The sequence below is a fragment of the Chiloscyllium plagiosum genome, unplaced genomic scaffold (assembly GCF_037043375.1).
Source record: "Chiloscyllium plagiosum isolate Xiang-an unplaced genomic scaffold, Cpla_swu_hap1 HiC_scaffold_11, whole genome shotgun sequence".
Taxonomy (NCBI): domain Eukaryota; kingdom Metazoa; phylum Chordata; class Chondrichthyes; order Orectolobiformes; family Hemiscylliidae; genus Chiloscyllium; species Chiloscyllium plagiosum.
In genome coordinates, this window is record NW_028270149.1 from 3146207 (window position 1) to 3218295 (window position 72089).

The 72089-nt window shown below is 46.5% G+C and overlaps 1 pseudogene; it reads right to left on the reverse strand.

The window, feature by feature from the left end:
• Nucleotides 1-28397: 28397 nt before the first annotated feature.
• On the reverse strand, nt 28398-50027 carry LOC148148737 (uncharacterized; annotated as a pseudogene).
• Between the last annotated feature and the right edge of the window lie 22062 nt (nt 50028-72089).

Consider the following 72089-nt stretch of genomic DNA (forward strand, 5'->3'; position numbering starts at 1 on the left):
ACATTCCAAACATGTGAAGGTTAGGTGGATTGTCCATGCTAAATTGCTCTGTAGTTTCCCAGGATGTGTAGGCTAAGTGAGTTAGCCATGGTAAATGTGAGGTTATGGGGATAGGGTGGGATGCTCTTTGAGGGTCTGTGCAGACTCAATGGGCGGAATAGCATCTTTCTACACTGTGGTGATTCTGTAACACCCATCGGTAAATCTATTGAGAGACCCATTTTGACATTGATTGGTTATTAGGCCTATGTAAATGTGAGGGGAAAGTGAGGACTGCAGATGCTGGAGATCAGAGCTGAAAATGTGTTGCTGGAAAAGCGCAGCAGGTCAGGCAGCATCCAAGGAGCAGGAGAATCGACGTTTCCGGCATGAGCCCTTCTTCAGGAATGAGGAGGGTGTGCCCAGCAGGCTAAGATAAAAGGTAGGGAGGAGGGACTTGGGGGAAGGGCGTTGGAAATGCGATAGGTGGAAGGAGGTTAAGGTGAGGGTGAGAGGCCGAAGTGGGGGTGGGCGCGGAGAGGTCAAGAAGAAGATTGCAGGTTAGGAAGGTGGTGCTGAGTTCGAGGGTTGGGACTGAGACAAGGTGGGGAGAGGGGAAATGAGGAAACTGGAGAAATCTGAGTCCCAACCCTCGAACTCAGCACCACCTTGGATGCTGCCTGACCTGCTGCGCTTTTCCAGCAACACATTTTCAGCTCTGTAAATTTGACTCAGATTACTTTCTGAAAAGTAGTAATGATCCCAAATGGCACTAAATTAGTATCTCATCCCAAAAATATAATGAAGAACTGAATTTTTGATCCAGGGTGTTTCAGGAGACACTGTTTAGAGGACTTGGAATGTTTAAATATCTCACCTTAGTTGAGAACACTTGGAATGTAAAGATATTCTGCTCTTTAGCATTAACATTTCTCACCTGTAAGTGTTACAACATATCACTTTGGTGGTGGTGAGTGCACAGCTGCCAATCCAACGATTGTGGGGATGAGAGTATGACCCCTTCAAAACGTAGAAACTAGAGGGGGCAAAGACCCCTGAATCTACCATGGGGTTCGTCTGCACTCAACCCTATTTCCCATTCTTTACTCCATGTCACTGGATATCTTCACCAAACAAAAATCCCAACAATAGAATATTGAAAGCTCAAACTGACTGGCCAGCATCCAGAGTGTTTAGGGGAGAAATTCCTGAATTTCTTTCCCCTTATGTGAAAAAAATTTGAGGAATCATCAGAAGAGGCAGATGATCTAACAATGGAATTAAATAGTTGAGTTGGAAGCTGGGGAGTCATGGGCTTGGAGGCTGGCAGTGGAGGAGGTTTTGAATGAGTCACTGCACCCATCAAGTTACTCAAAATCCAGTAATGAACAATCTGAAACACAGCACCAGGGTGAAACTCTGCCCTCGAGTTGAGGATTATCAGATCAGCCATGATCTCATTGAACGGCAGTGCAGATTCGATGGGCTGAATGGCCTCCTGCTGTTTCCCTTCTTATAGTCTTTTTTTTTTGGAATTCAGTGCATTTCCAAATGTGCTGAACTTCATTGGCTCAACATGCTAAACTTGCTCTATGCTCATCGGTAAAGCAGGAGCAAACCATAGCTAGAGATCAAGGCTTTGGAGGTTGCTGTGTAACGATCTTTAGTAAATTTCTGCAGTGCATCTTCTAGATTGTATACCCTGCTACTCCTGAGCATTGGTGTGGATGGAGTGACTATTGAAGGTGTTGGATGAGATGTCAATCATGCAGCTCCTTTGTCTTGTTGGTGTGGTTGACTGCACTCATCCAGTTAAACGGAGGATATTCTGTCACATAACTAATCCTTTATCAGATTGATTAGTTCATTTTGTAAAGATTTTGCAACATACTGATGGTCTTGGTATGAATCAGACAAGCCCTCAGTCAATATTTGTGTGATGAGATGTGCCTTTAAGAGGGATTTGTTCAGTCCTGTTTCTCTTGACGAGGGGTGTTGTAACCTGGTACCGAGGTGTCTGCTCCCCATGAAAAGCAGAGTGAATAGCTTTGGGTTATTTAAAATTAGATAAAAGAAGCATGAGTGGGTGAAGTTAGGCTCACAGAGACACAGGGTTTTAGTTTTGTTTTCAGTTGTTCAGATTAGGGGGTGTGGGGTTTAGAATTAGAATCCGTACAGTGTGGAAACAGGCCCTTCAGCCTAACAAGTCCACACCAACCCTCGGAAGAGTATCACACTCATAATCATTCCTCCATATTTACCCCTGACTAATGCTCTTAAGCTACTCATCCCTTAACACTATGGACAATTTAGCATGGCCAATTCACCAAATCTGCATCATCTTTGTATTGTGGGAGGAAACCAGAGCACCCGGAGGAAACCCACACAGACACGGGGAGAACCTGCAAACTCCACCAGGACAATCACCTAAGGCTGAAATCGAACCAGGGTATCTGGCTTTGAGGCAGCAGTGCTAACCACTGAGCCACCATGCTGCCTGTGCTAGATATAGCTCCCTCTCTGCGGCTAGATTCATTCTTGATGCTGAAATCCAAAGTAGACAGGCAGGAGGCTGGGGGAACACAGCAAGCCAGGCAGCATCAGGGGGGACAGGCAGGAGGATGGGGGAACATGGCAAGCCAGGCAGCATCAGGGGGGACAGGCAGGAGGATGGGGGAACACGGCAAGCCAGGCAGCATCAGGAAAGACAGGCAGGAGGCTGGGGGAACACGGCAAGGCAGGCAGCATCAGGAGGGACAGGCAGGAGGCTGGAGGAACACAGCAAGGCAGGCAGCATCAGGAGGGACAGGCAGGAGGCTGGAGGAACACAGCAAGGCAGGCAGCATCAGGAGGGACAGGCAGGAGGATGGGGGAACACGGCAAGCCAGGCAGCATCAGGAAGGACAGGCAGGAGGCTGGAGGAACACAGCAAGCCAGGCAGTATCAGGAGGTGCAGGCAGGTGGTTGGAGGAACACAGCAAGCCAGGCAGTATCAGGAGGTGCAGGCAGGTGGTTGGAGGAACACAGCAAGGCAGGCAGCATCAGGGGGGACAGGCAGGAGGATGGGGGAACACGGCAAGCCAGGCAGCATCAGGAAGGACAGGCAGGAGGCTGGAGGAATACGATAAGCCAGGCAGCATCAGGAGGGACAGGCAGGAGGCTGGAAGAACACAGCAAGCCAGGCAGCATCAGGAGGGACAGGCAGGAGGCTGGAGGAACACAGCAAGGCAGGCAGCATCAGGAAGGACAGGCAGGAGGCTGGAGGAATACGATAAGCCAGGCAGCATCAGGAGGGACAGGCAGGAGGCTGGAAGAACACAGCAAGCCAGGGAGCATCAGGAAGGACAGGCAGGAGGCTGGAGGAACACAGCAAGGCAGGCAGCATCAGGAGGGACAGGCAGGAGGCTGGATGAACACAGCAAGCCAGGTAGCATCAGGATGGACAGGCAGGAGGCTGGAGGAACACAGCAAGCCAGGCAGTATCAGGAGGGATTGGCAGGTGGCTGGAGGAACACAGCAAGGCAGGCAGCATCAGGAGGGACAGGCAGGAGTCTGGAGGAACACTGCAAGGCAGGCAGCATCAGGAGGGACAGGCAGGAGGCTGGAGGAACACAGCAAGGCAGGCAGCATCAGGAGGGATAGGCAGGATGCTGGAGGAACACAGCAAGGCAGGCAGCATCAGGAGGGACAGGCAGGAGGCTGGAGGAACACAACAAGGCAGGCAGCATCAGGAGGTGGAGAAGTCGATGTTTCGGGTGTAACCCTTCTTCAGGACTGGGGGTAGGTGTGGAGGGGAGCTGCAGATAAAGGAAGTGCCAGGGGCAAGGTGTGAAGTGGGGATAGGTGAAGACAGGTATAGGGCATGACCTGGTTGGTCAATGGGAGGAATGAATCCAGTTACCTACACATGCACTGTGCCCCAACTCTTCCCCTCAACATCGATGACTGCATCAGTTCATCAACTTCGCTCACAATTTTCACCCCGCCCTCAAATTCACTTAGTCCATCTCGGACACCTCCCCCTTTCTTGACCTCTCCATTTTCATCTCCAGCAACAGTCTCTAGATGGACGTTTACTACAAACCCACAGACTCCCATAACTACCTGGATTACGTGTCCTCCCACCCAGTATCCTGCAAGAGGTCCATCCCATTCTCCCAATTCCTCCACCTCCACCACATTTGCTGAGACATGGAGACATTCCACTACCAAGCATCCCAGATGTCCACCTATTTTGATCAACATGCTTTCCTCACCTCTGTTATCCAGTCAGCCCTCCATCCCACCACCCCTATTCCTCATTCCACTGCTTTAAACCCCCCCAGACAATAAAGTCAGTCCTCCTTGTCCTCACCTACCACTCTACCAGTCTCCACATCCAATGCATCATCCTTAAACACTTCTGCAAACTCCAACTAGACCCCACCACCAAGAACATCTTCCTCTCCCCACCCCTCTCTGCCTTGCGCAAAGACTGTTCCCTTCAACAGTCCTTGGTTTGCACCACTTTCCCCACCAACACCCTGTACCCCAAGTACCTTCCCCTGGAACTGGAAAAGATGCAAACCTGCCGCTACACCACTCCCCTCACCTCCATCCAGGGCCCCAAACAGTCCTTCCAGGTGAGACAGAGGTTCCAACCCAGTTTACTGCATCAGCTGCTCCCGATGTGGTCTTCTCTACATCGAGGAGACCAAATGCAAACTTAGGGAACGGTTCACCGAGCATCTCAGCTGGGCCCGTGGGGGCTGACCGGACCTCGCAGTCCCCGCCCATTTTAATTCCCCTTCCCACTCCCTTTCTGACATGACCATCCTCAGCCTCCTCCATTGCCATAACAAACCAAACAGTAAACAGTAACACCTCATCTTCTGCCTGAGCAGCCTACAGCCCCGAGGACTCAACATTGAGTTCTCCAATTTCCAATAACCTCCCACCCCATCCGCCGACTCCCTACCCAGTCCCTCCCCTCACTTCCACTCCTCCCAGCCACCAACCAGATTCATTCCTCCCATTGACCAACCAGTTCGTACCCTCAATCAGTCTTCACCTATCCCCACTTCACCACCCTGTCCCTGTCACTCCCGTTTATCTGCAGATCCCCCCACACCCACCCCCCAGCCCTGAAGAAGGGTTGCACCCAACACGTCGACTTCTCCCCCTCTTGATGCTGCCTGGCTCGCTGTGTTCCTCCAGCCTCCTGCCTGTGGCTCCTGATGCTGCTTGGCTTACTGTGTTGCCCCAGCCTCCTGCCTGTCCCTCCTGATGCTCCCTGGCTTGGTGTGTTCCTCCAGCCTCCTGCCTGTCCCTCCTGATGCTGCCTGCCTTGCTGTGTTCCTCCTGCCTCCTGCCTGTCCCTCCTAATGCTGCCTGGCTTGCTGTGTTCCCCCAGTCTCCTGCCTGTCCCTCCTGATGCTGCCTGCCTTGCTGTGTTCCTCCAGTCTCCTGCCTGTCCCTCCTAATGCTGCCTGGCTTGCTGTGTTCCCCCAGTCTCCTGCCTGTTCCTCCTGATGCTGCCTGGCTTGCTGTGTTCCCCCAGCCTCCTGCCTGTCCCTCCTGATGCTGCCTGCCTTGCTGTGTTCCTCCTGCCTCCTGCCTGTCTCTCCTGATGCTGCCTGGCTTGCTGTGTTCCTCCAGCCTCCTGCCTGTCCCTCCTGATACTACCTGGCTTGCTGTGTTCCCCCAGCCTCCTGCCTGTCCCTCCTGATGCTGCCTGGCTTGCTGTGTTCCCCCCGCCTCCTGCCTGTACCCTCCTGATGCTGCCTGCCCGGCTGTGCTCCCTCAGCCTCCTGCCTGACCCTCCTGATGCTCCTGGGCTTGCTGTGTTCCCCCAGCCTCCTGCCTGTCCCTCCTGATGTTCCCTGGCTTGCAGTATTCCCTCAGTCTCCGGCGTGTCCATCCTGATGCTGCCTGGTTTGCTGTGTGCCTCCAGCCTCCTGCCTGTCCCTCCTGATGCTGCCTGCCTTGCTGTGTTCCCCCAGCCTCCTGCCTGTCCCCCCTGATGCTGCCTGGCTTGCTGTGTTCCTCCAGTCTCCTGCCCGTTCCTCCTGATGCTGCCTGGCTTGCTGTGTTCCTCCAGTCTCCTGCCTGTCCCTCCTGATGCTGCCTGCCTTGCTGTGTTCCTCCAGTCTCCTGACTGTCCGTCCTGATGCTGCCTGCCTTGCTGTGCTCCTCCAGCCTCCTGCCTGTCCCTCCTGATGCTCCCTGGCTTGCTGTGTTCCCCCAGCCTCCTGCCTGTCCCTCCTGGTGCTGCCTGGCTTGCTGTGTTCCCCCACCCTCCTGCCTGTCCCTCCTGATGCTGTCTGGCTTGCTGTGTTCCCCCACCCTCCTGCCTGTCCCTCCTGATGCTGCCTGGCTTGCTGTGTTCCCCCACCCTCCTGCCTGTCCCTCCTGATGCTGCCTGGCTTGCTGTGTTCCCCCACCCTCCTGCCTGTCCCTCCTGATGCTGCCTGGCTTGCTGTGTTCCCCCACCCTCCTGCTTGTCCATCCTGATGCTGCCTGGCTTGCTGTGTTCCCCCAGCCTCCTGCCTGTCCCTCCTGATACTGCCTGGCTTGCTGTGTTCCCCCAGCCTCCTGCCTGTCCCTCCTGATGCTGCCTGCCCTGCTGTGCTCTCTTAGCCTCCTGCCTGACCCTCCTGATGCTCCCTGGCTTGCTATGTTCCCCCAGCCTCCTGCCTGTCCCTCCTGATGCTGCCCGGCTTGCTGTGTTCCCCCAGCCTCCTGCCTGTCCCTCCTGATGCTGCCTGCCTTGCTGTGTTCCCCCAGCCTCCTGCTTGTCCCTTCTGATGCTGCCTGCCTTGCTGTGTTCCCCCAGCCTCCTGCCTGTCCCTCCTGATGCTGCCTGACCTGCTGTGTTCCCCCTCCTGCTGGTCTATGTTAGATACATTCTGTCAGTGTTCTTTCGCCTGGATTGGAGGAGATCGCAAGTGGGGGACATGTGGTTTGTTGAGTTTGCCTTTGCCAAGGGTGTATTTATGGGGTGCTGTTTTATTAGAACAGTTGATGAGTAGTCTTTAATACATTATCTGACCTAAAGGTCGGGAACATGCCCTAAGGACACAAACGTTTGATGTAGAAGTTTGGAAAGATTGGGCAAGAGAACTGCTATGAACTCTATTCATTGGAATTGAGGGGACTTGTTGAAAGTGCAGAGTAATCATTAGGACAGAAGGAGGCCATTCTGCTCCTTGTTTCAGCATTGAATTAGAACATCTCAACCACAATTACCTGCTTCTGTGCTTCAGTATAATTAATGGATAGAAAATCCATAGTTTCAGTTTTGAAAGAATCAACTTACACCCAGCAATCACAGCATTTTGGAAGTAAAGGGGTCCTGGAGTTTTATCCCTATTGCATGAAAAATTTGACTTCTGGAACTCAGACTGAGCCACGTTCAGCTCTAAGTGCTTGAACCTCCGGGCAACCAACAATCTTCTCATGTTCTCTTGTGCTATGAATTCCAAGGTCCAAGGTCACAAAACGATAACTCTCTTAAACCATGATTGTCGAGCTATCACCATTGTTAACAGCTAACCCGAGAATGCAACTTTTAAAAAAAAAGGTTTTGTGATTTACACATGAAAGAAGTAAAACTATCATGGTATTCTAACAGATGAAAAGCTTAACAGACAATCAATTTTTCAATGTATAATTTCAGTTAGATCACACTGTAAATTTTTGCTATAAATTCTGTGTGTTAGCATTGAGCCCTCCACTACCACCTGATGAAGGAGCGACACTCTGAAAGCTAGTGTGCTTCCAATTAAACCTGTTGGACTATAACCCGGTGTTGTGTAATCTCTTAAACCAGTGAGATTGTGTAGACTTCAGATGCACAAACTGATCAGTCAACAAGTCACATAGGGACAGGAGAAGGCAGTTTATCCCTTCAAACCTGTTCCAACGTTCAATTTTTTGTTTTAGAAAGTTCATTCATGGGATGTGTGGGTGGTGGCTTTGCCAGCATTTATTGCCCATTCCTAATTGTCTCTTGCAGGTGATGGTTAGTTACCTCCTGAAGTGCTGCAGTCCATGGGGTTCCAGGATTTTTAACCACCACTTTTGGAATTAGTACATGATTATGGTATGCTTGAACCCCAATTGACTTGCCTTTACTCCATTTATCCTGTTTGCCTTCAACCCCAAAAATAATCTACCAATTAAAGTGTTGAGAATTCAGGCTGGTCTTGATGGTTGCAAAATTCACTTATTAGTGTCGTTGCAACAATCTCTTCCCATCATGGCCAGTGTTCCCAGTAACTGAACGAAGCACTGAGGAAATTAATCAGCTGCTACCCAGCTCCTGCCTGAAACTCACATTTTCCAACAAAACAATCACAGTCTCCTGGAGTCAGCCCATGATATGTGGAATATCAGGAAATAATTAGACTTTATCACCATGAGCTGAATCTCGCTGGGCACAGTTTGCTTATGGTAGTCATCCAAATAATCTTAAAAATGCTTTAAAAGGAATTGTAGTTGCCTCCAGAAATGTCTATGCAATGCACTGACTGAAAGAAAATAGCAGGGGATGGTTTTACACACAGGATAATTGCGCAGGCCTCTGATAACGTAACGGACACGTTGTTTGTTTTCTTTCTCGAGTTTAGATTTTGTGTCTCTTACAGAATGAACTGGGTGAATTATCAGGATGGAAAATAAATGTGCTTTAAGATGGTGTGTTATTATTTGGCGAGGTGGGGGTTAGAACTCGGAGCATGCATTCACACTATAGCTGTAGCACCTGGTGTGAAGTGGTTTTGGCTCTGCACCAATGCTGCTGGTGGTAGTGTGAATGCAGCTTCGATTGGCTGTAACGGTTTACCAGATACTGGGAGACGGAGGATGGCTGCACTTCACTTTATGATACTGTGAACCTTATTGCCAAATGTACACAGCTCAGATTTCATCGTTAGTGCAAAACTGAAAGCGATTTAGTCCAAGGCTGAACTTATGGTTACATATCGTAAAAATTCAAGGTAAAGGAGGTTATAGGTTATAGTTCAATGAGGTCAGTATTGAAATGCTTTAGGAGCAAATTACTGCTGGAACCTGTATTGAAAGCATCAAATGCTGGAGATCACAGCAGGTCAGGCAGCATCCATGGAGAGAGAGCAAGCTCACGTTTAGAGTCCAGACGACTCTTCATCAGAATGTGTTGTTCATTGCGACACACCATCACTTTGCAATGCACTGAACTTCTCTTGTGCTTAATGATTAATTAAAAACCAATAGGAACTTTGCAACAGAAAAAAGACCATTCAGCCCGTGAATCTAATTTGCTATTAGACTGCCAGACATCTGTATCTCAACACCATGTACCTTGAGACCCCAACTCGACAAAAAAAAATTCAGCTGTAGAATCTCCAAAATCCCAAATGACCCCAAAACCTACAACCTTTTCAGGAAGTAAGTATCTGATTTCTATTGTCCTTTGTACACAGGTGTGCTTCCTGATATCACTCTGGTACAGTGCAGCTTTAATTTTAACTTTATATTCTTTTGTCTTTATTTCAATATCAGAGAAAATAGTTTCCCTGAGTTCTATCAAATCTCTTTAACCTTTTACACATCTTGATTGGGCCACCTCTAATTCCTTCTGCTACACTCAATGGAACACAGACAGGTCATAGTTAGACATTGGAGATGTGCTTCCATTGTGCCAATTAACACGACACTGAAGGGTTCTTCTCTTTAGTTCACTACAGCCCTTTAAGGAAGGAAAACCTTACATGGTCTGGGTCAGGATGTGACCTCACCCATTCACCAAAGTGACTGATCTCATATGTCCAGGGAAGTGGCCATGCAGTGCACTCAGTTGTACAAGAGGAATGAGGAATGGGCAGTAAATTCTGGCTTCCCTGGTAATTCCCAAATCCAGAAAATGAAGGAAGAATTCAGGTCTTGGAGATCTTTTGTCTGGAAGATTGATTTTTTTTTTGGTAGTAGGATAGATGTTGGAGAACCTAGTCTGGGATGTGTCTAGAAATGGAACTGGGCTTGTTACATAAACACAATGGCGACAAGGGCAAAACAGAGGCTGGGAATACCGCGGCAAGTAACTCACCACCTGGATCCCCAAAGCCTGTCCACCATCTACAAGGCACAGGTCAGGAATGTGATGGAATACTCTCCACTTGCCTGGATGGGGGCAGCTCCAACAACACTCAAGAAGCTTGACACCATCCAGGACAAAGCAGCCCCCACATCCACAAGCATCCACTCCCTCCACCACTGATGCTCAGTAATAGCAGTGTGTACTATCTACAAGAGGCACTGCAGAAATTCACCAAAGATCCTCAGACAGCACCATCAAAACTCACATCTCAAAACCTAGAAGGATAAAGGCAGCAATGCATGTGAGCTTTCTAGGTAAAAGTGAGGACTGCAGATGCAGGAAACCAGAGTTTAGATCAGAGTGGTGCTGGAAAAGCACAGCAGGTCAGACAGCATCCGAGGAGCAGGAAAATCGGCATTTCAGGCAAAAGCCCTCGATTTTCCTGCTCCTCGGATGCTGCCTGACCTGCTGTGCTTTTTCAGCACCACTCTGATCTAAACACATGGTGAGATTCAATCCTCTGTCAGATAGACAGATTTTTAATCAGTAAAAGAAACCAGGGTTATGGGGGGAATGCAGGAAAGTATAGGTGAGGATTGTGAGATTATCCAAAATCTCATTGAATGCTGGAGCAAACTAGATGGAATAGAATAGAATTAGGGAGGTGGGCTGAATGCCCTATTTTTGCACTGATGTTTTAGGATCTTATTAGCCTGACATTACTACTGCAGTCAAAAAGTGTGGCGCTGGAAAAGCAGCGGGAGAAGTCGATGTTTCGAGTGTAAGGTCTTCATCACATTCCTGATGAAGCGCTTATGCTCGAAACATCGACTCTCCTGCTCCACAGATACTACCTGACTGACTGTGCTTTTCCAGCGCCACACTTTTTGACTTTGATCTCCAGCATCACAGGGTGGCATGGTGGCTCAGTGGTTAGCACTGTAGCCTCACAGTGCCAGGGACCTGGGTTCACTTCCAGCCTCGGGCGACTGTCTGTGTGGAGTTTGCATGTTCTCCATGTGTCAGCGTGGGTTTCCTCTGGGTGCTCTGGTTACCTCCCACAGTCTAAAGATGTGCTGGTCAGGTGAATTGGCCATGCTAAATTGCCTGTAGTGCTCGGTGAATTAGTCACATGGAAATGGGTTTGGGTGGGTTACACTTCGGAGGGTTGATGTGGACTTGTTGGGCTAAATGGCCTATTTCCACACTGTAGGGAATCTACTCTGCAGTCCTCACTTTCTCCATTACTACTGCAGTGCCATTACACCATCCCCTGAAACTAAAAAGGAAACTTAAGACATATCTATAAATTTATCACAGGCAATACCTATTGCTTTGAGAGTAAATGAAGCATAAGGATAGTTTGTGACACATGGCTTATCCAGAGCTATGTCACTGACAGACACACTACAGGAGCTACTGCCCATCACTAGTTGCTCTGTGAAAATGGTGGTCATCTTCAAAAATTGCTACTGGCCATTTGGGATTATCCAGTGAACCTTTATTATAGTCTTGAAACAGTTTAGTCATTTTCTAGTCCACCTCAAATGATCATGGCACCGTGGCGGGCACTGCTGTTCAGAGGGGCGGGAAGAAGACTCGTAGGGCCATAGTCACAGGGGATTCTATTGTGAGGGGTGTAGATAGGCAGCTCTGTAGGTGAAAACGGGACTCCCAGATGGTGTGTTGCCTCTCAGGGATGACACCAATCGGCTGCAGAGCATTCTAAAAGGGGAGGGTGAACAGCCAGTTGTCTTGGTGCATATAGGCACCAACGATATAAGCAAAAAATGAGATGAGGTCCTGAAAGAAAATTCAGAGAGCTAGGAGAGAAGTTAAAGGGGAAGACCTCAAAGATAGTGATCTCGGGATTACTACCAGTGCAACGTGCTAGCCAGCGTAGAAATGGAAAAATAGGCAGGATGGCTTGAGAGATGGTGTAGGAGGGAGGGGTTCAGATTTGTTGGACATTGGGACCGGTTCTGGGGAAGGTGGGACTATTACAAATTGGACGGTCTACACCTGGACCAGACTGGAAACAATGACCTTGGGGGAGTTTTTGCTACTGCTTTTGAGGAGGTTTTAAACTAATGTGGCAGGGGGCTGGGAACCAGAAGAAAGGGCAAGTAGACAGTGAGGTGGAAACTGGAGACTCTAACAATCATGAAGTTAGCATTAATAAGGGAAGAGTAGGCAGAGAGCAGATGAATGCAAAAGAACAGGTGGCCTGAAGTGCATATACTTGAATGCAAGGAATATAGTGTGTAAGGCAGATGAACTTCGGGCTTGGATTGGTGCCTGGGAGTATGACGTTATTGCAATCACAGTGACTTGGTTGAAGGAAAGGCATGATTAGCAACTAAATGTTCCAGAGTATAGATGCTTCAGACAGGACAGGGAGGGAAGTAAAAGGGGGGAACACCCATGGGATCTCCAATATCAGGGTTCTTAGCAGAGGCAATCATGCAGAGACTCAAACAAACAGCTCTGCCAACCATCCAAACCCAAACTTTGGTCACTAAATTAAACAAATTAGAGGAAACCTTCAAGACCATCAACAATACCTTTATTAGCATAAAATTCACTAAAGAGGAGGAAAACAACAACAAACTGCCATTCCCAAATGTCAAGGTAGAGCAAACAGCCAATGGGGAACTTCAAACCAGCGTTCACAGGAAAACAACACACATGGACCAAATATTGAACTACAGAAGCAATCATCTCAACACCCACAAACGAAGCTGCATCAGAACATTATTTCAACGAGCCAACACACACTGCAGCACAGACGAACTACACAGAGCAGAGGAAAATCACCTATACCGTGTATTCAAAAAGAATGGGTACCCAATGAATACAGTCCGCCGATTCCTTGGCAACAAACCCAAACAAGCAGACAAACATGTCCAGAAACCCTAGCCACTCTCCCCTACATCAAAGATATCTCGGAAATGACTGCCAGGCTACTCAGACCCCTTGGCATCATGGTAGCCCACAAACCCACCAACACACTAAAACAGCAGCTAATGAACTTGAAAGGCCCCATGCAGACAATGAGCAAAACTAATGTCATTTATAAAATACCGTGCAAGAACTGTAACAAACACTACATTGGACAAACAGGCAGAAAACTAGTCACCAGGATACATGAACACCAACTAGCCACAAAACAACATGACCCTATCTTACTGGTATCCTTGCATACAGATAAGGAAGGACACCACTTCGACTGGGGCAACACATCCATCTTAGGACAAGCCAAACAGGGACATGCACGAGAATTCCTAGAAGCATGACATTCCAACCGGAACTCTATCAACAAACACATCGAGTTAGACCCCATCTACCCACCCTTTGAGAAAAAAAGGGAAATGTCATCACCACTGGAAATAACGTCACCACAGGAAATAGCATCACCGACCCAAAGAAACTCAAGCATATTAATAGAAAGCAGGAATCATGTACACTGCTTCACCTGAGGCCCACTGAAGATGTTACCTAGTAGAGTGACAAAATGTCTGGAAATGAACCTCCCAGCTCAATGAGCAAACCTACATCCAGAACCTCAACCTGATCTACAAATCTTTTCAAAACTCGCTAAGAGAAGTACACAATGTTATGGGTGAGAGGAAGACAATGGAATTATTTTGGTTATGGGGACAGATGGACACTCTTCTATGGGAAAAGCATGGGACATTGGGACTAGTTTGGGATTTATACAGGGCTATGAGGTGAATGTGGGACAGTGAGATTAGTTTGGGGATTGATACAAGGTCATGGGAAGAGAGCAGGGTCATGGTTAAGCAGGTGTTTTGCACGCTAGCCTTCATTGCTCAGACCTTTGTGTATTGGAGTTGGAATGCCATGTTGAGGTTGTACAGGACATTGATGATGTGTTTTCAGAAGTACTGTTTGCAATTCTGGTCACCCTGTTAAAGGAAAAAATATTATTAAAGTGGGGAGGATTCAGAAAAGAATTGCCAGGATGTTGCCAGGAAGGGAGGGTTTGAGATATAAAAATTGACTGGAAACGCTGGGATGTTTTTCACTGGAGCGTAGCAGGTCGAGGTGACCTTACAAAGCTTTATAAAATAATGAGGAGCACAGATAAGGTGAATCTTTTCCCCAGGGTGGGAATTGGTTCAAATCAAGGGGGCATACTTTTATGGTGAGAAGAGAAAGATTTAAAAGGAGATGAGGGGTAACTTTTTTGGACAGAGTGGTTCTTGTGTGCAATGAACTACCAAAGAAAGTGGTGTATGTGAGTACAGTTAGAATGTTTAAAAAACATTTGGATAAATTCATGAACATGAAAGGTTTGGAGCAATAAGAGCCAAGCACAGGCTGGTGGGACTAGATTAGTTTGGGAACATGGTCGACGTGAACTAGTTGGACCGAACGGTCTGTTTCCTCGCTGAATGTGTCTATAACTCAGGTTCTATGAATTAGTTTGGAATTGATACAGGGCTATGGGCAGAAGGCAGGGCTGTGGGATTATTCTGGGGATTGATACATGGCTATGGGGAGAGGTTACAACAGTGGGATTATTTTCGGATTGATTCAGGGCTATGGGGAGAGGGCAGTAAAATTAGTTTGCGTATTGATACAGGTCTGTGGGAAGAGAGTGGGGCAGTGGGATTAGTTTGGGGATTGATACAGGACAGCGGGAAGAGAACAAGGCAGTGGGATTAGTTCAGGGTGCTTTTATTATCAGAACTATTTCTTTCTATTTTGTAACTACAGTATTGTTCTGTGTTAGATACTATTATTCTGTATTAGATGCTTATGTAAATACATATGGACTCTGCACTTGTTAATTCAGTTTGTTCTACAAACAAAACATCATGTGATTGGAATGAAATATTCCGAGAGATGATTTTGTACAATTCAAATTTGAATTAAGCAACTTCATCTTTGAACAGACAATTTGTGGACTTCCTTTTGGAAAGTATTCTGTTCCTGTGTATTTTCTGATTCATTCAATACACTTCAGAGACGGAAAGTAAAATCTAATCAAACAATCATAGAACCATAAATACAGAAAAGGCCATTTGGTCCATTGGGTCTGCACCAACAGAAACTACCCCAAATGTACTCTAATTCCACTTTGCAACACGAGGCCTATGACCTGGAATTGAACAGTGTGGTGCTGGAAAAGCACAGCAGGTCGGGCAGCATCTGAGGAGCAGGAGAGTCGATGTTTTGGGCATAAGTCCTTTACAGCACCAAGGACCTGGGTTTGATTCCACTCTTGGGTGACTGTCCGTGTGGGATTTTCACATTCTCCCCGTGTATGCGTGGGTTTCCTCTGGGTGCTATGGTTTTCTCCCACAGTCCAAGGATGTGCAGGTCAGATGGGTTAGCCATGTTAAATTGCCCATAGTGTTCATGGGTGTACAGGCTGGGTGGATTAGCCATGGGGAGTACAAAGTTACAGGAATAGGTAGGAGGCTGCGTACGGTGGGATGCTCTTCAGAGGGTCAGTCTGGACTCGATGGGCTGAATGGCCTTCTTCCACACTGTAGGGATTCTATGAAATGAATTCTATCTGCTACTGATCTGCCCGTCTGACCAATCTGTTTATATCCTTGTGTAACCTAACACCTTCCTCCTCGTTGTCAATCAACTGGCCAATCTTGTGTCAGCCACAGACTAACTTATCATCCCTCCCACATTTTCTTCTATGTTGTTCCTTTGTCACAAACAGTGAGGGACCCAGCACTGATTCCTGTGGACCACAGGCTCCAGTCACACAAACAGTCTGTACCACCACTATCTGCCTCTTACCTCGAAGACAATTTTTGGATCCAACTTTTCAAGTTGCCCTGGTTCCCATGTTGTTTATCAGCATCCCATGTGGGATCTTTCCAAAGGCTTTTTAATGTTTTAAATGCTCCTAGTCTCTCAGCTGTGGCTGTGTTGATAGCACTCTTTTTACCTCAGAAACACAACTCCCAATCAGGGGAATGAACTCAAAATCCAGTTCAGTGCAGGACTGTCAGAGTGCTGTTGAGTTGGATATGTTGTCCTGTGGTTGAGACAAAACTAAAAATGAGGTCTGTTTGCCATGTTGAGTGAATGTGAATGAGTCTGTGGCAATATTTTCCAAGTTTTAGCTCACCTCCTGACTCCCCAAAGCCTGTCCGTCACCTACAAGGCATAAGTCAGGAGTGTGATGGAATACTCCCCACTTGCCTGGATGGAGGTAGCTCCAACAACATTCAAGAAGCTTGACACCATCCAGGACAAAGTAGCCATTTGACTGGCACCACATCCAGAAGCATCCACCCCCTCCACCAACAACACTCAGTAGCAGCAGTGAGTACTATCTACAAGATGCACTGCAGAAATTCACCAAAGATCATTAGACAGCACTTTCCAAACCCACGACCACTTCCATCTAGAAAGACAAGGATAGCAGATACATGGGAACACCACTGCCGTCAACTTTCCCTACAAGCCACTCACCAACCTGACTTGAAAATATATTGCCATTCCTTCAGTGTTGCTGGGTAAAAATCCTGGAATTCCCTCCCTAAGGGCATTGTGACTCAACCCACAGCACATGGACTGCAGCGGTTCAAGAAGGCAGCTCACCCCCACCTTCTCAAGGGACAATTAGCGATGGTCAGTAAATGCTGGCCAACCATTAATGCATGGTTGCCATGAAATAATAACAAAAAGGACAAGAATTTACTTTCCTTGTCCCCACAATATTTATCCCTCAATCAATTTTGTCAAAATGGATGACCTGAGCAGAATAACATTTCTATTTGGGGAGCTTGCTATGCACAATATAATTTTTTGGCTTTTGGTTTCCAAATTGCATCAGGGACTGTATTTCATAAGTACAGTATTTGGCCAAAATGTATTTTGAGATTTCCAGTGGCTGTGAAAAGTGTTATGTAAATGCAAGACTTTCTTTAAATCATCCATAAATGATGATTGATAATTTGAAGAAATGAATGAAATAAATTCATTGAATAAATGCCATTGATGAATTTAGGAAGAATTTATTGACGTCCCTAATAATCTATTAACCATTTTGCACATGGACTGGCCTGAAATGATGAAACAGTTTGAAATAGAGTTGCCGGCATTGGATTGGGGTGTACAAAGTTAAAAATCACACAACACCAGGTTATAGTCCAACTGGTTTAATTGGAAGCACTAGCTTTCGGAGCGCTGCTCCTTCATCAGGTGATTGTGGAGTACACAATTGTAAAACACAGAATTTATAGCAAAGGTTTACAGTGTGATGTAACTAACATGGTCATTCTAAAAGGTGACAGACTTAACAAACAATCCAGGTATTTTTCAATGTATAATTTCAGTTATATCACACTGTAAACCTTTGATATAAATTCAGTGTCTTACAATCTTATACTCCACAATCACCTGAAGGAGCAGCACTCTGAAAGCTAGTGCTTCCAATTAAACCAGTTGGATTATAACCTGGTGTTGTGTGATTTTTAATTTTGTGCACCCCAATCCAACGCCGGCAACTCTATTTCAAACTGTTGCATCATTTCAGGCCAGTCCATGTGCAAAATGGTTAATAGATTAATAAATAATCTATGTAATTAATAAATACATCAATAAATTCTTCCTAAATTCATCAATGGCATTTATTCAATGAATTTATTTCATTCATTTCTTCAAATTATTAATCATCATTTATGGATGATTTAAAGAAAGTCTTGCATTTACATAACACCTTTCACAGCCACTGGAAATCTCAAAATACATTTTGGCCAAATACTGTACTTATGAAATACAGTCCCTGATGCAATTTGGAAACCAAAAGCCAAAAAATTATATTGTGCATAGCAAGCACCCCAAATAGAAATGTTATTCTGCTCAGGTCATCCTGCTCAGCGCATGGGATTTCAAAACTAGGAGGAATATTTTTAAGGTGAAAGGAGAAAGATTTAAAAAGGACAGGAGGGGCAACCCTTTTTACACAGTGATCGGTCGTATATGGAATGAACTGCCCGAGAAAGTGATGGATGCGGGTACAGTTACAACATTTAAAAGACATTTGAAGAAATACATCAATAGTGAAGGTTTGGGGGAATGTGGGCCAAACACAGGCAGCTGGGACTAGTTTAGTTTGGGAGCAAGGAAAACATCTTCTCTGCACAGATGCTGCCAGCCCTGCTGAGCTTTTCCAGCAATTCCTGTCTGTGTTTCTGATTTACAGATCCTCAGTTCTTTCCGTTTTTATTCAGTTTTGGGGACATGGTCGGTATGGACTGGTTGGACCGAATGGTCTGTTTCTGTGCTGTCTGACTCTCGGAGTTAGTCCCGCAGATGTTTCCGATGTCGGTGTTGCTATCCGTTTTAAAATAGCACAGAGCGGAATTTCAGACGAATGTGACACATGCTGCATGCTGGAACCCCAGACCCGATAATCTCTGGGGCAGAGGTCTTATACAAATCAACCTCATGTCAGCTCAGCAGTTGTAAAGTCGAAATCAGTGTCGTGTGATTTATGTAATGTACTGACCAGGTTCAGTTCTCGAACAAGAGAAAAAACAATCAAATAGATATTTCCATTTGCACCGTGTAAGCGCCCTTTCAAAAATACAATCGTCTTTTTATTTCTAATTTATTCTCTTCCTTCCCCCCAGTTTAACCTGGATAAAATAATCCGCTCCATTTTGGAAATAAAACAGGGAGTTGAGAAAGATATCATTCTTAATTTGAAAGGACGAGGGCCACACAAATGGTTAACTCTGCAGCCCGGGGTTTGGGAATGTACACAGGGCCATGTGAACTGAAGTACGGAGAACATTGCAGAGTCCTGGCCAAACGGTAGTGCATCAAGGGAGTGGGGTTATCCAGAGTGTTTGATCCTCAGCAGGGGAAGCTTTAGTTTCTGTGTTTAATTACAGTCAGTGGATAGCGTTTCCTGGACACCAAAATCTCATTACATCCCATACATTTAATTTCTCACAGGTGTCTGTAGGGCAAAGCAAATATCCTCCTCTTAAAAGAAAACAAAAATCAAATCATTTAGATCTTTGCAAATCCGATTTTGCCAATCTGAGAAATCTGTGTTTGCTTTTAAACGATGAATTTTTTATAAATTAGTTAGAATATTTGTTTTATTTTGCTACGGGTCTCATAGTTATTAATTTTAACTTCGTGACTTTTTGGCAATTGTATTTTCCTTTGTGTTTCTCGGCTAATTGAGAGCTTCGAAATTAAACCACGGAACCCCCTGTTCAACCAGTAATGACAGAAACAGCTAGCACATAACAGAAGGTAGCTCATTCTTTGTGACAAAAAAAAACCCAATGAAAATGCAGAATTTCTTTTGAATTTGGTGAGGGAGTATGTTGTAAAATGTTATTTTAAAAAACTCTCTTCTATTGTAAGCTGTTTCCAAGTTATCAGCAAACAACCGAACGCAGCAATGCAAATCGTATGCAAAAAGTCCAGGCTGCCAATGGTGAGAATTCTTTTCACAGTTAAAAACAAACCAAAATTAATCGCTCACTCACAATGTGCTCCCCTATCCTGCTGAATAATTTCAGGTGCCTGATAAAGTCTGCAAAAAATTGTCATTAATTCTCATATGACAAAACGCTAAGAGTATCCAGCCTGTGATTTATAAAACATTCTTCCAAATGTTGGGAAGCTTATTTTCTGGAAGATATGTTCAATGGTTGTGGGTCTTTTGTTGCTTACTCTGTCACTCAGGTTTTGCTGATGTTTGAAAGGTTTGGTGTTTGCAATTTTCTTGATGCACCTCGCCGGACTGGAAACAAAAACTCCAGGACACATCAGTGTGTAATGGGGGAAAGGTTTGAGAAAAACCGTTTTAGATAACACCTGATTTTCTCAAGCAATAGCTCACATTATCTATAGCTATAGCCGCTGCCTATCATTGTCAACTTGATATCAGCTGGATGTTGGTGAGAAATGTTCCAGAAATAGATTTGCAGCGATTCTGTGCATGTCTAGCAATGAGACCTTTGGCGTAATAAGCTTCACGTAGCTTCGGTGCGGTTTCAAAGATCGCAGAAAACTCGTCCGATTGAAAACTGAATAACAGCTTTGGAGGGAAACATTGATTTTTGTTTTGAAGTGGGAATTATATTTCTCTTTTCTGTTTGGTCGCTAAGGCAATCAGCCTGATTCCAAGCTGGACATCCAACAAAGCCCTCTGTTGAATCCGCTGTAAAGAAGATTTTGTTGCTGTTATTTTTCTATTAAAGCGAACATTATGCTAAGCCTTTATCAGTCATTTTAACGTTGCCGTGGTAACAGTATCCCTGCAGGGTTGTGACCTACGATGACTACAGTACAAAGCTAAATATTCCTTTGAAGACAGAAAAATAGATTTCTATTTATGCAAGAAAATTTTCAAAATATGATTCAGCCAGTTAGGAATAAATGGGTAAGAATGTGAGCACTAAAATTGTCAAACCGGGGACAGTTCTTTCTCTGCCGCTTTATCGTCTACAAACAACCATTAAATGTTTGCATTTATTAAAACAACATTTTCTCCAACTACCAGTGAATGTATACAAAAGTTTCTCTTTCACTTGCAACCAAACAGCACCTCATTTCTGTCCTAATATGTAACCAGTAGTGATGTTTATTTGTTCCCATTTCTGTGTCCCTGTTGTAACGACCCTGTCTCTGCACCGTGAGGAATCAGTTGCTTTAAGTTGGTTGTTGTGATAAGGAATCCTCAAGGCCTGTATTTTTGGAAAGTCCCAGTAACCGACTTGTAACTGGAGCTTTTTAAAAATATATATAAAATGCCCTTGGAAACAGCACGTTTGGCCAGTTTACCGAGAGTAACAAAACGATCAGGCTTAGAAAGTATTAGATTGGCAGTACCGAGGGTACAAAGCGCAACAGGCTCCTGCTTTGAAGAAAATTGTGCTCCGGGTGTCAAGTTTCTGTCAAAACTAGTGACTGCATGCATGTTTAATTGTGAATAAGAACTGTTGTGCTATTGCGAGGCATTAAAGACAGGCATTGCAATCAAATTCCAGACTAAACATATTCAACTGGCCTCAAGATCAAATACAACAACAAAAAGAAAGGCCCACACGTTTGTTACTGTTTTATCTGGACATAGAGATACCCATTGTCACGGTTGAAATCATTCCGACTTGTTTATTTGATAAACCATGCATTTGTCTTGTTAGGCCAACGATCATACACTCAGCAGTGAACATCAATTATAATTGCATTCGCTAATATAATTCTGCTTATAATGTTCCAACAGCGATTTTAACTTCCAATTTCAAATGATAAACTTCTGAGTGTTTTCACATCTGTTTCACATTCAGCTGTCTTCAGTGGAGAATATGAATGTAATCTTAATCTCGTCAAGAAATCATTTTTACCCCAAACGCACCATTTCTTGTCCTCCTACTGAGATTACTGCTTTTATTTTAAAGATAATATATTTTAACATCCAGCACCAGTTATAGAGTCATGGAATCATACAGGCATACAGCATGGATTTCATCTGGAAGATCTTAGTTTGTGGAATTTAATCACCTTGAGACATTTTATACTTGAAGCTGGCCCTTACTTGTTCAAAGAGATTGTTAAAAATACTTAAGATCTGTGCAAAGGTAATGCAAAAACAAAATGAAGATGTTTTATTTCCTGACAATTACCTGTGATGATTATTACAGAGTTCCATTTTCAGTGAAACATCCTGGTTAGTTTGTCTGGTCAGTTACTCAATGAGTCCATATTAATAAGGTACCAGGGCAAGGAGATAATGTAAAACAAATAGGGGATAGAGTGAGGATCAAGGCAGAGAAATAAGATGAAGCAAGGTCAAACTCAGGATCTGAATGTCATTATGACAGAACAACCATTAAAAAGCATTAATCTTGCATGTTCATGTATTTTAAGAACAGATTAAAAATGCTTTGATTTGGTATTGCCACATTTAGGGATGGTTATTTTTCTGGGATTGAACAGGGCTGGCTGTTCCCCTGTTAATGTGGTCCCATTGATTGGGAACTGATTCCATTTGCACAGCAGTTCCAGGAGCAGTGATTCCTGGAACTTTGTTTTTGAGCCATTATAGGCAAGGTATGCACCACAATGGCCCAGTGGTATTACTACTGAGTTGTTAAACCAGTGACCCAGTGGGGTTGTGGGTTCTAATCAGAGATAGACTGAAGGTTCAATAAATTCAAATTCATTTTGTTTCAAAAGTCTGAAATGAGGGGTCTAATTAGAGGCAAAAATAACTGCAGATGCTGGAGGCAGGAGGCTGGGGGAACACAGCACGCCAGGTAGCATCAGGAGGGACAGGCAGGAGGCTGGAGGAACACAGCAAGCCAGGCAGATCAGGAGGGACAGGCAGGAGGCTGGAGGAACACAGCAAGCCAGGCTGCATCACAGTCACAGAGATCTACAGCATGGAAACAGACCCTTGGGTCCAACCAGTCCATGCCGACCAGATTTCCCAACCCAACCTAGTCCCATTGCCAGCACCTGACTCATATCCCTCCAAACCCTTCCTATTCATATACCCATCCAAATGCCACTTAAATGTTGCAATTGTACCAGCCTCCACCACTTCCTCTGGCAGCTCATTCCATACACATACCACACTCTGTGTGAAAAAGTTGCCCCTTAGGTCTCTTTTATATCTTTCCCCTCTCACCCTAAACCTGCCCTCTAGTTCTGGACTCCCTAAACCCAGGGAAAAGACTTTGCCTATTTACCCTATCCATGCACCTCATAATTTTGTAAACCTCTATAAGGTCACCCTTACAGCCTCAGACACTCCAGGGAAAACAGCCCCAGACTGTTCAGCCTTACCCTATAGCTCAAATCTTCCAAATCTGGCAACATCCTTGTAAATCTTTTCTGAACCCTTTCAAGTTTCACAACATCTTTCCGATAGGAAGGAGACCAGAATTGCACCCAATATTCCATCAATGGCCTAACCAATGTCCTGTACAGCCGTAACATGAGCTCTCAACTCCTGTACTCAATACTCTGACCAACAAGCAGAAGCATACCAAACGCCTTCTTCGCTATCCCATCTACCTGCGACTCCACTTTCAAGGAGCTATGAACCTGCACTCCAAGGTCTCTTTGCTCAGCAACACTCCCTAGGACCTTACCATTAAGTGTATAAGTACTGCTAAGATTTGCTTTCCCAAAATGCAGCACCTCGCATTTATCTGAATTAAACTCCATCTGCCACTTCTCTGCCCATTGGCCCATCTGGTCAAGATCCTGTTGTAATCTGTGGTAACCCTCTTCGCTGTCCACTACACCTCCAATTTTAGTGTCATCTGCAAACTTACGAACTGCACCTCATATGCTCGCATCCAAATCATTTATGTAAATGACTAAAAGTAGAGGTCTCAGCACCGATCCTTGTGGCACTCCACTGGTCACAGGCCTCCAGTCTGAAAACTACCCTCCACCACCACACTCTGTCTTCTGCCTTAGAGCCAGTTCTGTATCCAAATGGCTAGTTCTCCCTGTATTCCGCAGGAAGGAGGGACAGGCAGGAGGCTGGGTGAACACAGCAAGCCAGGCAGCATCAGGAGGGACAGGCAGGAGGCTGGGGGAACACAGCAAGCCAGGCAGCATCAGGAGGGACAGGCAGGAGGCTGGTGGAACACAGCAAGCAAGGCAGCATCAGGAGGGACAGGCAGGAGGCTGGTGGAACACAGCAAGGCAGGCAGCATCAGGAGGGACAGGCAAGAGGCTGAAAGAACACAGCAAGTCAGGCAGCATCAGGAGGGACAGGCAGGAGGCTGGAAAAACACAGCAAGCCAGGCAGCATCAGGAGGGACAGGCAGGAGGCAGAGAGAACACAGCAAGCCGGGCAGCATCAGGAGGGACAGGCAGGAGGCAGAGAGAACACAGCAAGCCGGGCAGCATCAGGAGGGACAGGCAGGAGGCTGAAAGAACACAGCAAGTCAGGCAGCATCAGGAGGGAAGGCAGGAGGCTGGAAAAACACAGCAAGCCAGGCAGCATCAGGAGGGACAGGCAGGAGGCTGGGGGAACACAGCAAGCCAGGCAGCATCCGGGGGACAGGCAGGAGGCTGGGGGAACAGCAAGCCAGGCAGCATCAGGAGGGACATGCAGGTGGCTGGGGGAACACAGCAAGGCAGGGTGCATCAGGAGGAACAGGCAGGAGGCTGGAGGAACACAGCAAGGTAGGCAGCATCAGGGGGACAGGCAGCAGGCTGGGGAATCACAGTAAGGCAGGCAGCATCAGGAGGAACAGGCAGGAGTCTGGGGGAACACAGCAAGCCAGGCAGCATCAGGAGGGACAGGCAGGAGGCTGGGGGAACACAGCAAGCCAGGCAGCATCCGGGGGACAGGCAGGAGGCTGGAGGAACACAGCAAGCCAGGCAGCATCCGGGGGACAGGCAGGAGGCTGGGGGAACAGCAAGCCAGGCAGCATCAGGAGGGACATGCAGGGGGCTGGAGGAACACAGCAAGGCAGGCAGCATCAGGAGGGACAGGCAGGAGGCTGGAGGAACACAGCAAGCCAGACACCATCAGGAGGGACAGGCAGGAGGCTGGGGGAACACAGCAAGGCAGGCAGCATCAGGAGGGACAGGCAGGAGGCTGGAAGTACAAAGCAAGCCAGGGAGCATCACGGGGGACAGGCAGGAGGTTGGGGGAACACAACAAGCCAGGCAGCATTAGGAGGTGGTAACCCCTGGGTTCTACCACCGACCTGCAACCAGTCACAACACCAGCTCTGACTCCTCACCCACCTACTCCACAATGCACCGTACCCCTCCACCTCCCCCTCTTCATCTCATTCCCCCCTGCACCCCTTCCTATATCCCCATCCCACTCCCCAGCCCACTCCTCCCAATCCTCCCACAGCCCCTCCCCCCACCACACCACATCCAACCCTCACCCACCACATGCCATCACCCTTCCCCACTACCCAACCAACCTTGGGTACCCCCACCCCCGACCTTGACCTCTCTGAGGCCGAACGGTCTGTCCTCAGGAAATGGCTCACGTTCGTGTTCCTCTGCCCCCACCTCAACATATTCCGGACCCACCACGACATGGAACCCTTCTTCTGCCACGTCCACCTCCAAGCCTTCTTGTTTAACAAAAGTCCACAACCTCCCTCTGAGAACCTCTTCTCCCACCTCCAGCCCTCCTCCTCCACTTGGTTACCCCCCCCCCCACTGGTCTTGTACCCACCATAGATCTCTTCATTGCTAACTGCTGGCATGACATCAGCTGCCACAATATCTCCCCCCTTCACCCATTCCAACCTCACCCCCTCTGAAGGTGCAGTGCTCCACTCCCTCCGCACCAACTCCTGGTTCACTGTCAAACCTGCTGACAAAGGCGGGGCTGTGTGAGTATGGGGGGAATGGACCTCTCTGTTGTAGAGGCTAAATGTGAACTCTCTGATACCACATCCTCCACCACCTCCGGCACCACCTCCCCCTTGCCCACCACCCCACCATGACCCATCAGGTCAAAATCACTCGCATGGTCCGTGCCCTCATTGCCTCTGGTAATCTCCCCTCCACTGCCTCTAAACACATAATTCCCCCAGCCCCATACTGCCTAGCACCTGCTCCAAAGATCCACAAGCCCAACTACCCCGGCCAACCCATCATCTTGGCATGCTCCTGCCCCACCAAACTCATCATGTCCTATATCGCTTCCATCCTCTCTCTCTTGGTTCAGGCACTTCCTACCTACGTCCGTGATACCAATCACACTCTCCGTATCTTCAGTAACTTCCAGTTCCCCGGCCCCCAGTGCTTTTTCTTCACTATGGATGTGCAGTCCTTAAACACATCCATACCCAATGAGGATGGTCTCCAGGCCCTCCACTTCTTCCTCTCCAATAGACCCACCAAACCCCCCTCCACCAATGCCCTCCTCCACCTTGCCAAATGGGTCCTCACCCTCAACAACTTTTCCATTAACTCCTCCCATTTCCTCCAAATCCAGCTGGTATCCATGGGTACCTGGATAAGCCCCAGCTATGCCTGCCTCTATGTCGAACAGTCCCTCTTCAGTACCACACGCACTGTGCCCCAACTCTTCCGCCATTACATCGATGACAGCATCAATGGCTGAACTGGAGCAGTTCACTGACTTCACCCACAATTTACACCCTGCCCTCAAATTCACTTGGTCCATCTCGGACACCTCCTTCCCCTTTCTTGACCTCTCCATTTTCATCTCCAGCAACAGTCTCTAGATGGACGTTTACTACAAACCCACAGACTCCCATAACTACCTGGATTACGTGTCCTCCCACCCAGTATCCTGCAAGAGGTCCATCCCATTCTCTCAATTCCTCGACCTCCACCACATTTGCTGAGACGTGGTGACATTCCATTACCAAGCATCCCAGATGTCCACCTATTTTGAACAACGTGCTTTCCTCACCTCTGTTATCCAGTCAGCCCTCCATCCCACCACCTCTATTCCCCATTCCACTGCTTTAACCCCCCCCCATGCAATAAAGTCAGAGTCCTCCTTGTTCTCACCTACCACTCCACTGGTTTCCGCATCCCACGCATCATCCTTAAACACTTCTGCCAACTCCAACTAGACCCCACCATCAAGAACATCTTCCCCTCCCCACCGCTCTCTGCCTTCCGCAAGGACCATTCCCTCGACAATCCTTGGTTTGCACCACTCTCCCCTCCAACCCCACTGAGCCCCCGAGAACCTTCCCCTGCAACTGGAAAAGATGCACAACCTGCCAGTACATCACCTCCATCCAGGGCCCCAAACAGTCCTTCCAGGTGAGACAGAAGTTCACCGGCTCTTCCAATCCAGTTTACTGCATCAGCTGCTCCTGCTACATCGAGGAGACCAAATGCAAACTTAGGGAACGGTTCACCGAGCATCTCAGCCAGGCCCACAGGGGCTGACCGGACCTCCCAGTCACCGCCTATTTTAATTTCAGGTTTCCTGAAGAAGGGCTAATGCCCGAAACGTCGATTCTCCTGTTCCCTAGATGCTGCCTGACCTGCTGCGCTTTTCCAGCAACACATTTCCATCGGTGACCTTATAGAGGTTTACAAAATTATGAGGGGCATGGATAGGGTAAATAGGCAAAGTCTTTTCCCTGGGGTCGGGGAATCCAGAACCAGAGGACATAGGTTTAGGGTAAGAGGGGAAAGATATAAAAGAGACCTAAGGGGCAACTTTTTCACACAGAGGGTGGTGTGTTATGGAATGAACTGCCAGAGGAAGTGGTGGAGGCTGGTACAATTGCAACATTTAAGAGGCATTTGGATGGGTATATGAATAGGAAGGGTTTGGAGGGATAGGTGCCGGGTGCTGGCAGGTGGGACTAGATTGGGTTGGGATATCTGGTCGGCATGGACGAGTTGGACCGAAGGGTCTGTTTCCTTGCTGTACATCTCTATGACTCTATAAGTAAAATGGGAGATGATTAGGAGCGAGAATTAGGTGAGCACAAAGATCTCTGGTACCACATAGCAATGTTATTGATTGGAGTATCTTATGACAATGCAATGGGAGACTGAAGGAGAATCTGGTTAGTCAGTAATGTACAAGTCATCTCTGGAGTAAATGCTCCTAATGTTTGTTTGCAAAGCATCCCTGAATTCTGCATATCAGTATTTGTACAGAAGTATTATATTAAGGTGATATAACTTTCAATTTATAACTAAACTTTCATCATGGACATGTGTCAATTTGAAGGATGTGGAAGCTTTGGAAAGGGTGCAGAGGAGATTTACTAGGATGTTGCCTGGTATGGAGGGAAGGTCTTACGAGGAAAGGCTGAGGAACTTGAGGCTGTTTTCATTAGAGAGAAGAAGATTGAGAGGTGACTTAATAGAGACATATAAGATAATCAGAGGGTTAGATAGGGTGGACAGTGAGAGCCTTTTCCAAGTATGGGGACGGCGAGCACAAGGGGGCATAGCTTTAAATTGAGGAGTGATAGATATAGGACAGATGTCAGAGGTCGTTTCTTTACTCAGAGAGTAGTAAGGGTATGGAATGCTTTGTCTGCAACGGTCGTAGATTCACCAACTTTAAGTACATTTAAGTCGTCATTGGACAAGCATATGGACGTACAGGGAATAGTGTAGGTTAGATGGACTTCAGATTGGTATGACAGGTCGGCGCAACATCGAGGGCTGAAGGGCTTGTACTGCGCTGTAATGTCCTATGTTAAATAAAGAGCTAAGAGAAGTATTGAACAATGTACAGAATCTCAGTAGCATCTAAATATGAGACTTCACTCTTGTAGAAATTATGAAAAATTACTTGCATAAATATGATTTGACTTTAGCTGTCTTAATGTAACCCGTGGATTTTATATGCTTCTTTGTCCAAATGTTGATATTGTAGACGATGATTTTAATAACTGATAATCAATGCATTATGTCGCATTGTACTGTCCGTTATTTCAACAATGGTGCTTGCTCCATCTGTTGTAATTGTGCTACGTTTCTGTTATAATAACGAAGGAAGGTGATGTAAAAAATTAAGCAACTACTCACCCTTGCTATTGATGTCCAAGTTTCATTTTTTTGCAATGCAATATTCATTTCTGATGTGTTTGAAATTGCAGATAAATATTTACACGGAGCGAGACTGCAGTCACTATTTCCAGAATTTTCCCTTGTACTAATAAAATGTTTAATGCTGAACAAAATATGAATTAATAAATAAATTGAAAACAATTCCTTATATTTGACACATTCACAGGATAAATGATGAGAAATGTAGCCTTTCATATGCAAGTTTGAAGTATAGCAGAGTGATGAGTGTTAAAACAACTTATTTCACACATTACTTACATTTCAATTGAAATTAATGTTCAGTTACATCACTGTTTTCTGCAGATCACATCTTTTTACAATTCACAACTTGCTGTATTTAACAGTTTGTGAGTAACACATTATCTTAAATTCATAACTTGTAGAAAAGAACAGATGGGCATCTTTTAGAATAGTAAATAGAATAGAAATTTATTGCCACATGTACCTTTACATGAAAATACAGTGAAAGCTTTTATACATCACCCCAACACAGCACCTATATCGATGACAGAAGTCATATAAAATAATAAGGAAAATGTAAAATTAAGACAAAGTTCATCACAGTTCAGTTATTGGCTCCTGGGCTCAGGAAAAACAGATTAAAGAACAATGCAGCAGGGACGAGACCACCATTCCGGGCTGTTGGAATACTGAGCCGGAAACCTCTACCGGAGAAGACCACCACACTGGGAGATCATCACACTGTGCCAGCACAACCACACTGTGCCAGGATCACCACATCGGGAGACCACCACACTGTGCCAGGATCACCACACATCAAATTGGGCAATAAGCATTGGCCTTATCAATGTCACTTACATCCTCTTTTCACATTCTATTATGGTTCTTACAAACTATTGGACAAAGCAGACAAAACAGTCCAAAGATGTGCAGGTCAGATGAATTGGCCATGCTAAATTACCCATAGTGTTAGGTGCATTAGTCAGGGGTAAATGTAAGGGAATAGGTTTGGGTGGGTTGCTCTTCAGAGAGTTGGTGTGGACTTGTTGGGCCTGTTTCCACACTCTAGGGAATCTAATCTAATCTAATCACGATTGTATATATTACAAGACTTTCATAAGATCACAAAAGAACAAGGAACAGAAGTAGGCCATTCAGCCCCTTGAGCCTGCTCCACCATTTAAAACAATCACGGCTGATCTCATCTCAACCTCAACTCCACTTTCCTGCTCACTCCTCATAACTCTTCAATGCATAACTAATTAAAAATCTGTCTATCATAGACGAGAACCATGGAATCCCTACAGTGCGAAAGAGGCCATTTGGCCTTTTGAGACTTCACCAACCCTTTAAAGAACATTCTATCCAAAGCCAGTTCCCCACTCTTTCCCCATAACCTTGCATTTCCCACAGCCAATCCACCCAACCTGCACATCTTCAGACTGTGGGAGGAAACTGAAGCACCCGGAGATAACCCACGCAGACACGGGGAGAATATGCAAACTCCACACAGTCACCTGAGGCTGGAATTGAACCTGGGTCCCTATCTCCTCAAATTTATTCAATGTCCCAGCATCCATCACACTCTTGAGTAATGAGTTCCACAGATTCATGCCCTTTGAAAGAAGTAATTTCTCCTTATCTCTATTTTGAAACTGCTGTCCCTTATCCTCAAAACCATGACCTCTCATTCTAGGCTGCTCCAGTGAGGAAATATCTTTTTAAGACCACTTTGTCAATCCCTTCAACATCTTATATCCCTCAATTAGATCTCCCCTAATTCTTCTAAATTCCAGAAAGTGGAGGCCTAAACTGCTCAATCTCTCTTTAAGACAAGCTTTCTCATTTCTGGAATCAATCTAGTGAACTGCCAATACATTTACATCCCACCTTCAAATGCGATGACCAAAATCATATGCAATACTCTGGATGTGGTCTCACTATTGCCTTGTACTCCGGCAGCAACACTTCCCTACTTTTATACTCTATTCCATTAGCAATAAATACCAAAATGCCATTTATCTTCCTTATTGCCTGCTGTACCTGCATCCTGGCTTTCTGTGATTCATGCACAAGGACACCCAGATCCTTCTGTCCTGAAGCATTTGGAAGTTTCTCCCGTTCAAATATAAAGTTGCCTTTTTATTCTTCTGAGCAAATTTTGTCGGAATTTATCCTATTGTTTAATTCATGGTCAACTTTACTGAGCTGGAAAAGTCCAGATATTCATACAGTGAAGAAAAGAACAAAGGACTTACAGTTAGAAAGTGACTTTTTCATCCTCAAATTGTGCTAAAATGTTTCTGACAATTGATATTTTGAAGTATACTCACTGTTGTTTCTTAGACAAATCCCTTTTATTTCCTTTTTCCTGTCTGTAAACCATGTTGGTCTTTGGTAGTGGTGGGGCCAGGGGTAAAGTGATGAAGTCCAAAAAGAGGACTTATATGCTTAATGGAACAAAGATACCTTGGAGTGCAGATTCATAGCTCCTTGAAAGTCGAGTCGCAGGTAGAGTATGGCGAGTCCAGAACTAGAGGGCATAGGTTTAGGGTGAGAGGGGAAAGGTATAAATGGGACCTAAGGCGCACCTTTTCATGCAGATTGAGATGCTTATATGGAATGAGCTGCCAAAGGAAATGGTGGAGGCTGATACAATTGCAACATTTAAAAGGCATCTGGAAAGGTATATGAATAGGAAGGGTTTGGAGGGATATGGGCCAAGTGCTGGCAAATGGGACTAGATTGGGTTGGGATATCTGGTCGGCATGGACGAGTTGGACCGAAGGGTTGGTTTCCATGCTGTACATCTCTATGACTCTATGACTCTAAGAGTATATTTTCCACAGATTGAAGGGAGAAGGTGGGTGCTGTTTCTGGAAGGTAAGGGACAATCTGCTAGAAGTGATGATAAGGTAATGCATGAAATATTCATTTTCTTTTTGCTCACTGAGTTGATTATTAGGGGGAACAATTTGAGATGATTACAGAAAGAAATAAAAAGAGCTCAGTAAATTTATTTTTACATGGAGTATAGTTGGAATATGCAGTTTTCAATCACAAACCATCATCTGAGCAGAGTATATGAATATCTTTAAACAACAATTGGATGGCTGTTTGAAAAGTAGATTATTAAAGGCAAAGGATTGAATAGGAGAGCAGGATTAATCTGCATGGCACACTGGAAGGCATGTGGAGTGAGCAGGAGAATGGGATATTAAAAGGATGGAGAGAAAGAGAAGGTGAATTAAACACAGCAACATTTAGCAGCAGCACAATTTATTCTGCATTGCATGATTTCCTAATCTAGTTATTAGATCAAGACGACTCGAGATTTGTACTTAATTGAATTTTGGAAACATTGCAAAACCCAGTATACAATACTCTGTGACCATTCATTCCCTGAGTTTGAAGTAAACATATTGTTTATTTTCCATTTTCAGGATGTCTCTTGCAAAAATGTACAGATCAAATAAAGTCACTGACTGAAAATACTTATTTTATTTCTGTACATGTCTAGTTCCTTCCTCATCTAATTTCTCAGCTCCATCCAGCAGCCACTAGATAACCTGAAGAGGAAATACCAGGAGACCGCACAGGACCATGTTTATCTCCCACTATAAGACATTGATAGTCAATTTTAGTGAGTCAGTCGATTTGGGCATATGGTGCACTGTCTGGTGGACAACTTTTACAATCCCCTTTACACCTTAGCCATGTCCACTTTTACATGACTTACATTTTACACCTCTCAGAAGATACTTTTGTTTGCAACAAAAAAGTAAAATTAAACAGGCGATATGTTGTTAATGATTTGAATGTCAAGTGTCTTCTGTGTCACCATGCCATGCCATTTCTGTGTTCCAGTTTTGTGCGCAGTTAGGAAACATGCAGCCTTTTCGATCTGCCTTAGTATAGTTCCTACAGCCAGTGGGATGTCTTCCAACATGGGGATCTTGCAGTTCAGTTATTTCTTAGCATTTTCTATTGGAAGGTGATTTTTTTTTACCTTGAGCTCATTGACAGGCACCAATTATTTTCTCCACAAAATGCTACAATTTCAGGTTAAGTGTCCATTCAGAACAGTGCGCCTGTACATTTCAGAAAGGCATGGAGCACTTGTTATCACAAAAGCTGATGCTGAGCAATAAAGTATTGTTTCATTTTATGTCATAGGGTGTTCATTATGAATAAGCAGCTCTGTCATTTATGAAAAAAAATTAACATTAATGGCAGAAGGTTACTGCTGTGCTAAACCTATAGCAAAATGCGCAGAGTGCTATTAACAACATTTAAAATACCTAAAGACCTAGATTGCAATTTTCCATTTGACAGCAACTGTGCCATAAAATCACTAACCCTCGAAAACTCTGCTCTACAATTACTTAAAAATAATTTAAGGTTTATGTAGCTTAAAACTGCAATGTGTTATCTTGCTAACTTGTCAACTACTCCCATGCCATCGCATTTACAGATATCTCTGTAAACCTCCCTGGTTCTGAAATGTTGCTTAACCTAACAATTTTGTGAGGTATCTACCCTGCCTATACTGGCATCTTGCACATCTACAAGTGGAATTGCTCCAGCATGGGCAGCTGTTCTTCACTCCTAATGAAGGGCTCTTGCCTGAAACGTCAATTCTCATGCTCCTTGGATACTGCCTGACCTGCTGTGCTTTTCCAGCATCACACTCTTGACTCTGATCTCCAGCATCTGCAGCCCTCCCTTTCTCCCAGTTTCTCTCCTTCAGCTGCCTGGGTCCCCAGCTCTGGAATCCCTAAGCTCCAGCATCTCTACCTAAGTCTTTGCTTCAAGCTTTTGGTCACCTGTCTTAATATTGTTGGTGGCTTGATGTTACGTTTTGTTTGGTAATGCGCCCAATACGAACACACAAATTAATAGCACTCTGGAGTAATCCAGCCCTTAAGCCTGCTGAACCATTCATTCAGACCATGGCTGATCTGTTTGTGTTTTGAATTCCATATTCCCCCTCATCCCTGTCTGAAAATACCCTATTTCCTTCCACTTGAGAACTATTCACTGATTCCACCTCCACTGCCTTATAAGGCTGAGGTTCCAAAGTTGCCCACCCATCTGACAGAGAGAAGCACCCTTAGCTCTGCCCTAAAGGGGGTGATCCTGAATTTTGAAACAGTGTCTCCTATTTCTGGACTGACCCACAAGATGATACACCCTTTCCACAACCACCTTATCAAGAACATTCAGGATCTTTTACACTTCAATCTAATCACACTTCACTCTTCTAAGCCCTACTAATGCAAGCCCAGCCTGTCCAATCTTCCCTCATAAAACAATTCAATTATTTTAAGTACCAATGCTCCCAATCTGAACATACATATGAACACATGATGAACTGCTTCCAACACATCCACATCCTTCCTTCAATAAGGAGTCCAGAGGAAAACTTCAGAAGGAGGCCATCTGGTGTATAATAACTGTGCCAAGCAGAAAAGCAGCTGTCCGGCCTCATCTCACATCCCAGCTCTCGATCTGTAGGCTTCTCAGTTATGGCACCTCCACTGCAAACCCAAGTTTTCTCTAATTACAAGTGCCACCTCTACCACCCTTTCAGACCCCATCATCGTCTGGATAATATCACTCCTCAACCTATCCGATCTTAAATCGTAACACAAGTTGTCCATTCCTGCCAATATCCCCATGGTGCCCTCTCTTGCATGATCACTTCCTATCTGTAATATGGTGGCCTGAACTATACGCAGTAATCCAGCTGCTCCATAACTAGTGTCTTATACAGCTTCGGCATTGACTTGGAGAGTCATACAGCATAGAAACAGACCCTTTCATCCAACTCATCCATGCCGACCAAGTTTCCCAAACCAAACTAATCTCATTTCCCTGCAATTGGCCAATATCTGTCTAAACCCTTCCCATTCCCATACCTATCCAAATGTCTTTTAAATGCTGTACCTGTACCTGCATCTACCACTTCCTCTGGCAGTTCATTCCACATATGAGCCACTCTCTGTGTGAAAAAATTGCCCCTCTGGTCCCTTTTAAATCTTTCTCCTCTCACCTTAAAAATATGCTCCCTCACACACCCTAGGGAAAAGACGTTTGCCAGTTAATTTATCTATGATTTTATAAACCTCATGATTTTATAAACCTCAATGACGTTACCCTGCAACCTCCTATGGTCCAGAGAAAAATATCCCGGCCAATGCAGCCTCTCCTTATAACTCAAATGCTCCATTCTCAGTAACATTCCTGGTAAATCTTTTCTGAACTCTCTCCAATTTAGTAATATTCTTTCTATAGTGAGGTGACCAGAACTGCACACAGTACTCCAAACATGGCCTCACCAACATCCTGTACAACCTCAACATGATGTCCTAACTCCTGTACTCAGTGGTGTGAGTGATGAAGGCTAAATTACTTCTTAATCGCCCTGTCCATCTGTGATGCAAATTTCAAGAAACTATGTACCTAAACCACTAGGTCTCTCTATTCAACAATATTCCCCAGGGCCCTGCCATTAACTGTATAAGTTCTGCTCTTATTTGTTTTACCAAAATGCAATACTTTGCATTTGTCCAAATTAAACTCCATCTGCCACTCCTTATCCCTTTGGCTCTTTTGATCGAGATCCTTTTGTAATCTTAGATAACCTTCTTCACTATTCAGTGTACCACCAGTTTTGGTGTCATCTGCAAACTTATTAGCTATGCCTTCAAAATTCTCATCCAAATTGTTGGTATAAGTGACAAATAACAGTGAACCCAGCACCCATGGTCACAGGCCTCCTGCTATAGGACAGGAAATTATCCTGCATGCTGTTTTAAACATCATATGCACCTGTCTTTGGGAATCTGCAGTTATTTGCTCCTTTTACACTTACCAGAAACCTGCCATTTTTCCCTCTAACCTTTCTTATTTTCCTCACAATGCATTAACCCATTTCTCCAGTATTAACTATTTTGGTATTTTCCTCCCCACTAACTTGCCAATTGCCAATGGATCCCATGTTGTTATAATTTTCTGACTAGTCTGTCGGGTGATATTATCTCCTTGCCAAAGTGTTTGAAACTGTCCTCAACAGCTCCAGCAAACCTCCACACCAATTTGTTTTAATACTGCTACTGCTTATTTATTTGTAATTTGCCTATAAAGAGTAAATGCATTTTAAAATGTTGTAGAATTTTAATTAAATAAAAATAAAATAATCAGCTGACATATCAATTCCTTAAGTGATGTGTTTTAATAACTCTATTTAAAATGTTTGTGTAAACATTTAAACATCCATCAAGAAATAAATTATATTTAAAACAGCAATTTATCATTTTCAAAGGAATGTAATTTTTCTGATTAATGAAGTGAAACAAAAACTAACAAATAAAACTGAAATAAATTATTATATAGATAAACATTAAAACAGAGAGTAAAACCATGTGCTTCGTACTATGATTTGGAACTTATTATTGTTAATTTAAAATCTTGCAATGATAACATTAGATGATATATGCTGCTATTGTTTATTCATTCAATCAAATCAGCTTTGGAATACAGAGTGTGAGTAATTCAAGGTACGATGCATGATGAGAAATAGATGATTTTGTGCCCGTCCTCTACTCTTTCATGGGATGTGGGCAAGACCAGCACTTATTGCCCATGTTTAATGCCCCTGGAACTGAGCACAGTCACTTGTAGAGCAGACCAGATCCTTCCCGAAAGGACATTAATGAACCAAACATTTTTACAGTTTGTCATGGTCATGGTGACTGAGACTAGCTTTCAGTTCTAGATGTCTTATTGGATCTAAATTCCACTAATTGCCTTGATGAGACTTGAACCTATGTCCCTCGAGCACTCAGTAGCTTGGGTCTCTGGATTACTAGCCCTCTAATATCAGTCCAATGTCATCATCTCCCATGGTGGCTTGAGAAGAGATCTTGTCACAAGAAGAGGCATTTATCCTTTTGAGCCAGTTCTGTCATTCAATGAGATCCCAGAGAGTGGGGAGCCTGTGGAACTCTCTGCCACAGAAAGGGGTTGAGTCTAAAGTTTTTAAGAAAGAATTGGATAAATCTCTTCAGGCTAATGGGACAAAAGCAGTATGGGGAGAAATAAGGAATGGATATTGAGTTAGATGACCAGCCATGATCATATTGAATGGGGAAAAAGGCTTGAAGGGCAGAATAGCCTACTCCTGCTTCTATTTCCTATGTTTCTATGAAAACCTGAAAGGCAGGTGTTTAATGGAATTGTAATCTTTATTTTATTAACCTTATGATTATTATTGTGATGTGGGTTTAACTGGTTGAATCAGTGTTTATGCTTATCCCTAGTTGCCCCTTGAGAAGGTGGGGGTGAGCTGCCTTCTTGAACCACTGCAGTCCATGTGCTGGAGGTTGACCCACAATGCCCTGGGGGAGGGAATTCCAGGATTTTAACCCAGTGACACTGAAGAGAGTCCTGATTGAAAAAGTAAGCTCGGAGGCGGAGGCGGCGGAAGTGATTCATTTTGGAAAGTCGAATTTGAATGTTGAATACAGGATTAAAGCCAGGATTCTTGGCAGTGTGGAGGAACAGCGGGATCTTGGGGTCCACTCAAGTTCCCACCCAGGTTAATGGGGTTGTTCAGAAGGTGTTTAGTGTTTTGACTTTCATTAAAAGGGGGATTGAGTTAGAGCCGCAAGGTTTTGCTGCAGCTCGATTAAATCCTGATTAGATCACACTTGGAATATTGTGTCCAGTTTGGGTCCCCTCATTCTAGGAAGGGTGTAGATGCTTTCAAGAGGCTGCAGAGGAGATTTACCAGGATGCTGCCTGTATTGGAGGGCATGTCTTATGAAGAGAGGTTGAGTGAGCTTGGGCTTTTCACACTGGAGAGAAGAAGGAAGAGAGATGACCTGATAGAGGTGTACAAGGTAATGGGAGGCATAAATAGAGTAGATAATCAGAGCCTTTTCCCCAGGGCGGAAATGGCTGTCACAAGGAGTCATAATTTTAAGGTGATTGGAGGAAGGTATGGGGAGATGTCAGAGGAGGGTTCTTTACACAGAGAGTGGTGGGTGTGTGGAATGCATTGCCAACAGTGGTGGTAGAGTCAGAGACATTAGGGAGATTTAAGCAATTGCTGGACAAGCACATGGACGGCAGTAAATTGAGCGGAGTGTAGGTTAGGTTGATCTTAGATTGCGATAAATGCTCGGCACAACATCGTGGGCCAAAGGGCCTGTACTATGTGTACTGTCTGTCATATGTTCTATAACTTGCCCACCACCAATGTCAAGCTCACTGGTCTACAGTTTCTTAAATATTAGCACCACGTTAGTCAACCTCCAGTCTTCCAGCATCTCTCCTGTGACTACCGATGATACAAATATCTTAGCAAGGGACCCAACAATCACTTCCCTAGCTTCCCACAGAGTTCAAGGGTACACTTGATTACGTCCTCACACCCATATCTTCCATGTCCTGCTCCACATTAAACACTCGTTTAGTTTCTCCCCCATCTCCTGCAGCTCCACACATCGGCTGCCTTGCTGATCTTTGATTCTGGCAAATCTTTTTCTCCAGACAAAAAGGGACTTGCAACGTATAAGCTTCATGAAGTTGCTGTCAGCAATACTTTAGCTCGAAGCGTCTTTCCAATGTCAGCTTTTCTCAACTGACTGAACATGGAGTTTCCAGTTGGCAAGTGTAACAGTAGGTTAATCTCAGCTGCACTGTTTCAAATTGAAGTTGTGATTAAATCACCAGTAATGGCTATCGTTACTGACTGAATGAACAGCTGTCACAGTCACCAGCTGGAAACCTTGTTTACCCTTAAGCAAGTTGAGAGATTTATTTTTAATTATTCACTCTTGAGGTCTGAGAGGTGCTGACAAGACTGGTGTTCATTGCTCATCCACTGGGTGAAACTTTCCTTTTTGAAAGCCTGGGCCCTACTTGATTCACTGAAGTGGCCTTTGGTAAGGTGGCTGCAGTTGTTCAGGAACAGACGGAGCAGTACGGCATATTTGCTCCACTCCACTTGGGGACATTAGTGACTCTGCTGTATGTTCACAGCAATCCAGCAATTCATGATCACTTTTGCTAAGGCCAGCTTTTAAATTTTATTTCCAGCTTTTCAGAATTGACTGCCACGTCTCAAACTGATTTACTAAGATTTGGGTTCATGTTCTCTGGATTAAACGCACTGCTGATTAAAATTCAGCCAGGGTGATGAGTATTTGATGGACTTCCCTATTGGGTGTGCTATATACCAACTGCCAGTGGGTTTACTGACACAGCACCAGGTAAAAGGAAGGAGTTGATTTGAAAAAGAGTTGCCAATCTGTTGCTCCAGTGATGCTATTTTAAAATGTAACAGGTGAGACCAGTTGGTAGGACTGAGGATTAGCAGATGGGAAAAACCAGTAAAGAAAACCATTTGAATACAGAACTGGCTCAAAGGTAGAAGACAGAGTGTGGTGGTGGAGGGTTGTTTTTCAGACTGGAGGCCTGTGACCAGTGGAGTGCCACAATGATTGGTGCTGGGTCCTCTACTTTTTGTCATTTACATAAATGGTTTGGATGCGAGCATAAGAGGTACAGTTAGTAAGTTTGCAGATGACATCAAAATTGGAGGTGTAGTGGACAACGAAGAGGGTTGCCTCAGATCACAACAGGATCTGGACCAGATGGGCCAATGGGCTGAGAAGCGGCAGATGTTGTGAAACTTGAAAGGGTTCAGAAAAGATTTACAAGGATGTTGCCAGGGTTGGAGGATTTGAGCGATAGGGAGAGGCTGAACAGGCTGGGGCTGTTTCCCCTGGAGCGTCGGAGGCTGAGGGGTGACCTTATTGAGGTTTACAAAATTATGAGGGGCATGGATATTACAAATAGACAAATTCTTTTCCCTGGGTTCGTGGAGTCCAGAACTAGAGGGTATAGGTTTAGGGTGAGAGGGGAAAGATATAAAAGAGACATAAGGGGCAACTTTTTCACGCAGAGGGTGGTATGTGTATGGAATGAGCTGCCAGAGGAAGTGGTGGAGGCTGGTACAATTGCAACATTTAAGAGGCATTTTGGATGGGTATATGAATAGGAAGGGTTTGGAGGGATATGGGCCGGGTCCGTGCAGGTGGGACTAGATTGGGTTAGGATATCTGGTCGGCATGGACGGGTTGGACCGAAGGGTCTGTTTCCTTGCTGTACATCTCTATGGCTCTATAAAACCTTACCACTTAGAGACAAATCTATTGATTACTGAAACTCAGTTTTGAAGTATAACTGACACTTTGGATTAAGACCATAAGACCATAAGACATAGGAGTGGAAGTAAGGCCATTCGGCCCATCGAGTCCACTCCGCCATTCAATCATGGCTGATGCGCATTTCAGCTCCACTTACCAGCGTTCTCCCCGTAGCCCTTAATTCCTCTAGACAACAAGAATCTATCAATCTCGGCCTTGAAGACATTTAGCGTCCCGGCTTCCACTGCACTCCGTGGCAATGAATTCCACAGGCCCACCACTCTCTGGCTGAAGAAATGTCTCTGCATTTCTGTTCTGAAATGACCCCCTCTAATTCTAAGGCTGTGTCCATGGGTCCTAGTCTCCTCGTCTAACGGAAACAATTTCCTAGCATCCACCTTTTCCAAGCCATGTATTATTTTGTATGTCTCTATTAAGTCTCCCCTTAATCTTCTAAACTCCAACGAATACAATCCCAGTATCCTCAGCCGTTCCTCATATGTTAGACCTGTCATTCCAGGGATCATCCGTGTGAATCTCCACTGGACATGTTCCAGTGCCAGTATGTCCTTCCTGAGGTGTGGGGACCAAAACTGGACACAGTACTCCAAATGGGGCCTAACCAGAGCTTTATAAAGTCTTAGTAGTACATCTCTGCTTTTATATTCCAACCCTCTTGAGATAAGAGACAACATTGCATTCGCTTTCTTAATCACAGACTCAACCTGCATGTTTACCTTTAGAGAATCCTCGACTAGCACTCCCAGATCCCTTTGTGCTTTGGCTTTATTCATTTTCTCACCATTTAGAAAGTAGTCTATGCTTTTATTCTTTTTGCCAAAGTGCAAGACCTCGCACTTGCTCACGATAAATTCCATCAGCCATTTCCTGGACCACTCTCCCAACCTGTCTAGATCCTTCTGTAGCCTCCCCACTTCCTCAGTACTACCTGCCTGTCCACCTAACTTCGTATCATCGGCATTAATAAGTGTCATTGGTAAATTCTGAGGGCTTTTCCTTCTGGGTTAGCTGGAGGTGGATGTGCCTGCAGAGCACCAATGACAAAGGCAGATGGCAGCCATGATGGGGACTGTTACTGTCACTGGCTTGTAGAAGAGAGCAAGTCATACCCTGGAAGACTAGCAGCCTCACCCAGCACAAAATAGACAAATGGCCAAACGTTGCAAGATCAATGTTTCAATGTTAAAAAGATAACTTCTGCTCACTTTGAGCCTCACAGCTGTTTGGTTTTGGCAATTTCCACTTTGAACAACTGCCTTCTTGCTCTGTTCCACCCATTGTCAATTTCCAAAAGAGATATTATTTGGAGATGAAGGTTATCCCCACTTCCCCCAAAGTTTTCCCTTTGAAAACAGCAAAATGTTTTGGAGGCATTGGGATTCAGTGCTGCCTTTGGGAAGGTGTACAAAGTTAAAAATCACACAACACTAGGTTATAATCCAACAGGTTTATTTGGAAGCACTAGCTTTCGGAGCGCTGCTCCTTCATCAGGTGGTTGTGGAGAACAAGATTGTAGGATACAAAATTTATAGCAAAAGTTTACAGTGTGATGTAACTGAAATTATATACTGAAAAAGACCTGGATTGGTTGTTAAGTCTCTCATCTTTTTGAATGACCATGCTGGTTTCAGTTCTTTCATATGTAAATCGCAAAACTTTTTTTAAACTTACATTCTCCAGTGTACTTTGACAATTGGTGTCATATCAGCCCAGATAATACATTGAAGGTGTGAGGTGCCCTGTGTGAGGCTTGCCTGTGCTACAGTGGTGAGACTCATTCTAATCTAAAAAAGGGATTTACAGAATCTTACATGGATTCATGCAGTTTTTGAGCAGATGATTTTGGGAAGGTGATTTTTCAGTTGTGTCTGTTTTGATCCATCCCAGTTGATGGAACTGATTTTAACTCTGTGTGACTGAATGTATTTTGAGAAGGTTAAAATCAGCTCATGGTGTGGGCTTCTTGTGAGTTGCTGTGAGAGGTTCCCTATGTGACCCTATACTCCCCATATTCTGCCTTTGTGTTCAGCCTACTTCCTCCTGAGAAGGTGCTGAGAAAATATTGCCCTTGTCTGAGAGCTTGGGACATGGAATCAAAGACTCCAGATAAAGAATTTCTCATTAAGGTAACAGTTTTTCAAGTAGATAGCCTGATACTTGAGAATTCTCTACGAGAGAGTAGGGTTTCTGAATCCACCATTAACAAATATATCCCACATAGAGGTTGGTAGATTTTTCAATACAGAGGGAATTGAGGGATCTGGCAATCATGCAAAAGAGACATGGGTGAGGTAGAGGAGTAGCCAAGATCTATTACAATCTCACCAGGTCTAGTCATCCAGAGTCTCAGGTTAATGCTCTGGGGGTGAGATCAAATTGTCATTATTAACACTCCCTCACAGACAAAGGTGACTCTCTTTCACTCTCAGGGTGAGTCCGTAGATGGCTGTACAGACCAATGGGGCTATCACAGGCTCTGTTACACTGGGGACAGGTGGTGGTCACAGGAAAGGGTGGGTGGGGCAGTAGTGTGGCTGTGTGCTCTTTATGCTGCTGCTGCCCAGCTTCCACTTTTTCCCAATGGCAGGTCTCGAGGGGCTCAACACCTTCCCAGATGCTCCTCCTCCACTTTGGATGGTCTTCGGTCAGTGATTCCCAGGAGTTGGTGGGAATATTATACTTCACCCAGTGAGGTCTTGAGGGTATCCCTGAGGCACTTCCTCTGTCCACCTGGGGCTCACTTGCCATTTTGGAGCTGGGAGTAGAGCATCTGCTTGGGGAGTCTCGTGTTGGTCATGGGGACGACGTGCCCAACCCATTGTAACCGATCAAGTATGGTCAGTGCCTTGATGTTGGGGATGTTGCCCTGGTCAGCTGGAAGAATTTGAATTTAATTAATAACTCTCAAAAAACTCATCTCAGTTATGATGATCATGTAAAATCATCAATTTTCGTCTCCGTTGAAAGAGCAAATTGTCATAAAAACCATCTGGTTCACTAATGCCCTTTAGGGAAGGAAAGTGTCATCCTTACCTGATCTGGCCTACATGTGACTCCAGGCCAACAGCAATGTGGTTGACTCTTATTGTCCTCTGCAATACCCAATAATCTTCTTATTGTCCTCTACAATACCCAGTGACCCTCTTATTGTCCTCTGCAATTAGGGATGGGCAGTAAATGAGGAGACAAGGGTGATGAGGCAGTTAGGAAATTTGAAAATCAAAGTGAAAATGTTAAAGTCATTTTCAAATTTTTGACTGGTCTGATGGATGAGGCCAGACCACTCAAAACATTCTTAAACTGGCAGCCCCAGACTATAACTTTGCGATTTGTTTCTGTAAGTGTACAGTGAAAATTACCCAGATTAAATTAGCGAGGTTGACTACTGGATTTAAAACAGACAAAAATCAATCCACAAAATTATACAATGAAACACGAAGAACTGAATGAAGAACCCCTACAGAACTCAGTCTATCCAAACTAGACTTAAGTATGCTGTTTTGAATATACACAACAGTCCCAATCAGCAAACCCCCCCCCCCCTTTAAAACACGGTACAAAAAAGGGTCAGATGCTTACAGGTTGAAGTTAGAAGGGCAGAGAGAGAGTCTCTACATAGCTCACTGTTGAACTCCCAACCAGTTCTGAACTGAACTAAACTGCTCTATTGGAGAGCTGACCTTTCATTCTACAGGTCACTTCTAAACCATGGCCACTGTGGCCTGAAGTCTCATCTGTTTACATTTAAACAAAAGGCCTCTCAAAATCCATTTCATCTCTGTACTAAACCAGTCTGATCGGAGCCCGGTCCGGTTTATTACCCCTCTGAAAAGAAACAAGGACAGAGTCTCCTTGAGCCAAGGAACAGCTTTTAGATAAAAAAAGGACTAGTTATGTGACACTGGATCTGAATCTTTTTAAATGAGTGCACAGGATTTGGTGTAAGACACTGGCAATGGGATTTTAATACTCGGGTTTACAGAGAGTAGAATGTTAAAGAGCAGCCAGGACTGTGTGGAATAGTGAGATCTAGAGTTAAGAATAGCATGGTTAAGGGTTTCAGAGGCAAATGAGCTGACACATGGGTGAAGTGGGAGCCTGCCATCCCATTGGAAATATGCAGCCCCAGTGCTGACATGGAAGTATAGTTGGAAGATCATCTTGTGGTCAGCTGTGACACCAAGTTTGTGAACACTCGGGCTGAGCCTCTGACATTTGCCAATGAGAGGGATGAATTCAGGGGCAAGGGAACTAGGTTTGTAACAGTGACTAACAACAATGGCTTTGGCCTTCCCATTATTTAGTTGGAAACCATTTTTGATTGTACAGTGCTGGGTGCTGGATATCGGGGAGGGTTAAAGGTGCTGCCTTGTCTTCTGAGGAAACAAGAGATGGTGATGGTGGTGAAGAAGGAGAGAGGAGCAGTGTCTGCATAGACAGCTGTTAACAATATCAGCTAAACATGTGTTTTGGAGGGAAGGTTGAGTGCTCAGCAGTTTTTTGGGAATAGAGTTTCAATCTTGGGCTGTCCAAAGATGTTTATAGCCAATGAAGTACTGTTTGGTGTGCAGTCACTGTTCTAATGTAGGGAATATATTAGCCATCTATAGGAAACATGGAGGTTTTGGATGTAGGTTTGCCCACTGAGGAGGAAGGTTCATTTCCAGACGTTTCGTTACCTTACTAGGTAACATCTTTAGTGGGCCTCAGGCGAAGCAATGCTGAAAATTCCTGCTTTCTATTTATATGTTTGGGTTTCTTTGGGTTGGTGATGTCATTTCCTGTGGTGATGTTATTTCCTGTGGTGAAGTCACAAGTAGATGGGGTCTAACTCGGTGTGTTTGTTGATAGAGTTCCGGTTGAAATGCCATGCTTCTAAGAATTCTTGTGCGTGTCTTTGTTTGGCTTGTCCTAGGATGGATGTGTTGTCCCAGTCAAAGTGGTGTCCTTCCTTATCTGTATGTAAGGATACTAGTGAGAGAGGGTCATATCTTTTTGTGGCTAGTTGGTGTTCATGTATCCTGGTGGCTAGTTTTCTGCTTGTTTGTCCAATGTAGTGTTTGTTACAGTTCTTGCACGGTATTTTGTAAATGACATTAGTTTTGCTCATTGTCTGTATAGGGTCTTTCAAATTCATTAGCTGCTGTTTTAGTGTGTTGGTGGGTTTGTGGGCTACCATGATGCCAAGGGGTCTGAGTAGTCTGGCAGTCATTTCTGAGATGTCTTTGATGTAGGGGAGAGTGGCTTGGGTTTCTGGACATGTTTTGTCTGCATGTTTGGATTTGTTGCTGAGAAATCCGTGGACTGTGTTCATTGGGTACCCATTCTTTTTGAATACACGGTATAGGTGATTTTCCTCTCCGCTGCGTAGTTCCTCTATGCTGCAGTGTGTGTTGGCTCAGTGAAATAACAAATCTTCTTAAAACTTGTTAATACATGGAGGTATTCCAGGTATTAAAGTAGACATGGGGAGGATGTATCCTCATGTGGGCCAATCTAGAATGAGAGATCACAGTTTTAGGATAAGGAGTAACAGATTTAGAACCGAGGTGAGGAAAAGTTATTTCTTTTAAAGGGTCATGAATCTGATGAATTCACTACTCAGAGTGCGATGGATGCTGGAACATTGAGTAAATTTAAGGAGGAGATGGATAGATTTTTAATCAGTAATAAGTTGAAGAGATACGGAGAATGGGCAACTAAGGAGTTGAGGCTGAGATGAGATCAGCCAGGATTGTATTACAAGGTGGATCAGGCTCAACGGGCTGAATTGCCTCCTCCTGCTTCTAGTTCTTATGTCCTTAATTCTATACAGCAAAATCCCACAAGCAGAAGGGTAATAATGACCAGATCACCTATCTTTTAGTAATGGATAAATATTGCCCAAGATACTGGAGAGAACACCCCTTCCTTGAAATCAAACGCCAGACATCCAAGTGACTGAGCAAAAGGGCATTTGGTTCAAAGTCTCATCTAAAAGATATTTCGCTGAATAGTTAATGAAGATGCTACTGGCTGAAATTTCAACCACTTGAAGGACTTGGCAAGAACTGAACAACAGGATACTTGAGTTAGGAATGAGCATTTAGCCGCATCAATAATATTCCCGTCTAACAATAACACAGAATAGATAGGAACATGCAGATTTCAAAGTTGTTAAAGTTGTAGGATAACTGGCAAAACTGGCACAATGTTGTGCTGAGCATTTATCTTAATCTAAGATCAACCTAACCTACACATCCCTCAATTTACTGCTGTCCATGTGCTTGTCCAGCAGTGGTGTAAATTTCCCTAATGTCTCTGATTCTACCACCACCACTGGCAGTGCATTCCACGCACCCACCACTCTCTGTGTAAAGAACCTACCTCTAACATCTCCCATATACCTTCCTCCAATCACCTTAAAATTATGACCCTCGTGATAGCCATTTTGCCCTGGGGAAAGGTCTCTGGCTATCCACTCTATCTATGCCTCTCATTACCTTGTACACCTCTATCAAGTCACCTCTCTTCCTCCTTCTCTCCAGTGTGAAAAGCCCGAGCTCACTCAACCTCTCTTCATAAGACATGCCCTCCAATACAGGCAGCATCCTGGTAGATCTCCTCTGCACCGTCTCAAAAGCATCTACACCCTTCCTAGAATGAGGCAACCAGAACTGGACACACTATTCCAAGTGTGGCCTAACCAGGGTTTTGTAGAGCTGCAGCAAAACCTTGCAGCTCTTAAACGCAATCCCAATGTTAATGAAAGCCAAAACTCCATACACCTTCTTAACAACCCTATCAACGTGGGTGGCAACTTTGAGGGATCTATGTACATGGACCCTAAGATCTCCCTGTTCCTCCACACTGCCAAGAATTCTGTCTCCAATCCTTTTTTCAGCATTCAAACTCAACTTTCTAAAATGCATCACTTTGCATTTATCCAGGTTGAACTCCATCTGCCACTTCTCAGCCCAGTTCCGTATCCTGTCAATGCCTGCAACAGCCCTCGACACTATCTCCAACACCCTGACCTTTGTGTCATCGGCAAACTTACCAACCTACCCTTCCACTTCTTCATCCAAGTCATTTATAAAAACTACAAACAGCAGATGGCCAAGAACAGATCCCTGAAGGACACCACTGGTCACCGACCTCCAGGTGGAATGCTTTCCATCCACTACCACTTGCTGTCTTCTTTCGGCCAGCTAATTCTGCATCCAGACAGCCAAATTTTCCTATATCCCATACCTCCTAACTTTTGAAATGATCCTATCATGGAGAATCTAATCAGATGCCTTACTGAAATCCATATACACCACATCTACTGCTCGATCTTCATCAACATCTCTCGTCACATCCTCAAAGAACTCAATTAGACTTGCGAGCCATGATCTGCCCCTCACAAAGCCATGCTGACTATCTTTAATCAAACAATGTTTTTCCAAGTAGTCATAAATCTGATCTCTCTGAATCCTTTCCAGTACCTTGCTCACCACAGATGTAAGCCTGACTGGTCTATAATTCCCAGGGATTTCCCTATTCGCTTTCTTGAACAGAGGAACAAGATTTGCCTCCCTCCAATCATCCGATACTACTCCCGTGAAGAGTGAGGATGCAAAGATCATTACCAGAGGAAGTAACCTTGGATATATCTGGTCTGGCCCTGGGGACCTATCTATCTTGCTGCTTCCCAGAGTTTCCAGCACATCCACTTTCTTAATATCAGTCTGTTCAAGCCTATTAACCTGGTCCACAGTGTTCTCACTGTCAACAAGGTCCCTCTCTCTTGTGAATACCGAAGCAAAAAACTCAATTAGGGCCCCCCTACCTTTTCAGACTCCAGGCACAAGTTCCCTCCACTATCCCTGATTGGCCCTACCCTCTCTCTGATCATTCTCTTATTTCTCACGTAAGTGTAGAGGAATTGTGAGGAGTTTTTTTTAAACTTGATGGATTATCTGATCTAGTTTGAGCTGTCTGGAAGTAGTTTCAGTAATAGTTTTCAAAGGCAATTGGATAAATACAGCAAAGGGAAAAAGCAAATTGCAAGGCTACACAGAAAGAGAAAGGGAATGGGACTAATTGGACAGCTCTTTCAGATAATAAAACAGGTATGATGGGCTTACTAATACAAATGAACTTTGTGATCATAGAATTCAATCCTGCTTCACTACACTTCCTCCTGTTATTTACCAGTTTATTATTTAAATATAGCAGCTGTGGAGATAGATACAGGGTGATTTGCTGTTTACTAAATCCTTCCTGTTGTGTACTGAGGCCTAATGACTGCTGCCCATATCCTGACTCTCAATAATTCCCATTCTCACATCAGCCTGGTGCTTTTTGACCGAGACTAGCTCCTTTTCCTTTTGTCAGTCATGGGATGAGGGCATAACTGGCTAGGCCAGCATTTATTGCCATTCCCAGTTACCCAGAGGGCAAATTAAGAGGCAATCTCATTGCATTGAGTCTGAAATCACATGTAGGCCAGACTAGGTAATGATGGCAGTTCCCTTCCCTAAAGGATTAGTGAACAAAATGGTTTTTCCACCATTCCATTATGGTCATCGTTAAACTCTTAATTCAGATTTTTAAATACTAAGTTCAAATTCCAGCATCTGCCACGGTGGGATTCAAACCCATTTCCCCAGAATGTTCCCTGGGTCTCTGGATTATCATTCTAGTGATAATACCACAAGGCGGTCATCTCCCTCCTAATTACCTCTCCCCTGACTGATGAATGACTGGATTTTAAAATTCTCAGATTCAGATTTCTCCCCAGCCTCACTCCTCCCTATCTCTGTAATCTCCTCCAGCTACACAACATTCTCTGATCTTTGTGCTTGTCCAATCCTGGCATCTTGCACTTTCCCGAGGAGAAAGTGAGGATTGCAGATGCTGTAGATCAGAGTCGAGAATGTGTTGCTGGAAAAGCACAGCAGTTCAGGCAGCATCCGAGGAGCAGGAGAATTGATCTTTTGGGCATAAGGAATGAGTCTTGTGGGCCAAGGGGGCTGAGAGATAAATGGGAGGGAGGGTGGGATTTGAGGGAAGGTAGCTGAGAAAGCAATAGGTGGATGAAGGTGAGGGAGAAGATGATAGGTCAGAGGAGGGAGTGATGGACAAGTGAGGAGGGCGGGGTGGGTTGGAGGCTTGGGACTGGGATAATGTGGGGGAGGGGAAATGAGGAAGCTGTTGAAATCCATATTTATCCCATGTGGTTGGAGGGTCCCAAGGCGGAATATGAGCTGTTCTTCCTCCAGGCGATAGGTGGTAACAGTTTAGCAGTGGAGGAGGCCCAGGACCTGCATCTCCCTGATGGAGTAGGAGGGAGAGTTGAAGTGTTTAGCCACGGGGCGGTGGGGTCGGTGGGTGCGGGTGTCCCAGAGACGTTCTCTGAAACAATTTGCAAGAAGGTGTACCGGATGCAGTGGATGACATTGGTAGAGGTACAGGTAAATTTCTGATGGATGTGGAAGGATCCTTTGGGGCCTTGGATGGAGGTGAGGGGAGTGGTGTGGGTGCAGGTTTTGCAATTCTTGCGGTGGCAAGGAAAGGTGCCAGGAGTGGGCTGTGGGCTGGTGGGAGACGTGGACCTGATGAAGGAGTTGCGGAGGGGATGGTCTCTCTTGAACGCTGATGGGGTAGGAAAGGAAATATATCTTTGGTGGTGGGGTCTGTTTGGAGGTGGTGGAAGTGGCGGAGAATGGTGCGCTGTATGCGGAGGTTGGTGGGGTGGAAAGTGAGGATTAGGGGGTTCTGTCCTTGTTGCATTGGGAGGGTTCAAGGGTGGTGGTACATGAAGTGGAGGAGATGCGCTGGACGGCATCATCAACCAGGTGGGAAGAGAGGTTGCAATCGTAGAAGAAAGAGGCCATCTGGGACTTTCCAAGGTGGAATTGGTTATCCTGGGAACAGATGAGGTGAAGGTGGAGGAATTGGGAAGAAGAGATGGCACTTTTACAGGAGGTAGGGTGTGAGGTGGAGTAGTCCAGATGGCTGTGCACGTCGGTGGGCTTGTAGTATATGTCTGTAGCTAGTCAGTTGCCGGAGATGGCGATGGAGATATTCAGGAAGGGGACAGAGGTTGCCGAGATGGTCCAGGTGAATTTGAGGTTGGAGTGGAAGGTGTTGGTAAAGTTGATGAACTGTTCAACCTCCTCGTGTGAGCACGAGGCAGTGCCGATACAGTCATTGATGTAGCGGAGGAACGGGTGGAGGGTAGTGCCAGTGTAACTGTGGAAGATGGATTGTTCCATGTATCTGACAAGCAGGCAGACATAGCTGGGGCCCTTGCAGGTGCCCATGGCTACCCCTTTGGTTTGGAGGAAGTGGGAGGATTGGAAGGAGACATTGTTGAGGGTGAGGACCAGTTCAGCCAGGCGGATGAGGGTGTCAGTAGAAGGGTACTGGTTGGGATGGTATGAGAGAAAGAAATGGAGGACTTGGAGACCTTTGTCATGGCAGATCAATGTGTACAGGGACTGGATGTCTATGGTGAAGATGAGGCGTTGGGGGCTGGGGAAACGAAAATCTTGGAGGAGGTGAAGGGCCTGGATGGTGTCACGAACATAGGTGGGGAGTTCCTGGACTAAGGGGGACAGGACGGAGTCAAGGTAGGAAGAGATGAGTTTGGTGGGACAGGCACAGGCTGAGACAATGGATCGACTGGGGCAATCAGGTTTGTGAATCTTAGGAAGGAGGTAGAATCGGGCACTGCAGAGTTCACGGACAATGAGGTTGGAGGCTGTGGATGGGAGCTCCCCAGAGGTCATGAAGTTGTGGATGGTCTGGGAGATGATGGTTTGGTGATGGGAGGTGAGGTCATGATCAAGGGAACAATAGGAGGAGGTGTCTGCGAATTGGTATCTGGCTTCAGTGGCGTCAAGGTCAGCGTGCCTCATTGCAACTAGGTAAAAACAAGAACTGCAGATCCTGAAAACCAGATTCTAGATTACAGTGGTGCTGAAAAAGCACAGCAGTTCAGGCAGCATCCGCAACTGCTCCCCCTTGCCTGTGGGCTTATTGGTGAGGTTGGGGTTGGAGCAGAAGGAGTGGAGGGCGTTGTGAGGGTGGGAGTTCAGAGAACATCTCTGGAACACCTGCACCCACCAACCCCACTGACCCGTGGCTGAACACTTCAACTCCCCCTCCATTCCATCAAGGACATGCAGGTCCTGGGCCTCCTCCACCTCCAAACCATTACCACCCGACACCTGGAGGAAGACCACCTCATATTCCACCTTGGAACCCTGCAACTACACGGGATAAATGTGGATTTCAACATCTTCCTCATTTCCCCTCCCCCACATTATCCCAATCCCAACTCGGCACCACCTTCAAGACCTGTCCATCACTCCTTCCTCTGACCTATCACCTTCTCCCTCACCTTCATCCACCTATCGCTTTCTCAGCTACCTTCCCTCCAACCCCACCCCCTCCCATTTATCTCTCAGTCCCAGGCCATAAGCCTCATTTCTGATGAAGGGTTTATGCCCGAAATGTCGATTTTCCTGCTCCTCAGATGCCATCTTGCACTTTTCTGTCATTAATTGATCCACCATTGATCCTCAAAGCTTTGAAATTCCCTCTTTAAATGAGTCTGCCTCTTTATGTCTCTCTCCATTTAAGGCATTCCTATAACAACCCTTTCCCCCCACAACCCTCCAATACAAATCTTCTCAAAACTTGCTAACCCCCCTCTTCAACTAAGCATCATGTGACCAGTCTTAAAATCTCCTTTTGTTTTAAAACTTTGTTTGATAGCATTCTGATAAAGTGGCTTGGCATATTTTACTGTATTATAAGTGCTATGTAAATGCAACCTGTTATTTTGTGAGCTTATTTTAAATACCAACTCTATCATCATTCTCTTCACCACAACAGATTCTGTTTTGAATGTGGGCAGTGTCCTGCTTCCGATTAATTTTTACTGCCCACCTCGTTCAGCTGTTGATCTTGCATTGTGTGGAGCAACTCCAAGTGATATCTACCTGAAATAGAAGGGGGTTGGTTAGCTCAGTTGACTGAACAGCTGCATTATAATTTATATTGAAACCCACGGCATTCCCACACTGGCTGAGGTGACGATGAAGGTCTCTCCTTCTCAAACTCTCCCCTCACCTGGGGAGTGGTGGCCTCCAGGCTAAAGCACCATCAGTTGTCTCTAAGGGCAGAGCTGGACTATGATGATTTTTATCTTGTGTTAAACAAACTGACTCAGCACTCTCTTACCTCACTGGGGTGGTACAATGGCTCAGTGGTTAGCACTGCTGTCTCACAGCGCCAGTGACCCGGGTTTGATCCCTGCCTCGGGCGACTGTCTGTGTGGAGTTTGCACATTCTCCCCATGTCTGTGTGGGTTTCCTCCGGGTGCTCCGGTTTCCTCCCACAGTCCAAAGATGTGAAGGTCAGGTGAATTGGCCATGCTAAATTGCCCGTAGTGTTAGGTGCATCAGTCAGCAGTAAAGGTAGGGGAATGGGTCTGGGTGGGTTACCCTTTGGAGGGTCAGCATGGATTTGTCGGGACAAAGGGCCTGTTGCTATACTTTAGGTAATCTAATCACGGCGTTCTTATTTTATATTCTCAAATTCCTTGAGTATGTTTTACATGATGCTCAGGTCTATTTTGAGATGTTGCTGCCTGGGTCCGATGAATTACATCGTAGCAAGAGTTTCTTCTTCTCATTTCCACTGTTTCCAAAGCTCAATTCCCATGTGGCAATACCCCGGCATATTGAGAGAAACCTGGCTGAATATAAGTTGTTCAGATGGGAAAGCGAAAAGGTGAATGAAGCACAAAGAGGATAATGGGAAGAGTTTGGCAAGTCACATGGAAAAGATTCCAACAGTCTCCTATAGTCTGCAAAATAGTAATGGCTTTAGAAGGAGGAATGTGGCTGACTGGGAATAAAAAAGAGGATTTGTGCATGCAGACAAGATGCAAGCCTAAGATATTAAATGCTTTACGTCACAGGATCTCTGATCTTCCTCATACATATTCATGAGTCAGAGCTTGGTGTGTAGGATATAATTTAAAAATTTGAGGATAATTTGAAACTTGGAAATATTGTGAACTGTGTGGAGGATAGTGTGGAACTTAAAAGCAACAGGGCCATGTTGGTGGAATGGTTGGACACGTTTCAGATGAAATTGAATGTGTGAAGAGATTAATTTTGATTGGAAAAATGAAGAAAGATTAGAAAATATAAAGAGAAATTCTAAAGTGTGTGTAGGGCACATGAACTGGGTTACGGAGGTATATGTGATTAAATCATTGAAGGTGGCAGTGAAAGGTGAGAGAGAGATTAATAAAACAAGCAGGATTGAAGGTTTTATTCAGAGGGCATTAAGTCTAAGTTTGGTTGGTGTTGTTGAACTTGAGTAAGGTATTAGTTGAGCTGGAGTATTGCATCCAGTGCTGGGCTCCACACTTTAGGAAGGATGTTAAGACACTGGAGCAAGTGTAGGAAAGATTAATGAGAATGGATTTAGTGCTGGGGAACATTGATTACATAGATTGAATCTGTTATTGTCTCAGTCTTCTCTTCACTGGAAGTGCACACTAAAAATCAAGCCCATTATTTCTGGAGTTATGACAAGGTTAAAGATCTTTAAAAATTAGTAGAAGTCTCCCAATCTATCTGTCTTTTAGACCCAGGCTGACAGAAAGCATAGTCTGGATTAGTGGTGCTGGAAGAGCACAGCAGTTCAGGCAGCATCCAAGGAGCAGCGAAATCGATGATTCGGGCAAAAGCCGTTCATCAGGAATAAAGGCAGTGAGCCTGGAGCATGGAGAGTTAAGCGAGAGGAGGGTGGGGGTGGGGAGAAAGTAGCATAGAGTACAATAGGTGAGTGGGGGAGGGGATGAAGGTGATAGGTCAGGGAGGAGAGGGTGGAGTGGATAAGTGGAAAAGATAGGCAGGTAGGACAGGTCCGGACAAGTCATGGGGACAGTGCTGAGCTGGACGTTTGGAACTAGGATGAGGTGGGGGAAGGGGAAATGAGGAAACTGTTGAAGTCCACATTGATGCCCTGGGGTTGAAGTGTTCTGAGGCAGAAGATGAGGCGTTCTTCCTCCAGGTGTCTGGTGGTGAGAGAGCGACGGTGAAGGAGGCCCAGGACCTCCATGTCCTCGGCAGAGTGGGAGGGGGAGTTGAAATGTTGGGCCACGGAGTGGTGTGGTTGATTGGTGCGGGTGTCCCGGAGATGTTCCCTAAAGTGCTCTGCTAGGAGGCGCCCAGTCTCTCCAATGTAGAGGAGACCGCATCGGGAGCAACGGATACAATAAATGATATTAGTGGATGTGTAAGTAAAACTTTGATGGATGTGGAAGGTTCCTTTAGGGCCTTGGATGGAGGTGAGGGAGGAGGTGTGGGCGCAGGTTTTACAGTTCCTGCGGTGGCAGGGAAAGGTGCCAAGATGGGAGGGTGGGTTGTATGGGGGCATGGACCTGACCAGGTAGTCATGGAGGGAACGGTCTTTGCAGAAGACGGAAAGGGGTGGGGAGGGAAATATATCACTGGTGGTGGGGTCTGTTTGGAGGTGGCGGAAATGTCGGCAGATGATTTGGTTTATGCGATGGTTGGTAGGGTGGAAGGTGAGCACCAGGTGCGTTCTGTCCTTGTTACGGTTGGAGGGGTGGGGTCTGTGCGTGGTGATGTATCAGCACACCGATCACAGCATTTACTTCTGTGCATGTGCCTCAGATGCCCACAGAGCTGGTAAGAAGGTTATAGGGAATGCTGAATATGCAACTGGCTAAAACTCCAACCTCTTATAAATTCCCCCTCTACACGCAATACATTCAGGGAACAAAACATGGGTGTTTTGGGCGTAGGGAAAGACTGGGAAAGTAATTCAGTTGTCCTTATTACAGGATTTGCTGAGATGATTCGTGTGCTAATCAGAATGCTGCTTCTTGATGTTCCTTCTCTGATACTGTCAATTGTTTATAGGACGCACAGGATAACTAATTCATACTTTTAAAGCTCTTTGACTTGTCAATTAAAGGTCATAGTTTATAGCAACTGGAAATGGGATTTAAAAAACTGGCTTCCATTACTGCTGTAAACAGCACTTACTATAAGTGCTGGAAACTTGATTTTAACAAGTGCAGCACTTCTTGAACATTTCTTGGTTTTTAAAATGGTTTCAGTCCACAATCAAAAAGACAGAAAAATGAAAAGATATGGTCATTACACAAAGGAGGTTTGATTGGTGTTCAGAATATATCTGAATGGTGCAGGCAGGGAGAAACTGTTCCCAGTTGCAGGATGAGTGAGAACCAGGGGACACAGATTTATGGTGATGGGTAAAAGAAGCTTTGTAAACTTGAGGAGAAACCTTTTCACTCAGCGAGTGATTACGATCGGGAATGTGCTGTCTGAGTGTTTGACAGAAGCATGTTCAATTAAGGGTTATAAAAAACCATTGGATCATTACCTGAAAAGGATGAATTTGCAGGATCCTAGGGAGAAAAAAAGGGAAAAAAAATCACACCAGTCATATTGGACCTTTGGAAGGTCAGCCAGAGCTGATGGGCCAATTTATGATGTCTTTGTGGTGAAAATAGTTTTAAAGCACAGTTGCTATTGAAATGTAGAAAACACACAAGTTAATTTGCACACAGCAAAATCCCATGAATAGCAGTGTGATAAATGGCCTGTTAATATATTTCAATGACAAATGTGAATCAGGGGCCTGACACCCCTGTCCTTGGTCATGTCGTGCCAATAAATCCTTTACACCCACCCTGACAGGGCAATGGCTTACTGTTCCATCTTTAAGATGGCACCTCCAGCTGTGCATCATTCCCTCAGCACGGTATGGGCAGTGCCAACTTCACTTTGGGGGATAATATTCAACTCAAGTGATAAACTGACTGTGTGTCGTAATTCTCTTACAGGACACACCAACTTCTGTTTTAATCAACCTCAAATCAGGCCGACCCTGCTCCACAAAGGCTGTCTTTACAGCAAGAGTCAATTAGATTTAGCATGAAGTCCAGTCCCTGGTACCTGGCTCACAGTGTCCGAGCTGTCAGTACTGAACAAGGTGCAGCCAAAAACATTCAATCACTCCCTGCTCTCTCCTGCAAAGACAGCTCCTGGACATGAGATAGTGGGCCCATTGCATTTCACCTTGAGACAACATTTGCAAAAGAATTACACAGACATTTACACAGTCATTTGATTTATTGCAGTCGCATGTATTGAGGTACAGTGAAAAGTGCTACACAGACAAATCATACAATACAAGTGCATCAGGGTAACAGAACATAGAAAATAAGTGCAGGCGTAGGCACTTCGAGGCCGGCCACCATTCAATATGATCATGGCTGATTGTGCAATCTCAGTGTCCCAGTCCCACCCTCTCCCCATACACCATGAATCCTTTAGCCCCAAGAGCCATGTCCAGCTCCCTCTTGAATCTACCGAATGAACTGGCCCCAACAGCTTCCTGTGGGAGAGAATTCCACAGTTTCACAAACCTCTGAGGGAAGATGTTCTTCCTCATCTCAGCCCTGAATGGCTTACCCCTTATTCTTAGACTGTGACCCCTAGTTCTGGATTTCCCCAACATCGGGAACATTTTTCCCACATCTAGCCTGTCCAGAGTTGCTTCAGAATTTTAGATGTTTCTATGAGATCCACCCTCCTCATTCTTGTAAATTCCAGTGAGTACAAGCCCAGTCTATCCAGTCTTTCCTCATATATCAGTCCTGTCATCCAGGGGATCAGTCTGGTGAACCTTTGCTGGGCTCCCTCAGTATCAAGAATGTCCTTCCTCAGACTAGGAGATCAAAACTGCACACAGTACTCAAGGTGTGGCCTCACCAACGTCCTGTATAACTTAGATTAGATTACTTACAGTGTGGAAACAGGCCCTTCGGCCCAACAAGTCCACACCAACCCGCTGAAACTCATCCACCCTGACCCATTCCCCTTCACCTAACACTACGGGCAATTTAGTGTGGCCAATTCGCCTAACCTGCACATTTTTCGACTGTGGGAGGAAACCGGAGCACCCGGAGGAAACCCACGCAGACACGGGGAGAATGTGCAAACTTCACACAGTCAGTCGCCTGAGTCGGGAATTGAACCCAGGTCTCTGGTGCTGTGAGGCAGCAGTGCTAACCACTGTGCCACCGTGCCGCCCGGCATCCTTGCTCCAATACTTAAATTCTCTCGCTATGAAGGTCAGCATGCCATTAGCTTTCCTCACTGCCTGCTGCACCTGCATACCAACCCTCAGTGACTGTTCCACCATGACACCCAGGTCTCGTTGCACCTCACCTTTTCCTAAACTGTCACCATTCAGATAATCATCTGCCTTCCTGTTTTTGCAACCAAAGTGGATAACCTCACATTTGTCCATATTATGTTGCATTTCCCAAGTGCATGCCCCACTTTGCCAAGTCACCCTGCAGCCTCTTACCATCCTCCTCAAAGCACACACTGCCACCCAGCTTAGTATCATCTGCACAATTGGAGATATTGCATTCAATTCCTTCATCCAAATCATTAATGTACATTGTGAACAGCTGGGGTCCCAGCATTGAACTCTGCGTACCCCACTCATCACTACCTGCTGTTCTGAAAAGGACCCATTTATTCTAGCTCTCTGCTTCCAGTCTGCCAACCAGTTCTCCATCCACATCAATACATGACCTCTGATACCATGAGCTTTAATGTTCCTTACTAATCTCTTGTGTGGAACCTTGTCAAAAGCCTTTTGAAAGTCCAGATACACAACATCTACTGGTTCACCCTTGTCCACTCTACTAGTCATATCCTCAAAACATTCCAGAAGATTTGTCAAGCATGATTTTCCTTTAGTGAATCCATGCTGACTGGTACCTATTCTGTCACTGCTTTCTAAATGCTTAGTTATTACATCCTGAATAATTGACTGCAACATTTTCTCCTCTACTGATGTCAAGCTAACCAGCCTATAATTCCTTGTTTTCTCTTTCCTTCCTTTTTTAAAGAGTGGGGTTACATTAGCTACCCTCCAATCCATTGGAATTCTTCCTGAGGCTACAGAATGCTGGAAAATGAGCACCAATGCATCCACAATTCTAGGGCCACCTCCTTAAGTACTCTGGAATGCAGAGCATCAGGTCCTGGGGATTTATTGGGTTTTAATCCCATCGATTTCCCCAATACCATTTCCTGACTAATAAAGATTTTCTTCAGTTCCTCCTTCATGTTTGACCCTCTATCCCTTAGCATTTCCAGAATACAATGTTACATCTGCCGAGATGTTGCAGAAAAAGATCAACGTTAATATTTAAGCATTTCATTCAAAATGCAGGGAAGAAACTGTTCTTGAAGCTGTTTGTATGTGCATTCAAACTTTTGTATCTTCTGCCCGATGGAAGAGGGTGGAAGAGAGTATAATTGGGGTGGGAGGGGTCTTTGATTAGGTTGGCTGCTTTCCCAAGAAGTATGGATAGAGTCAATGGATGGAAATTCACAACATTCACAAATTCACACAAATTCCTGATGCAGGGCTTTTGCCCAAAACATCGATTTTCCTCTCCTCGGATGTTGCCTGACCTGCTGTGCTTTTCCAGCACCACTCTAATCTTGACTCTGATCTCCAGCATCTGCAGTCCTCACTTTCACCTCGATGGATGGAAAGCTCATTTGTATGATGGACTGGGCTGTGTTCACAACTCCCTGTAGTTCCTTGCAGCCTTGCGAAGAGCAGTTGCCCTACCAAGTGCTGATGCATCCATATAGGATGCTTTCTACGGTACTCCTATAAAAAATTGAGTCTTTATGAATGTGCTGAATTTCCTTAGCCCCCTGAGGAAGTAGAGGCATTGCTGTATGTTCTTGACCTTCGTGTCAACGTGGCTGGCATGTTGGCTCCTTCCACCCTCGGTGACTCAGTTTGGGTGTTGGTCTGATTTGTCCCGGACTCCAGAATCACTAACACTCAGGGCCACTGCTGGAATATTGCGTGCAATTCTGGTCTCCTTCCTATCGGAAAGCTGTTGTGAAACCTGAAAGGGTTCAGAAAAGATTTACAAGGATGTTGCCAGGGTTGGAGGATTTGAGCTTTAGGGAGAGGCTGAACAGGCTGGGGCTGTTTTCCCTGGAGCGTCGGAGGCTGAGGGGTGACCTTATAGGGGTTTACAAAATTATGAGGGGCATGGATAGGATAAATAGACAAAGTCTTTTCCCTGGGGTGGGGGAGTCCAGAACTAGAGAGCATAGGTTTAGGGTGAGAGGGGAAAGATATAAAAGAGATCTAAGGGGCAACCTTTTCACACTGAGGGTGGTACGTGTATGGAATGAAGTGGTGGAGGCTGGTACATTTAAGAGGCATTTGGATGGGTATATGAATAGGGAGGGTTTGGAGGGATATGGGCTGGGTGCTGGCAGGTGGGACAAGATTGGGTTGGGATATCTGGTCGGCATGGACAAGTTGGACCGAAGGGTCTGTTTCCATGATGTACATCTCTACGACTCAGAGCTCTGTGGCTCCCGGTCAATGCTGCCTCTCCACCTCTCCCCCCTCCCTCCGTCTCTCTCTCTCTCTCTCTGTGCTGAATCAGGATTCCCAGCGCTGTCTCTCTGTTTCTCGGCTCATGGCGTTTTATTTCCGTGTTATACCTAGCATTGCACTTTAATAAGCGGACCGGGATCCTGGTAAACCCCACACTCATGGGGACATCTTTCTGCTCAGTCCGATTAATATAAATGGTTATGAAACCAGTGATGGTCAACGGAGTGATATCAGAGCCATTTAATATCAGGTTTCCATGAGTAGCAGTCAGCTGGACGCGGTTTGAGTTATATTTATGGCACTGATTTGATTATTCAGATTTTTAGAAATAATTCCTTTAAACCTGTGGGGTTCCGGAGCGCTGGCTCCCGCTGAGAGTGGGGACAGTGACAGAGCCATTGGGATTGAGCCCGGACACCGCCAGACGCCGGGACTTTTCCCGAAATGAGTGTTTGAGCCAGAGTCGCCCTCCGGCAGCTCGGTACAGACTGTCAGCTCAGCGCTAAAGCCCCGGCCCACGGAGCCGTTCCCTGTGCTTTACCGAGCTCGGCGCCCCCAGCCCAGGACACTCCCCTCTGGCTGGGCGGGGGGTAGGTATTTGAAGAAGAGATTTTCCAGGGCTCAGGGGAAACTCTGACACAGCTGTCATTAAAACACCGCCTTCCCTGAGCATTGGGGAAAGTCTGGACTCGGCGCCAGTTTTTCCCGGCGGTGGACCGGTGAGGATAGACCCTGGGACAGATTCACGAACAAAACAGTCCATTGAAAAGCATCTAATCTGATGCTTCTGGGTGGCTTTTTTTAATGCGCTATAAAAGTTGTATTTTGTCATGAATTACAGTTTATTGCGGAAATCAGGCACCATTCTGGGCTGCGGGATTTTAATCATGTTCACATTTTATTTTGAAGTGAACCTGGGAAGGTTTGAAACAGTATTTGAGAGCCGGCCCTGTCCCATCCCCGAGGGGCCCCTGAACTGACCCCTTTGCTCTGTCTCCTGGGAACAGCTCGGGTTGGACCGCCTGCAGGCCGCCGCTTCACTGCCACTGAGCAAAGCCGCATCAAGTCCCAGATCCAGCCCCGCAGCCTGGAAGCAGGCATGGCTCCGAACTAACGCTGCATTGACGGTTGGTTTCCCCTTTAAACAGGGGGAGACACAGCGGCGCGTCCGGGATCGAAATTCGCCTCCCTCTGCACTGATTCTGTCTTCAGACAGTGTGAGAGAAAATGTGTGTCTCCTTGTGTGCCTGTGTCCATGACAGTGTCACTGTGCGTGTGTGTGTGTGCCAGTGCGTGTCTCTGTGTGTATGATTGTGTGTGTGTGAATGAGAGAGACAGTGTGTGAGACAGTGAGTGTGGTGTGTGTGTGGGGTTGTCAGTGTGTTAGTGTATGTGTGTCTGTGTGTATGATAGTGTGTGTGAGTCGATGAGACAGTGTGAGTTTGTGTGTGTGTATGTGTGTTAGACAGTGACAGTGTGTGTGTATGTGTGACAGTGTATGACAGTGTGAGTGTGGATATATATGTGAAAGTGTGTGTGTGGGTCAGTGTGTTAGTGTATGCGTGTCTGTGTGTATGATAGTATGTGTATTACAGTGTGAGTTTGTGTGTGTTATATATGTATGACAGCATGTTACTGTGTGTGGTGTGTGTCTCAGTGTTTTAGTGTGTGTATATATGGGTGACAGTGTGTGAGTGTGTGACAGTTTGTGTGAGTGTGGGTCAGTGTGTTAGTGTATGTGTGTCTGTGTGTATGATTGTGTGTGTGACAGTGTGAGTTTGACTGTGTCTATATGTGTGACAGTATGCTACCTTGTGTATGTGTCAGTGCGTGACATTGTGTGTGTGTATGTGTGACAGTGTATGACAATGTGTGAGTCTGAGTATGTAGATGTGTGATAGCGTATTAGTGTGTCAGGGCATGTGTGTGTGTATATATATATATATATATGTGTGTGTGTGGACAAAGTTAAAAATCACACAACACCAGGTTATAGTCCAACAGGTTTATTTGGAAACCTGTGTGAGCCTGTCAGTGCCCCAATGTTTAGGCTGATTCTAATCTAAAAAAGGGTAAGGTGCCAGCAGTGATCCCAATGAGGCCACTAAGGAACCGGAACAGTGATCACAGAGAAGGAATAAACTTGGACCCCACCAGAGGGCTGCTGCCCTGGGCTTGACATGTATGCTCAAACCGTGAGGAAATATAGAAATGCCAGATTCATCAGCCACACCCACAAGGTAGAGCAAAACATCACCTGTTCACAGCACAACACCATCCACGCTCTCAAAACCAATCACAACATTGTCATCAAACCGGCAGATAAAGGAGGAGCTATCGTCATTCCGAACAGAACAGATTATTGCAAGGAAGTGTACCGACAACTGAACAACCAGGAACATTATGGGCAACTACCGGGCGATCCAACCAAAGAGCATAGTTGTGAACTAAATACGGTAAAAACAATGACTGCAGATGCTGGAAACCAGATTCTGGATCAGTGGTGCTGGAAGAGCACAGCAGTTCAGGCAGCATCCAAGGAGCTTCGAAATCGACGTTTCGGGCAAAAGCCCTTCATCAGGAATAAAGGCAGAGAGCCTGAAGCGTGGAGAGATAAGCTAGAGGAGGGTGGGGGTGGGAGAAAGTAGCATAGAGTACAATAGGTGAGTGGGGGAGGGGATGAAGGTGATAGGTCAGGGAGGAGAGAGTGGAGTGGATAGGTGGAAAAGGAGATAGGCAGGTAGGACAAGTCCGGACAAGTCATGGGGACAGTGCTGAGCTGGAAGTTTGGAACTAGGGTGAGGTGGGGGAAGGGGAAATAAGGAAACTGTTGAAGTCCACATTGATGCCCTGGGGTTGAAGTGTTCCGAGGCGGAAGATGAAGCGTTCTTCCTCCAGGCATCTGGTGGTGAGGGAACGGCAGTGAAGGAGGCCCAGGACCTCCATGTCCTCGACAGAGTGGGAGGGGGAGTTGAAATGTTGGGCCACGGGGCGGTGTGGTTGATTGGTGTGGGTGTCCCGGAGATGTTCCCTAAAGTGCTCTGCTAGGAGGCGTCCAGTCTCCCCAATGTAGAGGAGACCGCATCGGGAGCAACGGATACAATAAATGATATTAGTGGATGTGCAGGTAAAACTTTGATGGATGTGGAAGGCTCCTTTAGGGCCTTGGATAGAGGTGAGGGGGGAGGTATGGGCGCAGGTTTTACAGTTCCTGCAGTGGTGGGGAACGTGCCAGGATGAGGCTGGGGAAGTTGTAGGGGGGCGTGGACCTAACCAGGTAGTCATGGAGGGAACAGTCTTTGCGGAAGGCGGAAAGGGGTGGGGAGGGAAATATATCCCTGGTGGTGGGGTCTTTTTGGAGGTGGCAGAAATGTCGGCGGATGATTTGGTTTATGCGAAGGTTGGTAGGGTGGAAGGTGCGCACCAGGTTCGTTCTGTCCTTGTTACGGTTGGAGGGGTGGGGTCTGAGGGCAGAGGTGCGGGATGTGGATGAGATGCGTTGGAGGGCATCTTTAACATAGTTGGTAGTGTGGAAGGTGAGCACCAGAGGCGTTCTGTACTTGTTACAGTTATGGTCATCCACCGACATTTCCGCCACCTCCAAAAAGACCAGACGTTTCGGGCATAAGCCCTTCTTCAGGAATCTCGAAACGTCGATTCTCCTGCTCCTTGGATGCTGCCTGACCTGCTGCGCTTTTCCAGCAACACATTTTCAGCTCTGATCTCCAGCATCTGCAGACCTCACTTTCTCCTCAGTGTGTGACAGTGTGTGAGTTTGTGTGTCTTTATGTGTGACAGTGTGTGTGCGTGTTAGTGTGTCTGAGTGTATGTGTATGTGTGACAGTGTGTATATGTGTGGGTCAGTGTCTTAGTGTATGTGTATGACAGTGTGTGTAAGTTTGTGTGTGAGTGTATATGTGTGACAGTATGTTCCTGTGTGTGTGACAGTGTGTGTGTGTCTATATGGGTGACAGTGTACGGCAATGTGTGAGTGTGTATATGTGTGACAGTGTGTGTGTATTTGTGGCAGTGTATGAGTGTGTGTGTGACAGTGTGTGAGTTGTGTGTGTGTGCGCCACTGCAGCCTGCAATCAGGAGCCGATATTTGGGGAAATCCCGGTCCCTTTGTTTCCTGACATACTCTAAGCGACATTCCTGGGAGATTCCGAAGAGAGTCCCGCTTGAAAATCTGCGGAAACCACTTTGAATGTTACTGCCCCCTCCCCTTTCACTTACTGCCCCCACCCCCAGAATATTGCCTCCTCTCTCCTTACTGCCTCATATCACGTTACTGCCCTCCCTTTGTCTTGACCTCCGCTCTCATTACTACCCTCTCTCCTGTTCCTGCCCCCTATCTCCAGTTACTGCCCCTTCTATTACTACTCCCTCTGTTACAACCCCCTGTGTCTGGTACTACCCCTTCTCGCTATTACTGCCCCCTCTCTCTGTTACTGACCCCCTCTCTGTTATTGCCCACTTTCTCTGTTACTGCCCCTTCACTCTGTTACTGCCCCCTCTCTCTGTTATTGCCCCTCTCCCTGTTATTGCCCACTTTCTCTGTTACTGCCCCCTCTCTCTGTTATTGCCCCCTCTCTCTGCTATTGCCCCCTCTCTCTGATTTTGACCCCTCTCTCTGTTACTGCACCCTCTCTCTGTTACTGCCCCCTCTCTCTGTTACTGCCCCCTCTCTCTGTTACTGCCCCGTCTCTCTGTTATTGATACCCTCTCTCTGTTATTGCTCACTCTCTGTTACTGCCCCTCTCTCTGTTACTGCCCCTCTCTCTGTTACTGCCCCCTCTCTCTGTTACTGCCCCCTCTCTCTGTTACTGCCCCCTCTCTCTGTTATTGACCCCACTCTTTGTTATTGACCCCTCTCTCTGTTACTGCCCCCTCTCTCTGTTACTGCCCCTCTCTCTGTTACTGCCCTCTCTGTTACTGCCCCCTCTCTCTGTTACTGCCCTCTCTGTTACTGCCCCCTCTCTCTGTTACTGCCCTCTCTGTTACTGCCCCCTCTCTCTGTTACTGCCCTCTCTGTTACTGCCCCCTCTCTCTGTTACTGCCCTCTCTGTTACTGCCCCCTCTCTCTGTCATTGACCCCTCTCTCTGTTACTGCCCCCACTCTCTGTTACTGCCCCCTCTCTCTGTTACTGCCCCCTCTCTCTGTTATTGACCCCTCTCTCTGTTACTGCCCCCTCTCTCTGTTATTGCCCCCTTTCTCTGTTACTGCTCCCTCTCTCTATTATTGCTCACTCTCTGTTACTGCACCCTCTCTCCGTTATTGCTCACTCTCTGTTACTGCCCCCTCTCTCTGTTACTGCCCCCTCTCTCTGTTATTGCCCCCTCTCTCTGTTACTGCCCCCTCTCTCTGTTACTGCCCCCTCTCTCTATTACTGACCCCTCTCTCTGTTACTGCCCCCTCTCTCTGTTACTGCCCCCTCTCTCTGTTATTGCCCCCTCTCTCTGTTATTGACCTCTCTCTCTGTTACAGCCCCCTCTCTCTGTTATTGCTCACTCTCTGTTACTGCCCCCTCTCTCTGTTACTGCCCCCTCTCTCTGTTACTGCCCCCTCTCTCTGTTATTCACCTCTCTCTCTGTTACTGCCCCCTCTCTCAGTTACTGCCCCCTCTCTCTGTTATTGCTCACTCTCTGTTACTGCCCCCTCTCTCTGTTATTGTTCACTCTCTGTTACTGCCCCCTCTCTCTGTTATTGCCCCCTCTCTCTGTTAGTGCCCCCTCTCTCTGTTATTGCTCACTCTCTGTTACTGCCCCTCTCTCTGTTACTGCCCCCTCTCTCTGTTACTGCCCCCTCTCTCTGTTACTGCCCCCTCTCTCTGTTACTGCCCCGTCTCTCTGTTACTGCCCCCTCTCTCTGTTACTGCCCCCTCTCTCTGTTACTGCCCCGTCTCTCTGTTATTGCCCCCTCTCTCTGTTACTGCCCCGTCTCTCTGTTATTGCCCCCTCTCTCTGTTACTGCCCCCTCTCTCTGTTACTGCCCCCTCTCTCTGTTACTGCCCCGTCTCTCTGTTACTGCCCCCTCTCTCTGTTACTGCCCCCTCTCTCTGTTACTGCCCCGTCTCTCTGTTATTGCCCCCTCTCTCTGTTACTGCCCCGTCTCTCTGTTATTGCCCCCTCTCTCTGTTACTGCCCCCTCTCTCTGTTACTGCCCAGTCTCTCTGTTACTGCTCCCTCTCTCTGTTACTGCCCCCTCTCTCTGTTACTGCCCCGTCTCTCTGTTACTGCCCCGTCTCCCTGTTATTGCCCCCTCTCTCTGTTACTGCCCCCTCTCTCTGTTACTGCCCCGTCTCTCTGTTATTGCCCCCTCTCTCTGTTACTGCCCCCTCTCTCTGTTACTGCCCCCTCTCTCTGTTACTGCCCCATCTCTCTGTTATTGCCCCCTCTCTCTGTTACTGCCCCCTCTCTCTGTTATTGCTCACTCTCTGTTACTGACCCCTCTCTCTGTTACTGACCCCTCTCTCTGTTACTGACCCCCTCTCTCTGTTACTGCCCCCTCTCTCTGTTACTGCCCCCTCTCTCTGTTATTGACCTCTCTCTCTGTTACTGCCCCCTCTCTCTGTTACTGCCCCCTCACTCTGTTACTGCCCCCTCTCTCTGTTATTGCCCCCTCTCTCTGTTACTGCCCCCTCTCTCTGTTAAAGCCCCCTCTGTCTGTTACTGCCCCCTCTCTCTGTTATTGACCTCTCTCTCTGTTACTGCCCCCTCTCTCTGTTACTGCCCCCTCTCTCTGTTACTGCCCCCTCTCTCTGTTATTGACCTCTCTCTCTGTTACTGCCCCCTCTCTCTGTTACTGCCCCCTCTCTCTGTTATTGCTCACTCTCTGTTACTGCCCCCTCTCTCTGTTACTGCCCCCTCTCTCTGTTACTGCCCCCTCTCTCTGTTATTGACCTCTCTCTCTGTTACTGCCCGCTCTCTCTGTTACTGCCCCCTCTCTCTGTTATTGCTCACTCTCTGTTACTGCCCCCTCTCTCTGTTATTGCTCACTCTCTGTTACTGCCCCCTCTCTCTGTTACTGCCCCCTCTCTCTGTTACTGCCCCCTCTCTCTGTTATTGCTCACTCTCTGTTTCTGCCCCCTCTCTCTGTTACTGCCCCCTCTCTCTGTTACTGCCCCCTCTCTCTGTTATTGACCTCTCTCTCTGTTACTGCCCCCTCTCTCTGTTACTGCCCCCTCTCTCTGTTATTGCTCACTCTCTGTTACTGCCCCCTCTCTCTGTTACTGCCCCCTCTCTCTGTTACTGCCCCGTCTCTCTGTTATTGCCCCCTCTCTCTGTTACTGCCCCCTCTCTCTGTTATTGCCCCATCTCTCTGTTATTGCCCCCTCTCCCTGTTACTGCCCCCTCTCTCTGTTATTGCCCCCTCTCTCTGTTACTGCCCGCTCTCTATGTTACTGCCCCCTCTCTCTGTTATTGCTCACTCTCTGTTACTGCCCCCTCTCTCTGTTACTGCCCCCTCTCTCTGTTACTGCCCTCTCTCTCTGTTATTGATACCCTCTCTCTGTTATTGCTCACTCTCTGTTACTGACCCCTCTCTCTGTTACTGCCCCCTCTCTCTGTTATTGCCCTCTCTGTTACTGCCCCCTCTCTCTGTTACTGCCCCCTCTCTCTGTTACTGCCCCCTCTCTCTGTTATTGCCCTCTCTGTTACTGCCCCCTCTCTCTGTTATTGCCCTCTCTGTTACTGCCCCCTCTCTCTGTTACTGCCCCCTCTCTCTGTTACTGCCCCCTCTCTCTGTTATTGATACCCTCTCTCTGTTATTGCTCACTCTCTGTTACTGCCCCCTCTCTCTGTTACTGCCTCCTCTCTCTGTTACTGCCCCCTCTCTCTGTTACTGCCCCCTCTCTCTGTTATTGCTCACTCTCTGTTACTGCCCCCTCTCTCTGTTACTGCCCCCTCTCTCTGTTACTGCCCCCTCTCTCTGTTATTGACCCCTCTCTCTGTTACTGCCCCCTCTCTCTGTTATTGACCTCTCTCTCTGTTACTAACCCCTCTCTCTGTTACTGCCCCCTCTCTCTGTTACTGCCCCTCTCTCTGTTACTGCCCCGTCTCTCTGTTATTGATACCCTCTCTCTGTTATTGCTCACTCTCTGTTACTGACCCCTCTCTCTGTTATTGCCCCCTCTCTCTGTTATTGCCCTCTCTGTTACTGCCCCTCTCTCTGTTACTGCCCCCTCTCTCTGTTACTGCCCCCTCTCTCTGTTATTGCCCTCTCTGTTACTGCCCCCTCTCTCTGTTATTGCCCCCTCTCTCTGTTAGTGCCCCCTCTCTCTGTTATTGCTCACTCTCTGTTACTGCCCCTCGCTCTGTTACTGCCCCCTCTCTCTGTTACTGCCCCCTCTCTCTGTTACTGCCCAGTCTCTCTGTTATTGCCCCCTCTCTCTGTTACTGCCCCCTCTCTCTGTTATTGCCCCCTCTCTCTGTTACTGCCCCCTCTCTCTGTTACTGCCCCCTCTCTCTGTTCCTGCCCCCTCTCTCTGTTACTGCCCCGTCTCTCTGTTATTGCCCCCTCTCTCTGTTCCTGCCCTGTCTCCCTGTTATTGCCCCCTCTCTCTGTTACTGCCCCCTCTCTCTGCTACTGCCCCCTCTCTCTGTTATTGCCCCCTCTCTCTGTTACTGCCCCCTCTCTCTGTTACTGCCCCTCTCTCTGTTACTGCCCCGTCTCTCTGTTATTGCCCCCTCTCTCTGTTACTGCCCCCTCTCTCTGTTACTGCACCCTCTCTCTGTTATTGCTCACTCTCTGTTATTGCCCCCTCTCTCTATTACTGACCCCTCTCTCTGTTACTGCCCCCCTCTCTCTGTTACTGCCCCCTCTCTCTGTTACTGCCCCCTCTCTCTGTTATTGCCCCCTCTCTCTGTTACTGCCCCCTCTCTCTGTTATTGCCCCCTCTCTCTGTTACTGCCCCCTCTCTCTGTTACTGCCCCCTCTCTCTGTTACTGCCCCCTCTCTCTGTTATTGCCCCCTCTCTCTGTTACTGCCCCCTCTCTCTGTTACTGCCCCCTCTCTCTGTTATTGACCTCTCTCTCTGTTACTGCCCCCTCTCTCTGTTACTGCCCCCTCTCTCTGTTACTGCCCCCTCTCTCTGTTATTGACCTCTCTCTCTGTTACTGCCCCCTCTCTCTGTTACTGCCCCCTCTCTCTGTTATTGCTCACTCTCTGTTACTGCCCCCTCTCTCTGTTACTGCCCCCTCTCTCTGTTATTGACCTCTCTCTCTGTTACTGCCCCCTCTCTCTGTTACTGCCCCCTCTCTCTGTTATTGCTCACTCTCTGTTACTGCCCCCTCTCTCTGTTATTGCTCACTCTCTGTTACTGCCCCCTCTCTCTGTTACTGCCCCCTCTCTCTGTTACTGCCCCCTCTCTCTGTTATTGCTCACTCTCTGTTTCTGCCCCCTCTCTCTGTTACTGCCCCCTCTCTCTGTTACTGCCCCCTCTCTCTGTTACTGCCCCCTCTCTCTGTTATTGACCTCTCTCTCTGTTACTGCCCCCTCTCTCTGTTACTGCCCCCTCTCTCTGTTATTGCTCACTCTCTGTTACTGCCCCCTCTCTGTGTTACTGCCCCCTCTCTCTGTTACTGCCCCCTCTCTCTGTTACTGCCCCCTCTCTCTGTTATTGCCCCCTCTCTCTGTTACTGCCCCCTCTCTCTGTTATTGCCCCGTCTCTCTGTTATTGCCCCCTCTCCCTGTTACTGCCCCCTCTCTCTGTTATTGCCCCCTCTCTCTGTTACTGCCCCCTCTCTCTGTTACTGCCCCCTCTCTCTGTTACTGCCCCCACTCTCTGTTATTGCTCACTCTCTGTTACTGCCCCCTCTCTCTGTTACTGCCCCCTCTCTCTGTTACTGCCCTCTCTCTCTGTTATTGATACCCTCTCTCTGTTATTGCTCACTCTCTGTTACTGACCCCTCTCTCTGTTACTGCCCCCTCTCTCTGTTATTGCCCTCTCTGTTACTGCCCCCTCTCTCTGTTACTGCCCCCTCTCTCTGTTACTGCCCCCTCTCTCTGTTATTGCCCTCTCTGTTACTGCCCCCTCTCTCTGTTATTGCCCTCTCTGTTACTGCCCCCTCTCTCTGTTATTGCCCTCTCTGTTACTGCCCCCTCTCTCTGTTACTGCCCCCTCTCTCTGTTACTGCCCCCTCTCTCTGTTATTGATACCCTCTCTCTGTTATTGCTCACTCTCTGTTACTGCCCCCTCTCTCTGTTACTGCCTCCTCTCTCTGTTACTGCCCCCTCTCTCTGTTACTGCCCCCTCTCTCTGTTATTGCTCACTCTCTGTTACTGCCCCCTCTCTCTGTTACTGCCCCCTCTCTCTGTTACTGCCCCCTCTCTCTGTTATTGACCCCTCTCTCTGTTACTGCCCCCTCTCTCTGTTATTGACCTCTCTCTCTGTTACTGCCCCCTCTCTCTGTTACTGCCCCCTCTCTCTGTTACTGCCCCCTCTCTCTGTTATTGCTCACTCTCTGTTACTGCCCCCTCTCTGTGTTACTGCCCCCTCTCTGTGTTACTGCCCCCTCTCTCTGTTACTGCCCCCTCTCTCTGTTATTGCCCCCTCTCTCTGTTACTGCCCCCTCTCTCTGTTATTGCCCCGTCTCTCTGTTATTGCCCCCTCTCCCTGTTACTGCCCCCTCTCTCTGTTATTGCCCCCTCTCTCTGTTACTGCCCCCTCTCTCTGTTACTGCCCCCTCTCTCTGTTACTGCCCCCTCTCTCTGTTATTGCTCACTCTCTGTTACTGCCCCCTCTCTCTGTTACTGCCCCCTCTCTCTGTTACTGCCCTCTCTCTCTGTTATTGATACCCTCTCTCTGTTATTGCTCACTCTCTGTTACTGACCCCTCTCTCTGTTACTGCCCCCTCTCTCTGTTATTGCCCTCTCTGTTACTGCCCCCTCTCTCTGTTACTGCCCCCTCTCTCTGTTACTGCCCCCTCTCTCTGTTATTGCCCTCTCTGTTACTGCCCCCTCTCTCTGTTATTGCCCTCTCTGTTACTGCCCCCTCTCTCTGTTATTGCCCTCTCTGTTACTGCCCCCTCTCTCTGTTACTGCCCCCTCTCTCTGTTACTGCCCCCTCTCTCTGTTATTGATACCCTCTCTCTGTTATTGCTCACTCTCTGTTACTGCCCCCTCTCTCTGTTACTGCCTCCTCTCTCTGTTACTGCCCCCTCTCTCTGTTACTGCCCCCTCTCTCTGTTATTGCTCACTCTCTGTTACTGCCCCCTCTCTCTGTTACTGCCCCCTCTCTCTGTTACTGCCCCGTCTCTCTGTTATTGACCCCTCTCTCTGTTACTGCCCTCTCTCTCTGTTATTGACCTCTCTCTCTGTTACTGCCCCCTCTCTCTGTTACTGCCCCCTCTCTCTGTTACTGCCCCTCTCTCTGTTACTGCCCCGTCTCTCTGTTATTGATACCCTCTCTCTGTTATTGCTCACTCTCTGTTACTGCCCCTCTCTCTGTTACTGCCCCTCTCTCTGTTACTGCCCCCTCTCTCTGTTATTGATACCCTCTCTCTGTTATTGCTCACTCTCTGTTACTGACCCCTCTCTCTGTTACTGCCCCCTCTCTCTGTTATTGCCCTCTCTGTTACTGCCCCCTCTCTCTGTTACTGCCCCCTCTCTCTGTTACTGCCCCCTCTCTCTGTTATTGCCCTCTCTGTTACTGCCCCCTCTCTCTGTTATTGCCCCCTCTCTCTGTTAGTGCCCCCTCTCTCTGTTATTGCTCACTCTCTGTTACTGCCCCTCGCTCTGTTACTGCCCCCTCTCTCTGTTACTGCCCCCTCTCTCTGTTACTGCCCCGTCTCTCTGTTATTGCCCCCTCTCTCTGTTACTGCCCCCTCTCTCTGTTATTGCCCCTTCTCTCTGTTACTGCCCCCTCTCTCTGTTACTGCCCCCTCTCTCTGTTACTGCCCCCTCTCTCTGTTCCTGCCCCCTCTCTCTGTTACTGCCCCGTCTCTCTGTTATTGCCCCCTCTCTCTGTTCCTGCCCTGTCTCCCTGTTATTGCCCCCTCTCTCTGTTACTGCCCCCTCTCTCTGCTACTGCCCCGTCTCTCTGTTACTGCCCCCTCTCTCTGTTACTGCCCCGTCTCTCTGTTATTGCCCCCTCTCTCTGTTACTGCCCCCTCTCTCTGTTACTGCACCCTCTCTCTGTTATTGCTCACTCTCTGTTATTGCCCCCTCTCTCTGTTACTGACCCCTCTCTCTGTTACTGCCCCCCTCTCTCTGTTACTGCCCCCTCTCTTTGTTACTGCCACCTCTCTCTGTTACTGCCCTCTCTCTCTGTTATTGCCCCCTCTCTCTGTTACTGCCCCCTCTCTCTGTTATTGCCCCCTCTCTCTGTTACTGCCCCCTCTCTCTGTTACTGCCCCCTCTCTCTGTTACTGCCCCCTCTCTCTGTTATTGACCTCTCTCTCTGTTACTGCCCCCTCTCTCTGTTACTGCCCCCTCACTCTGTTACTGCCCCCTCTCTCTGTTATTGCCCCCTCTCTCTGTTACTGCCCCCTCTCTCTGTTAAAGCCCCCTCTCTCTGTTATTGCCCCCTCTCTCTGTTATTGACCTCTCTCTCTGTTACTGCCCCCTCTCTCTGTTACTGCCCCCTCTCTCTGTTACTGCCCCCTCTCTCTGTTATTGCCCCCTCTCTCTGTTACTGCCCCCTCTCTCTGTTACTGCCCCCTCTCTCTGTTATTGACCTCTCTCTCTGTTACTGCCCCCTCTCTCTGTTACTGCCCCCTCTCTCTGTTACTGCCCCCTCTCTCTGTTATTGACCTCTCTCTCTGATACTGCCCCCTCTCTCTGTTACTGCCCCCTCTCT